This window comes from Erigeron canadensis, chromosome 9, assembly GCF_010389155.1.
Source record: "Erigeron canadensis isolate Cc75 chromosome 9, C_canadensis_v1, whole genome shotgun sequence".
NCBI classification, from domain to species: Eukaryota; Viridiplantae; Streptophyta; class Magnoliopsida; order Asterales; family Asteraceae; genus Erigeron; species Erigeron canadensis.
Window position 1 is genome coordinate 3941100 of NC_057769.1, and position 61033 is coordinate 4002132.

Here is a 61033-nt window from a genome sequence, read left to right on the forward strand (position 1 = left end):
GTTTCAGTTCTAATCGGTTTTCATACGGTTTTGTACCGAAAACCATCCCTAGTTTCAGACTTTCAGTACCATAAGTTTTTAGCAAGCTAATTAACTTTTTAAAGTCGGCTTAAAAGGAAATCATGTATCAAATTTTTTTTATTAAACAAATCCTATTTTTAAAACTATCCCTAACAAACTTTTATCTCGGGAATTAATTTTTGTACTTTTTTTAAATATAAAACAAAAGCCATTATCAATGATAATTCTAAAAGAGATGTATTTGTTAAGAGAAATAGTATATTTAAGATAGAAAAATAATTAATCAACCTAACTCATATGCCTAAAAATCAACCTAAAATTTAAGAATTTGACATCTGGATTTCACTAGTTCTCTTTTCTAATTTTGTCCCCTGATTTTTTCACATGTCATCATTTTACTATTAGACATATCTATAAGCACACCAATTATGTTGATTTATCATTATCCTTTAAGATGAAAAATGATTAATCAACATAACTCATATGCCTAAAAATATTATTCTTTTAAGAAATAAAAAGGTATTACTCATTTCAAAGAGAGGTATTACTCTTCTATGCGAAATACTATTCAGTTAAATTGGTTGAATATGAGGGGTTAATTGATTAGATTAGTTTAAATAAAAGGACAAAGCAGATTTAAAATAAAATTTTTAATTATTCTTGTGTTTTTTCCAAATAATCTTCTTATCTCCCAGCAAGCAAGATGAGTCACCAATATTATATCGAAATTGCGTCAAAGATCCAGTAACCTTGTTCGCTTAAGATCCAATCATCTAGTTTCATCCTTTATTCATTGTAGGAATTTATGAAAGACATTTTACTTTTACGGCAATTCTCCCTTTCTTGCGCGTCGATCACAGACACCAGTCACCGTCGTTCATAACATTTTAGGCGTATCTTCTTGCTATATAACTTGAAACACGTTCATTGTTGATGTATTATACGGGCATACTTATAAGATGGTAAATGAGTAAAAGAATGCAAGTTTTTTTTTTTTAAGGAAAATGATTTATCATCTTAAAAAATTAGTTTTTTTTAAAAGAAAACAAGACAAGTTATTTGTAAAAGATAAGTTTTTTTTTATATACAGTATTTGTTAAGTGTTACCACCAAATGTTATTGCGAAGAACTGAAGATTAAAGAAAAATCCAAAAGACTCACAAGCAAATAGCTTTTTGGAATGGATCCCACTTGAATTGGAGGGTAAAACACTAAAACGGCAAATCAATAAAACTGAAGTGCGTTATCAGCCAACGGAATCCAACGATATAGCTACATAATTAAAGACGAGAAAAGGGTATGATGTGACGTCCTTTAATTTCTCTTTTCGCTAATAATTCATGTGGGCGCCTCCTTTGTTACTAGCAATGAGGATTTTTCTCAAATTTCTATCCCGTCTCGTTATCAATTTTGGATGTTGTGATTAAATAAATAAATAAATAATATAATGAGTTATAAATATTCAAATATACAAATATATTGTTTTATTAATATTTTAAAACATATAAGAAAAAATAAAATATGTTTAAAATAAATATTTTTTAATAGTTTTTGAATAAAATTTACATCGTAATAAGGATAAAAGTAAACACGTCTAAACAATATTTGAAATTTTATATAAATATATATTTTAAAGTTTTAAACAAAATACTATATATTTGTAAATAATCAAAATATATATTTGTAAATAATCAAAATATATATTTGTAAATAATCTTATTGATAAACTATTAATTTATATTTAAGACTGAGCGGAGTGGTGTCTTTTTTCCCCGATCCTCGCCCCAAATCACACGAAGTCGCCCCCCTACACCACCCTCGCTCGCCGACTTGCCTTTTGCCCGACGCACACAGCTCGCCCGATCCTCTTTGACCATTCCAAAAACAATGTTTTTCCCTTTTTCCCATGTCATTAAACGGCTCTTTTGTTTGTTTTTTTTCCCCTCCTATATATAACTTCATCTTCTACACCCTTTATACATATACATATATACAAATATAAAACACCATCACACACACAAAAATCTTCTTCCATTTTTACATAAATATATACATATATTATGGATATGGATCCTCCATCGCCCTCTTCATCCGATGATTCAATCGATCTCGATGACGCTATTCTTAGTACCGTTGCTTTGACGGTTACTACTATGATTCAAGCCGCGGAAGACGAGGAGGACGAGGAAGACCAACTCTCGCCTAGAAGAAGAACGGTTCTGGAACGTCAGCGTGAAGAGGCATATGCGCGATTGGTCCGCCTTTACTTTGCCGAGCGACCCGTATTTGGCGCGAGGGATTTTAGGCGGCACTATTGTATGAGCAAGCGGCTATTTTTGAAAATTACAAATGACTTGGAAGAAAGGTATCCATATTTTCAACAAAGAATGGATGCTCGTGGAAAGTTGGGTTTCATGCCGATACACAAGACTACCTCCGCGCTTTGTCAATTAGCATATAGGTGTAGCGTCGACTTGTTTGACGAGCATTTGGAGATGTCGGCTAGGACTTCCCGGGAGTCGCTAGTTTATTTTTGTAAAGGTACATTTTATATTAATTTTACATTTTATATAGTTATATGTTAAATAGTTACGTACATAATATTTAGTTACGTACATTATATATAGTTACATATTATTTAGTTACGTACATTATATATAATTACATATTATTTAGTTAGGTACATTTTATATAGTTATATATTAAATAGTTACGTACATGATATTTAGTTATATTAATTCATTTACGTATTTATAAATAATTTAAATAGGTATAAATGAATTGTATGGACCGACATACCTACGGAGACCTACATCTATGGATCTTGAACGAATGTACGATGTGCATGAGCAACTTCATGGTTTCCCTAGTATGATCGGTATTATTGATTGCATGCACTGGCCATGGGAGATGTATCCAACCGCATGGCGCGGTTCGCACACCCGAGGGGATGTTGGTAGACCATCATTGATGCTTTAGGCAGTTGCGTCTACTGACTTGTGGATTTGGAATGCATATTTTGGTCAGCAGGGTCCAACAATGACATCAACGTGTTTGAGGTATCCCCAGTCTTGGAAGAAATTATATCTTGCTTGGCACCTACAGGTTAGTTACGTACTTAACGTTTAAGTATATAATATATAGTTATATATTGTATATGCTTTTGTTAACTAATATTAGCATTTGTTTAACTTACAGAGGGTTTTCATTCAAACAAAAACTACTACAAAGCCGGATACTACTTGACAGATGGCATCTACCCTGAGTATTCCACTTTTGTGAAGACTTTTATTGACCCGATTTATGACAGGAGAAAATACTTTAAGAAAAAACAAGAATCAGCGCGAAAGGATATCGAGAGAGCATTCGGGGTTCTTAAAAAGCGTTGGAAAGTTGTTAGTTTTTCCTCACGATTCTGGGACAAGGAGAGGATGCATGACGTGATATATACGTGTATCATTCTACACAACATGATATTGGAGGATGAAGATAAAGCTTTTTGTCAAGACTTCAACGATGAAGACCTGACACTAGACCCGGTGTATTAGGAACAAGAAACTTCAATGGAGCAACAGATCATGAATTCACAAGCCGTACGAAATAGCCAAACCCACAACATGCTCTTAGCGGATTTGGTAGATCATCTTTGGGAAACCAAAGGGGGGAAATCATCCACCATACGTGCCACTGGAAGTCGATGACTACTTTAGCGATGATGATTAGTTGTTAGTTATTTATTTGTATTTGTGTATCGAATAATTTTTTTATGTGTTTGATGTGTTTTTTTTATGTTTTAATTTGTATGGGTTGGATTTTAATTTTAATGGTTAGTATTTTATTTTACTATTTATAGAAATTTTATTATTTTTTAAATAATATGGAAATCATAAAAAATTAAAACAAAAATAAAATCAATCATTAAAACCAATCATTGGAAGTGTCACATGGCACAAGTCGTCCCCTACTTAAAAACTCATCCATTTCCACCTTTTTTGAGGGGCAACTCTTTTTACCCTATATACCACATGGCACAAATCGTCCCCTCCTCCTCTTCTTCCCACTCCTCTTAGTCTAAATTTAAAATATAAAAAAGTATTTGATTTGATGAATGGGACATTCCAAATTAAGATTCATACACTTCATTAATTATTTATGAAGTATATTGATTGTGAAAAAATTGGTGTGATTTTAATTTTCAATAATTTAGCTAAAGTTTGTAATATAATCCTTGTGTCGTCTAAAATATTGTGTCATGTAACATGTGATTATGTTGTTCGACCCTTTGTTAGTTACGTTTTATCTTTACTTCTTTATAAAAAACAAATTACTTCTGTTAAAAATATAAACTTAAAATTCATATACACAAATCTAAATAGATCCAATCAAATTAATTGTGAATATATTCTTTTCCTATAATCTTTACTATAATCTTTTCATGTATATCAATCTTTAAAAAACATAGACTTGTAAAGTTTAAAAAGCCAACTGGGTTGGATCAGTAGTTGGAGCCCTTGTCTCTAGAAACAAAGGTCATGAGTTCGATCCTCATGCCCAGCAAAGAGCAGCCTCTCTACCTTTGGTAGGGGTAAGGTTGTCTACATATCAACCTTCCCCATACACCTTCGACGGTATTGAGATCCAAAACCCGTGGAAGACGGCATTAGGAATTACTTTACTTTTTTTTTTTATAAAGTTTAAGACACATATATCATTTCTTTTCATAATTACTATTTCATATTTTGTCTTAGAATATACATAAAATTTATCTCTTTTAGAAATTTTCTTTAATACTCGTATCTATCTTTCTCTACGTGACATATTGTAGGGGAAAAAAAAACCCTTAAAAAGAAAACTAGAACTCAAAATTAAATACAGTTTATTACTTAATTGTATATCTATAATCTATAACTACTTATAAAACAAACTAGGTATTCTATTTTTAGAATATCTTAATCTCTTAAAACATTTATTGCATACATCTTTTATCTACTAAATTTCCTTCATTAACTCCTTAAATTAAATGAATTATTTTATATCAATTATCTATTTTACTCGCCGTTGTTGCCATTACAAGTCGCAACCGCCACGACGCCGCATTGTGCGGGTATTCGTCTAGTAAAGCTAAAAAACAAATGAAAATAAACATAACTCAGAAAAGAAAATGTTCAGACGAATTCGAGAGAGAAAATATAAATTGACCGATTCTTAACTTTAGCACATATTTAATTGTAATAGAAAGAAAAGCAAATCAAAAAAGTGGGAGCAAATATTGATATGTTAATCATGATACATAGACATCTCAAATCGAATTCGAATCTTAAGAGAACGTCCAAAAAAACATGAATATCTTTACAATTTACCTATGTCGCCTCTAAGTAGGCTCTAACATCAACCGCATACACTAAATCCCCCATGAAAAAGATTCACACGTTTAAATTCTACTTTGAAAACAGTACTTATTTTATATTAAAAAACAAACTAAACAAAAGAAGGAATACTCATCCAAGCAGACACAAACACAAACAAAAATTAGCGAAGTGGACTTTATTCTTTGATTCAACTGAGTTATCATTAACACACTTACTTCATAATGCAATAATTAAGTAGTGAAAATAATGAGCATCAACTGAGCCTTTTTAGCCAAACACTTCATGACACACATGAAAGCGCAAGACCCCTACTTGATTTGTGTCATCTTCATCTCATAACCCTATTTTGCTAAATAAATAGAGAACTAATCTAAACCATGAAATAAAAGAACTAAATGTTTAAGATGATATAATCACATATAGTTGGTAGGAGATGGTAAGCTAGTATGCAGTAGCGGCCCTGAGAATTTTAACACCCTGACCGAGCAAAAAAAATTATGCTCATAACTTTAACCGAATTTAAATGTATAAATAACTTTTTTTTTATAAACGATAACTAACATTATAACAAAAAATTATATATGCATAATAAAATCATAATTTTAGAATTACATACCATAGATATTATTTATTTACACAATGATCTGTGAAGTTTTCTAGCATTCTTCACAGCAAATTGGTGAATTAGCTCTTCACAATTTATGTTCTCTAATATTTTGTTATCGATAGTTATATATCTATATTATAACACATCTTTTAACATATTATACATTTTGTATATATATATATATAAATTCAAAAATTTATGCCCCCCTCAAAAATTATGCCCCGACCAGGAATCGGATTTACACACCCTCTAGGCCTCCCTTGCTAGTATGCATCCCTCCCCATATTTCCATTTTTCACGCATTCCTTTAAATCATTCATATATTTTTCTATCTTTACTGAAAAATAAATTTCTTTTCTATTTGCCACCCTTTATAATAATTTTTTTTCCAACAACTTAATCATGACATTTAATAAACTCAAAGAATAATATTAGAAGAGTTAAGTTGTTGACATGATTATTAGACTGTTTTGTTAAGTGGATATATCATTACATGAAGCATTGTTTTTCTAAAAAAGAAGATATGTTCATAATTATTATCTTATTAAAATATGGTGAGACAATAATTGACATTCGACAATGACGTCTATAATGGTCGAATCCAATTGATAATATCGTGTAGAAAACAATTACAGCGTTTAGGGAATTAGTGACCACTCACATATGTAATTTTGTTATATCATATACAACCACATATAGAGAAAATGATAACTCGAACTCACCAATCTATTCCTTAGTTTGTGTACGCAACAAATATTTAACATATATGATTAATTTATGGATAGAGATCCTTAATTAATAAGTCGTAACCTTCTGCAATCAAAGTCTTAGATAAGATAATGATAGATGGATTTTCATTTTAATGACAAATTTAGTCTTAGTGACATGCCTCTATATATATGAGGAAGGGGATATGAGACTGTTATGCATTTAAATTGGATAAAAAAAAAAAACTCCTCACATACTTTTTTAAAACCATAAAAATCAAGAGGGACTAAACATTTATTCAAAATATTAAAATACTAGTACATGAAGGGTTTTTCACCCAAGTTAACAACCCCGACTCACTTTCTCCTATATATATACGAGACGGGTTGCCCGCGCGATGCAACGGTGATGGTGGTAACGACAAAGGTGTGGTTGCGGCAATTGTGGCGATGATGTGCGGCGGTAAGGGTTAATATGGTTATTTAAGGATTGGAGAATCTATGTTGTAGTTTATTTTATTATGAGTATTATAGGTATATAGGTAAAGATGTTTAAATTAGTGAATAAATAAGAAAGGTAATATGATCATTTCAGGTTCTTAATTACTTAAAGGGGAATGACAATTTGCTTTATATAGTAGTATAGATATACTCAACTCTAATTTTCAAAAAACCTATTTTTGAAAAAAAATAAAAATTAAGGTTTCAAGTTCTCGAGGCTCCATCCCCCTAAATTCTAATCTAGTTATTGTGTACTACATATTAAATAGCGCGCTCCAAACAACTCATAACTTAGATGATACGGGTTCTAAAACAACCCTTCACAGTTCACACACATACACATGGGCTGGTTAAGGTGACATTAGGGTATTTAGGTGAGATTAGGGTATTTAGGTGAGGTAGCTTTTAGGCCATTGGATCGCTTTCAAATTTAATTGAAGGTGAAATGGTACGAGTATTCGTAATTAACGAATTTTACCTCTTTTTTCCTTTTATTATTCAGCGTAGTTCTTTATCACTTTACTGGATTTTAATTTGAATTGCAACTAGATAAATAAATAGATTAAAGACATAACGACAAAGTTTAATTTACAAAGTTATAACTTTGGACAAGAAATAATTAAATGTATATATAGTTGTTAAGGTCATGGCATGGTCACACATCGGTTATCCACTATCCAAATTATCTTACTATTCTAGTATTCTCCATTTGTTGTACCAATTAAGCTATTGATGACAAGAAAAACTAGTCCCACTAAATTATTCATCATTTCGCTGCAGTTTTTTTCAAGCAGGTGGTCACTGGCCGGTGCATGGGTGCATTTAACTTTTAACTAGTCAAAAAAATAGTGATAAAATAAATCATCAAAATTTATAGTGATCTTGTAAATGTACACTAAAGTTATGAAAAGGATTAGATAACGAAGTCTTAAATTCTGTGGAGTCGTGACGTATACGTCGGTGACATTGTTTTGGATTAAGCAATGAGGTTTCGCTAATCTTTTTATCTTAATCACTATTGTTATTCCATTTAGTAATGACTTTTTATATCTTTTTTTATATTTATAGTACATTAATTACCCATTGCATATTACATACCTTCTTACATATATTGTAAACCTGAATCCTTATTAACCACATCACATACAGTAGTGAAAACTATGTTGTCGAGTATGCTTATAAGAAAAAGAATACTAGATAATAAGTACACAATACAAAGCCGTCGTTATATGTAGTACTTATTACTTCAGAAGAAAGTAGTGACACAGAGAGGCAAAATATTCATTGTTGTGATCATGATAGATGAGATGTTAATTACAAATTGTATCAAAATTACTTCTGTGTCATCTAAAATGGTCAATAAACATTAAAAGAAAGATAAGTTCGTCGAAATAATCGCAACAGGAACCAATAATTTCAATAAGGGTCGCTGATATGGGCGTTACCAAATAGGGGAAAGGTGACCAATGGACTCTTAAAATTTAAACTTTGTCATGAAGTTTTAAAGTTTTCTTATGAATTTTTAAATTTTCCTCCCTTTGAACTTACTTTCCATAGATTTTTTAAATTTTGATATCTTTTGGATTTTTTTTATACGAATCTTGATCGACGGATAATCCTCAACAATAATCATTCTTCGACAACGATTAAACACCCCGAAAAGGGGTGATTCATTAGAAGCATAGGCATGCGACATCAACTCTGACAACGTATAGCCAAGAAAATTAAAGGTTTTCGGTGACGATCTAAAGGGAACCCCCCCCCCCTCAAAAAAAGTCAAATAAGCACGCACCAAATCTACGGTAGTCCACACCATGATGCAGATATGTATTTGACAAGATGCATGGCGATGTTTGTCGATCTCAAAGGGAATGATGATGCTACATGCTGATTTTCATTACTCAGCTTCAAACCTTCAATACTCTCCACATCTTTCATTTTTAGAGCATCTTTAATGATATTAATTTTTCAATCATATTTTTTATATACACATTGTTAATTAAATAATATTAAATAAGAATGTTAAAATAAACTCATAAAAGTATATATTAAAAAAATGAATTTGACATTAGTGTGAGAGAAACAAGCCATTCATAGGTGAAGGTTGTAAAAAAATTTTTTTTTGACAAATTTCTTATTGGAATGACCCTTTTATCATCATCTCAAACATGTTTACATTACTAGTTGACCATCTTGATTAATACGTGTCATGTATGTATCACAACAACATAACTTAATTCCTGTGCGGGGTATAGGGGAGGTAAGCTGTAGACAGTCTTACCTCTACACAAAGGTAGAAAGATTGCTTCCATAGGGACCTCCGGCCGCAAAGGAGTGCAAGACGGAAAATGAGAAATGTTTAGAAAATCATACCTGTCTGCCGAGAATCTGAAAAAAAGAAATACATATCTGCTGGGTCCGGCTACTATGCGGGTCGAACGTTTATCAATCATACGTCCTACCGATATCTTAGAAACATGTTTGACAATACAAATACAAAACGTGTTTAGAAATAATACGTGTCATGTATGTATAAGATCCCTTTCATCGTCTTTGTAAATAATAATAATAATCAATCCCAAAACGTTTTGTTTAAGGATGATAATCTGGATTCAATCAATTAATTAAATGTGATTAGATCATTAAATTAAAACTAAACGGTGGTTGAGTTGAAAAACAACTTTCTTTCTCTCCAAAAAGCATGACAGTGACATTGACTTCCATTGATGCCGAAAAAGCCTTGGCCCATTTGGCCTATTTGTTTATCAACTTGACACGGCATCTTTCTCTATCTCTCACACACACACACTTCTCAAAATACTACTACTATTCTCTGCCATATAAAGTCCATTTCTAAAGATCTTTCCGATCTTTCATTCTTTCATGTTCTTCAAGAATCTATCCTCCCCAATTATATATATATAATATATTCATCATTAAAAAAAAAATCAAAACAAAACAAAAATACCCACTTCACTCCTCAATAAATAATTGCTAAAGTCATTGAAGTTAACACTTGTGCCCAAATAATTTATTTTTTGCTTCTCTCATTATATTATTATTATTAGTATTTTGTTGTTGTATATTATTATTGGTGTAGTTGAATTTGGTTATATATATTTTATCTGTCTATATATATATATGCTAACCGGTTATGCCAACGCCGGTCAGCATAGCTAGACAATGTTTAACAGACGAGGCGGCACGTGCGTTAGACGACGCGGTGGCCGTGGCTAGAAGGAGGAGCCACGGCCAGACGACGTCGTTGCACGCCGTCTCGTCTTTATTAACACTACCCACATCGACTCTGCGCGAAGCGTGCGCGCGAGCACGCAGCTCGGCGTACTCGCCGAGGCTGCAGTTCCGCGCGCTGGAGCTCTGCGTGAGCGTTTCGCTGGACCGGTTACCGTGTTCCAAAAGCAAAACGCTGGACGCAGAGCCACCGGTGTCGAATTCGCTTATGGCGGCGATTAAACGGTCCCAGGCTAATCAAAGAAGGCACCCTGAGACGTTTCATTTGTATCAAATGCATCAACAAATGATGCAACAAAACTCTCAAACGACGTCGTTGTCGTGTGTTAAAGTTGAGCTTAAACACTTTATATTGTCTATACTTGATGACCCGATTGTTAGTCGGGTTTTCGGGGATGCGGGTTTTCGTAGTGCTGATATAAAGATAGCTATTTTGCATCCCCCGTTAGTTTCTGGGGGGTTTCAGAAATCTTTAATTCCCCCAATGTTTTTGTGTAATTTGCCTGAAGCTCGAACCGGGTTTAATTTCCCATTTGTTGTTGATCAAGAAGAAGAAGATTTTAAACGAATCGGGCAAGTTTTAGCTAAGAAAACGTCGAAAAACCCGTTGCTTGTTGGGGTGTCAGCTGATACTATGCTTAGAGGGTTTATAGATGGTATTAAGATTAGTAAAGTTGGTCTTTTGCCTAGTGAAATCGCGGGTTTGAATGTAGTCGATGTCGATAAGGAGGTAAGCGAGTTTTGTTTAGGGACTTTGAGTGAAGATATGATGGAATTGAAGTTGAATGAGGTAAGGGAAAAAGTAGAGAGTTGTGAAAATTGTGGTGTGATTGTGAATTTTGGTGATTTGAAGGTGTTTCTTGAGGGTGGATGTTTATTGGAATATGTTGTTGCGAAAGTGAGTGATTTGGTTCGGATTTGTGGTGGGAAGTTGTGGTTGATTGGATCGGTTGGGAGTTACGAGATTTATATGAAAATCATGGCAAAATTTAAGAATCTTGAGAAAGAATGGGATTTGAGTGTGGTACCAATAACTTGTTCTAAGCTGAGTAGTCCTAATGGATCACAGAAGAAATCTAGGTAAGTAGAATTGTATAAATGTTTATGCCTCATAAACCTTTTTCGTGTTTTGTTGATGATCATGAATATCTGATATTTGATGTGTTCGTTATCTGACAGTACGATGCTCATGATAATTACAGTTTGATGGGGTCATTTGTACCATTTGGTGGCTGTTTTCCTGCGCAAAACGAGCTAGGGAATTCGCTCTGCAAAAGTGATCAAGCGATGACTCGTTGTGATCATTGCAATGAGAAATATGAGCAAGAAGTTTCGGTTGTGATGAAGGGAGGCAGAACAGCATCGGTTGCTGATCAGCAGTTGACCGGCTTAGCACCTTGGATGCAAATTCCTGAATCTGATACAACCAACGGAAATGGTGTGATAGAGGTGTGTGATTTCTTCATAATCTTGTTTGTTTTTGCATGTTGCTATTCTGTTTATTATATACGAGTATTTGTATATAGGAATAGCCTAACTTATTCGTTTCGTGCTTTTAACATTAGTTCTTAGATTGGTGTGATATATAGAAAGATCATAGAATTAGCAGAATCTTGTGATTAGAGGTGGGAAATCTAACGATGATGAGTTGTTTAATGGTGGTTGAAAGGTCTTAACGGATGTTATGTTGTGTCTTACAACATGAAGCAGGGTAACACAATGAAGGAGGGTAATGGAATCAAGTAAATTAGGCATTTTTAACAATTTTAAGACTAAATACAATGCATAGTGCTAATTATCTTCCGTTAACAAAAGGTCAGAGACTATACATCTTTCTTTTTGGAACCCTACCATCGGATAGCGCCATAGCGGTATGACTGTCCAATTTACTTTACTTTACTTTTGTTCAATTTTATACAAAATGCAGTTATGCCAAGGCTAATCTCTAATGGTCTCCTCTATAAGCTCCTGTATCTGTAAATATTAGAGATAGAGCCACAAACTCATTCCAGTGGATCCTCTATATCTAAAGCTATATTTAGTGGAAACCAATTTTCCTGTATAAATTTGAGATAATTATTCATCCTTTATAACTACGTTTTGCTATAAGGTGAAGTAGTAACGTATAAAATACATATAGAGCTAGGTTTTGAGTAATGATTGGAGTCTTGGAGATGCATTTTCTTTTAGTAGGAATACGCTATAAAGATATCTTTCTTCCTCTACATTTAGAGATACAAATGGAGATGGCCTAAGAGGATAAATTCAATGATAAACACAATCGTTGTTTTTTTTTAAAAAGTTCATCATACAGTGTTATTGTACAAAAACAACTGATAACAAAATAACGTGGTCGGCCAAATTGCAAGTGGTTGCCTCTCCTAAAACTCTTGTAGACATGTTCTGATGTAAGTTTCAGGATTCCTATTTTACCACATCTTTTATTCACACCTCTCTACAGTATATGCTGAAGGCGTTGTTCTATTACATCTATAAAAGATTTCACTCTTGTAGAAATGAAGATCCTCACACACACACACACGAGAGTAACACAACAAACAGGAGTGCATAAAAATGCACAATTTAGGAAAACAAGAACATACATGGTTCAATAAGTGTACTGTATTATAATCGCCACAACCAGACTAGCGAGTCAATCCTGTCAATAGCTCATCCTATTCATATCTTGTGATGGGTAATCACCCCCTAGATCCTCTCTGCTGAGTGGACAACGTAATATGTATGACATGTAATCACAATAGGCGGGCAACAGTTTCAGATGCAACTATTTGGTAGACTTGGGAGAATTTTAGGAATTGAATTGAAAGGAAAAGGTCCCATTTATCCAAGAAATTGTGTGATGAAGACTCTTGGTAGATTCACCTTTAGAAATCTAACAGTCACTACCTTAGATGGAAAACGTGCATAATTACTGTTAAATATTACTTCTAAAGTGAACATGTCATTATTTTTGAACCAATGCTAAATGTGTTAAATAACACCGTTATTTCCTTTATAAAAGTTGGAAGGTGTATAACCAATGGTTGAGGCCTATGCCTTTTGGAAAAGTTCATGTTTCAATATATCAACCATCTTTTCAGCGCAGGCCAAAGATCATGGAGGAGTACTCAATGCCCGGGTCGTGGCATTACAGAGGAAATGGAACGATATCTGCCAGCGTATTCATCAAAGATTTCCATCACAGCAAAATAGCTCTCAGATTAGGGCCCGAGTACCTTTTCCTCACCACGTTCAGCCTGATGCCAAGCTATTGGAAATCAGTGGCCAAGATTCAAATCAAGAGATCAGACCTAGAAAGCTATCACCACCCATTGAATTTTTTGCAAACATGAAGAATCCAAGCACTACATCTTCTCCAGCAACTTCCATCACCACAGATTTGGGCCTTGGAAACATTTATGTATTACCTGATCTCGACCGAAGACCCCCGACTCATGAAACCCATCTTCAAACCTTCTGTGGGGCAGGGTCTGCAGAGGTTGATGAAATAAGTATGTGTGCTTCAGATGGAATAAAACAATCTTATGAAAAAGATTTTAAGCAACTTTATAGAGCACTTGTAAAGAAAGTTGGGTATCCAAATGATTCCATTCATGCCATCAGTCAAACGATCTCACGATTCAGAACTGCAAATGGAAGGCGTCATGTATGGCTTAATTTTTCTGGATCTGACCGGGTGGGCAAGAAGAAAATCAGCGCCGCACTTGCTGAAGTTGTTTTTGGAAGCCGTGAAAGTTTAATCTCTATAGACTTAAACTTTGAAAATCAGATCCGTCACCCGAGCTCCGTATTTGACGGTCAAAGCATAAACTTTTCTGATTCATCGTTTAGAGGCAAAACTGCAACAGGTTTCATTGCTGAGGAGTTGATTAAAAAACCTCGGTCAGTAGTTCTTCTTGAACACATAGATAAAGCTGATTTTGTGACTCAAGATAGCTTATCTCTAGCCATCAGAACTGGGAAACTATCAGGTACACATGGTAGAGAAACCCGAATCACTGATGCTATCTTTGTGACCACCACAAGCACTAGTAAAGAATTAGATACTCTTACTTATTCAGAGGAAAGTATATTGAATGCTAAAGCCTTGCAAATGAGAATCTCAGTAGAAACATCCGAGGCCGAAAACTCGAGTGTATTACTTTGGCCTAAAGAATCAGTTTCAAGAAACCCCGAAATGTCTAAAAAAAGAAAGATTATCGAAGTAGACGACTTCGAGATAATGGTACCAAAAGTCAAGAAACTGAAGTCTTGTTTTGATTTGAATCTTCCAATAGAGGAACCCGAAGAAAGTGATAATGACACCGTTTCGGACACTAGAGAAGTTTGGTTAGAAGAATTTATAGAGCAAGTGGACGAGAAAGTTGTCTTCAAGCCGTTTGATTTTAACTCTTGTGCAGAAACTATTTTGAAACAAATCAGCAAATGTTTCCGAAATTCATTTGGAACAAATGTCGTGTTAGAAATCAACAATGAAGTGATGGTGCAAATGCTCGCATCTTATTGGTTATCAGACAGAAAGGGTGAGGTCGAGAATTGGATTGATACTATACTCTATAGAGGTTTTAAGGAAGTTAAGGAGCAACGACGGGTCCATAGTGAATCCATAGTTAAACTAGTTGCTCTTGAAGGGGTTATGATTAAAGATGATGCAACCTGTGTATGTCTTCCCTCAAGAATCATGGTGAAATGATTCGTCGTAGGTATTTTTGTTTTTTGTAATTATATATGTATAATGCTAGTTTTAGCATCGAAATCAGCCTGGTTAAGGCTGATCATATTATATCCCACAATTTTACGGAATAGCTTCTGTTCTGTGTTGTGCTACAACTGCTTTGCAGTGATATATTGTATAGTGATGATATGTTTTTGTCCATGTGAATCCATGTGTTTCATCATATTTCTTCATATGATGATCTGTACTTTTTTTCTATGGGCGTGCTAAAATTCATCTTGACAGACTCGGTTGGTCTAGTCCAGACCCGAACTGGATTTTTCAAGAACTTGGGAATTTTTAAACATGATGAGATTTCTGGTTCCTTCTTCAGTAAAAGGGTTCAAATGGGAACTGGACTGGTAAGGAACCATGTTGGAACACTTCGAATACCATTATATACTTCCTGCAAGTGTATCTTACTTAACTTTCCTCTCAAACCTGTCTTTTCTTTTTATGCACAATAACTCTTATTATTAGATTGCTATTTTAGCTTCATTTGACAAAAGAGAAATGATAAGACTTATTTTTTTCCTGTTACTTTCCGATCTCAATCTATCAAAAGTTAAGCTCTTCTGTCAACTTTCATATGTTGCAACCAAATCAGAATCATTGATTCATTGGGAGGCCGCCTTATGGGTTGGGCTCATTAAAAGGGAATACTGGAGAAGGGGTTTTACTCCGCGCTGATAGTGATTTACAACTTTATGCATTTTATAACTCTGATTGGCAACTTCCCCTTTGAATCGGCGTTGCTTGATGGGATATCTTGTTTTGTTGGGTAACTCGGGTCATCTCTTTGAAAACAAATAAACAAAATACTGTTTCTGTTTCTAGTTTCTCTGTAGAGACCAAGAGATTCGTAGGCAACCCAATTTGGTACTCGATGCCATTATCTTCTGAGGTTCACAAGAATGGATTCAATTTCAGAATGTTATGGATAACATGCAACTAAGCGAAGCAAATGACAGATGGATTTGGCTAGGGGATTCGCACAATGTGTTTTCGGTTAGAAGTGTCAAGAAGTTCCTTCAAAGTAACGCGGATTATAGCAACAGATTCATCTTCAAATGGGCATCCGGAGTCGCAAAAAAGTGTTATATCTTTGTTTGGCGGGCCACAGTGGATCAAGTTCCCACTTATAAGGCGCTTCAGGTACGTAATTGTAACTTCGGGTCGAATTTATGTGGACTTTGCGAGACATGGGGCGAAACGATAGATCACTTAGTTTGCTATTGCCCATGCTCAGACGTCGGCTTGGAATCAAATTGGCATTTGGTGTAAAGTTGGCACTTCGTTTTTTTCTTTTGTTCAAGAGCTGGTGGACTTATATAAACAAGTTGGCTTAGGTAAGGAGAGGAAAGTCTTTAAAGGTATCATTTTTGTAACATGTTGGCAGATTTAGAAGACAAGGAATTAAAAGATTTAAAAGATTTTTAAGAAGACTAGGTTCTCTGGCGACAAAGTCTTACTTGATATTAAAACTATAGGCTTCTTTGTGGTATCGAAGTAGAGTAAAGAAAGGTTCTATTTATTGAGGGGATTGGAATGATTTTAATGTAATCTAATCCTCTTTTGTATTTGTAATGTATTAACTAGTCCGTAATTATGGAGTAGTAGACTTATGAATGATATATACTTTTTAAAAAAAGAAAAAAAAAGTGAATGTACAAAATGGTTTGGACTAAAATGGTTGAAAGGTTCTATTACAGTAAAGCCTCTTTACATCTCACGGCTATTCTAGTTTTCGTGAATGTACAAAGCATATCGAAGTTAGATTGTCATTTTGTACGAGGTGAAAACTTAAATAGCACTATTGCTAGTTGCTACAGCACTAAAAAGCCTTGTCCGGTTATGTATTCGGGCTACGAACATTATTGGGTTTCTGGGGATGGACCAACAGCAAAAGCCTAAAAGCAGCTATACTCCATACTCCATTCTACAAGATTGAACATTGTTGATTTGTTGGAGTGCCTTCTTCGGAGTATGAAGCCGAATAAAAATAAAATAAACCTGACTTATGAAAAAAAAAAAAAAACGTACCCCCGAAATGAACAAGCTCTTAGAAAGAAAATGGTGCTATTACAAAATCATGGGAAGAGAAGTACCCAATTCGGAGCAACAAGTTTTTAAGAATCAATATTTCTATTTCACAAGACAAACAACGTAATCTTGTAAATTCTATCAGGTGATCGAGCCATATCATTTTTACTTTTAGGATTAGATACCAAGAATGCTATTAGTTTCGACTAGGATGGAAAGTATTTAATGTTTGAACAAGTAGTTTAAAAACACAACTGACTTGCTACATTTTGGATTTTACCTGCAACTACCCAACCATAAGCTAGCTTTTTCTTATACTAGAAAAGAGTAAGCTTATCGGCAGAACTTAGTAAAGGCCTAGGGCGTTTTGGCTCACATAATGACATTTATCAAATTCCACCACTGCACGACGCACGAGAGTGCATATTGGTTTCGAGTAAGAGCACCCCTAATGGTTCATACCAATACCAACCAATACAGTGCCACATCAGCGCTACATCAGCAAAACCTCTTTCCAATATATTTTCCTCAATTCACACCCAATACTCAATACATCCAATACTAACCAATACACTCCAACATATTTATTTTCAAACTTTTAATAAATAAAACCACAAATATAATTTATAAAATAAACACAAATAATATATTAAATCCTAAAATACCATTTTATTAAAAAAATGAGCAGCGTACATAAGAAAAAAAAATAAACATTAAAATGCATTTAAAATAAAAAAAACAATCCTAATAATGACTTAAGCGCAACAAGATTTAAGGAAGACTCCAAATATGCTCGACGAGATCATGACGTAGAGAATGGTGGACGTGTCGGTCTCGAAGTTCCTTGATGGTCCGCTCATGCACCTTTAGCCTCTCCTCGAATGTTCGTCGTGGTAAGTTACGTGGCTCGTTAATGAAATCCTCTTCGTAAGAGGTTATGGCATTTCCCGAATCCTCAACAATCATGTTATGCAATATAACACACGCATACATGGTTCGACGAATCTTATTAACACTCATGGCTTTTGCCGGTGCCTAAAGTATCTCCCATCGACCTTAAAGAACTCCGAATGCCCGCTCAACATCTTTTCGAGCACTTTCTTGGTACTTCTTAAACTTCTTCCTTTTCTCGTCTTGCGGGCATGAGAACGACTTCACAAACATAGACCACTCTGGATAAATGCCATCAACAAGGTAGTATGCCTTCTTATATTCAGTCCCGTTAACGGTAAATGAAGTGTCGGGAGCCGTATCCTCAATTATTTCCCTATATTTAATAAATAAATTATATTAAAAAGCGATAAATTATATTAAAAAGCGATAAATTGTTTTAAAAAGCGATAAATTATTTAAAAAATACCTAAACAAATTTGACTGATTCAGGACGTTTATGTCGTTGTTAGATCCTGCAGCGCCAAAATATGCATGCCATATCCATAAATCATAAGACGCAACCGCTTCAAGCATGATGGTTGGACGTCCTTTATCACCACGAGTGTATTGCCCTTGCCATGATTTTGGACAATTTTTCCATGGCCAATGCATACACTCGATGCTTCCTAACATCCCCGGAAACCTATGAAGTTCTTCGTGTTTGCTTAGCAAGCGTTGTATGTCATCAGACGTGGGTCTTCGCAAATACTCGGCTGCATAAAGCTCAAAAACACACTTACAAAAATCTTCTAGACATACTCTAGCTGTTTCCTCCCCCATATGCAAATATTCATCAAGTGAGTCCGGAGATTTGCCATACGCCAGTTGTTGTATGGCAGATACACATTTATGGATGGTACTAAAACCAACCCTTTTTCTTGCATCGACACGTAAGTCTTCCAGTCGGGTAAAATGTCTTGGTTTTGGAGACAAAGAGTAGCTTTGTATATCGCGAATGATGCGCATGAACAAGCTCTTTCTCATTCGAAAACGCCGCCTAAAATGGTGTGGCGCAAACATTGAGTCTTCAATGAAATAATCTATCATGAGTCGGTCAGCAGTCTCATACCGATCTCTATAAACCGGTTCCCGAGTTAACTTCTAGGACGGTTCGGCCTCATCGAGCTTGATACAATCTTTCATGATAGCCATGAGCTCCTCATCACTGTCATCATCGCTAAGCAATGGACCCGAGTATGTATGGATGCTCGATGAGAAAGACATGGTGATTTTTAGTTTGAAGAATGAATTGGATTTGGATATGAAAGTGTTTGAGTTTTGGTTGAATGAATGAGATAAGTGGGTTAAATAAGTGAATAAAAGGTTGATTTTTTTGAAAATTTTGATAACTAGCCGTTTGAAGATTGTATAGTAGATTCAAAAAAAAAAAATTTTTTTTTTTAATCAGGTAGCCGTTGGGGAAAAGAAAAAAAAAAAAAACTTGCAATCCGTATTCACCACCACGAATCCCTCCACCACGAAATCCAATACGCAGCCAATACTAGCACATAAGAGGTGCTCTAATATGAAACCGATGTTCAATACACCTACAATGATGTAGTAAAATTTTTTTATGTCTAGAGTCCGAACAAAAATTTATATTTTGTGAGTAGGCCAATTAAATTTAAACTAGATTAGTACACACAAATAATATTAGAAATATATATAAAGTTTTACACAAGGGTACCCGCATTATGCAGAGGCGCTGGTGTGGTGTTAGTCCTGTTGGAGGCGACTGGTGGTAATGGCGGAGACTATAATTAGTGGTGGTGATGACATCGAGTGATGTAGATAATTTATTTAAATGTCATTGAGGTCAAATGTGGTAGTAGAAATTTTAGATAAAGGATTAATGATGTGAATTAGAAATAAATAACCGGTGGTTTAAATTAGTTCAATAAAGTGTAAATTGGTAATATCGCATATCACTTTTGTTCTTTTTATCTTTTAATTGGGTGATGGAAAACATTTTATAAAGAAGTAAAGATAGATAGATAGATATTGCGTGATGCCCCTGAATATTTAATTACATCTTAGATATTTAAAAGCACTTACAAAAGCTAGATCAAGCGAATATGCCTTATACCACCACGATGCCGAAAGTTAAGTCCTAATTAACAACCATATTCTAACATTTTAGTTCACTTCAGACCATGCCTTTGTCATTATCATCATATAGCAAGATGTCTTAACCATGATGCTCATAATAACGACAATAACAAATTAACAACACGTACGCAATTGAAGTAAACCTTCAGTTGAAAAGATTACAATGTAGGTAAGATATTTTTAAATTTTATTTCAATATCAATAAAATTACTTGTATGACTACCTTTGTGTACGTACTAATTAATCATATCAACATTAGAAGTCTGTATAAAAAAGTAAGAATTGCATATACCAAATAACCAGTTTATATTGATATTTTGGGACTAATTACCTATAGTTGAACAATGCATATACCAAATAACCAGTTTATAACTTTATTCCTTTCTTCTTTTTGGAACACTGATTAATTTAATTAAGAGTATTGTTAGTTAAGACAGCTGAAATAATAAATAAGAAAAACAAAAGAAGATGAAGAATATTTTGATTTCCTTGAAAAATGGAATCGAATCAGATTGAGATAAAACGACCAGAGTTATTTGATTCACTTCAATAGGATAAAAAGTTTACCATTCAATTTCCTTCAATTCTCAAGTTAAACAGAATCATTTACACTTTAGCATATGTATATATTAGGGACCATTTTGTAAGAATGTCAATTGGGTACGTGGTCCACAACATAACAACACTTGGATTCTTATTCATATGGCCTTATTATATAGTGGGCCAAAATATAGTCGATCTAAGATTGTATTATTATATAACATTAAAGTAAATGACAAAAAAAATATCTTAATTTGTAGTTTATCTTTTATCTGTATCTACATTCTGAACTCGATACTTTCATGTAAATATATGTCACTTGTTACACTTTCATATAAGTATGAACATCATTAGTAAACGATTTTTGACTATTGGTTGTTCATATGAGTAAAACATTTTGTACCATCTTTTATCTATATGTGGTGATTATCAAGCTTAAAATACGCTAAAAGCCGTAATATATATCTATAATTGTATCATTTCGTGTTATATGGCAAATCCTAGCGTTATGATCATTTGTATTTGGTTTACATACGAGACAAATAGCAAACGAAGATTAATATATGATTACTTAGGTTACAAATGTTTCATCATCCCTTTAGAACAATAAATAAATGGTAACACTAATATAACAAGCTAGGAATCTGTTTTATTTTCTTTAGGGAGTTTTCTCATAAACCAATCTTGACATAACTAGGGTATAATCACTCGATTTTCTTCCCAAGCATTAGGTAATCAGTTTGGTAGTAGAGTACGTCGCCAACGTCACTAACATAATGGTCTTGTTTCAAGCTTCTAACCAAGTTATCTATCAAATGAACCGGTATAGGACCAGACTTTTTAGGCTCTCGATAGTACTTTCCGAGTACGGACTTTGCTGCCATAGTCTACATTGCAAGTGAATTAACCAATTAATAAGAAAAAATGTATCAATATATGGTAATTTTATAAAAATTATTACTAAAAACTACATACCGCTTCAACCAAATGATAAATAAGAAAAAAATGCATCAACATATATATGGTCATTTCATAAAAATTACTACTACAAATTACATACCGCTTCAACCAAATGATAATGAGGGATTTGTGGGAAAAGATGATGAATGACATGTGTGCCAATATCATGGTGAATGTTGTTGAATATTCCATAATCTCGGTCAACGGTAGTCAACCCTCCCCTTAAATAACTCCATTCCTATTCAAAATGCCAAAAGACAATTATAAATCTAACATATACCGCACAACCAAAAAAATAATGTGCAGTTGAGCTAATTAAATTGACCCTTACCTTGCCGCGATACCAAGGAAGCTTTTGCTCGTGCCCATGGTGATGCAAATACGTGACGCCATCCAACCACATAACGAATATCTATCGAACAAAAATCTTTAGACAATAAGTTAAATTACAAATAATGAACAACGTACCTTAAAGTTGTAAAAGTAAAGCTCACCAAATAAGGAATGCCGTAGAGATTGAACAATAGGTTTGGGCCAATGACAATTGACAAATAGATTAGATTGATCACCATAAGAGTCCAACATAAAGTTGATGTCATAATATAATGTCTCTCATTTGGTGAGAACATGTCACTATATGGGTTGAAATGTGACCCTGATTTCCCCGGGCTCCTTTTCCACTGTTTAATACAAAAATTTAAAATATTGTTATAATGTAAAACAACAAATATTCCGTGCTGCAACATCACCTAGAATAGGTGTTATTATATGGATAAAAGTTTATACCTTGAACTTTAATCTTAAGTCTAAAGATGGTTATATTTAATTTGCAAAATAAGTTATTTATATATGTAATATAACTTTGGGTTTTGCTAATCGAAGTGTTAAGGGTTTTCGTTAAGGTGCATTAAATAGTTGTATACTTACTACAAAAATCAGGAGGTAAGCTTGTGATGTGAAAACATATAACTTTTTTATGCACATTAAGTAAAGCCTTAAATTTAAGATTTTCCTATAACTTTTTAAACATATCCAAGACTAGTTTTGTTGAAAAATTTAAATAATACTAGAATAATGTTTATTCCTAAATTGTACTATACAAATCAATAATCCATTGAATGTGAGCACCAACTTACCAAGTATAATGGGTACACGAATAAGGGAAGAGGGACTTTGAATCTGAGCAACTTGGTAGAGGCATCCAATGCCTTGTAAGTCTTTTCTGACAACTGTAGTAAATAAAATAGTAAAAAAGATAAGTTACTGCAATATTATTAATTGATTAAATAAATATACAAATATTGAATTGAATCGAATCGAGGTACTAATATATTTATCAAAGCAATAACTATTGTTTAAAAAATATTACCGGAACCCATGATTCATCATTTTCTACATGACCATGGTTTTGATGGTGAGTCCTATGACTAATTCTCCTGCATTTCAAGAAAGAAAAATATTTAGCTATTGTTAAAGAAAAAATATGTTAAAAAAATATATAGTATCTCCCATAGTTACTTTTTAGTTTTTAAAGCTACAATAACATATTTTATTCATTTATTTTATTTCCTTATTATATCTACTGATTTTGTCGTATTTTATTATTGTGTTGTAAAAAATAAAACAAATAAAATCTATATAACGAGAAATATCAACATTAAACACAACAATAACGAATTAACGATGCTCACTTTTGTGTAGAACTAGGCATAGAGAAATGCTACCACTACACAGTGTATAAAATAAGTGTAGCATAACATTATTTGTGTATGTGAAAACTTATTACGAATACATATTACTTTTATCTATAAAAAGGTAGTTTTTTATATCTCCCGATTGAGACATGACTATCTATACACATTTCTCGGATATTGGGCATCATATTTGCTGTTGTCGTTGTACGTGCTTTATATATGTAATTATTATTTTTCCGGTTTCGAAATAAGTGTATTTGTTAAAAAAAAAAAATACGGAGTAATTGTTAGTAGCAAATTAGATACATTACCCTTGTTTTTTTTTTTTTTTCCACATGTTCTTAAAGATCACTTTTCTGGAGAGTGTATTCATGGTAATTATATCGTTAATTATAACTTTTAAATATCGAGATTTAATTTGGGAAAGAAAATGAATGCAAAGGAAGACACTTGTTTAGGAGAGTATAAAAATAACAAAGGATAAACTAGTAATTTCAGTAACTTACCACCCATGGTACGGTACCAAAATAGAAGAATGCAAAATGTGGCCCACAATACTATTGAGTTTAGCATTGTCAGAAAAGCTTCCATGGCCACTGAAAAACCAAAGAAAAACATAAATTCACTAAACAAGGTACAAATTATATACAGTATATAAATGCATATTACAAATGAATAATGTTAATAGTACCAATCATGACCAAGAACAAAGATTGCCCAAAACATTGTTCCTTGTGCAGCCCAATAAACAGGCCAAACCCATGAACTTGTTTTGAAAAAAACAGCCATGACAACCAATAATGAAATGACCAAAATGTCCCTAAGGACATAACTTAGTGACCTCCATGGGTTTTTGACCCAACAATGGGCTGGAATGGCTGCTCTAATATCAGCCACCTTGAATGGTGGAGGGGCACTTGGGTCAAAATGTTCCATTTTGCAGGAAGAAGCTTGTTGTGGGTCCTCTGTTGAAGGAACAGCCATTGAAGCAAAAGCTTCAATGTGTGGCTGGAGAGAGTAGAGAGGAAAGAACTTGGCTGGTTGATATGTTATGATATATTCCTAACTCCAAAAAGAAAGGGTGTGTGAGGGTGGGTTTATATAGATACAAAAAGCGTGTAAGTACTTTCATGTAATCTTAATAAAATATTAACAATATAAAAATAACTAGCATGGTACCCCGTAATGCGACGGTAGTCGTTGCAGCGATGGTATGGTAAAGGGACGATTGTTAGTGTTGGAGGCGGTGTCGAGTACTGTTGTAAGTTATTGGTGTAGTAGTAATTGATGTAAAGAGTTAATGGAGATATTTTAAAAGATAAATGATTAATAGTGTAATTTAATTATTAATATCAAGTGAGTAGTGTTGATAAAAACAATTTAAGGGATGTTGTGTGTAAATATTACACAAATTTCAACATTTCCATAAATAAGAAGCTATTCTTTTTATAATATAAATACCTCAAAACTAAACTCTTTAATTAGAAAATGATTAATCCTCACAAGGGGTGTTTGGTAAGATTGAATTAAAAAAGAATGAGAGACACTTCCCTTGTTTAGGTACACCGAAGAATGAAATCGATAATGGAGAAATATGAATGGTTTTCATTCTCTCCATTCTTTATAAATTGTAGAGAATAGGTGAAAATGAAAAAAAAATATTTTTATTTTGTTTGATGATATTATATTATTATATGTGTTAATATTGATTGCTAATTAAAATTTTGTATTTTTTGTATATCTATTTTTTATTTATACCATGACATAATCCAATCTATTTTTAAATACTCATTCACTTCTTTGCTATTTTCATTTTTTATTACTTTTTATTCTTTATGATTATTTCCTACTTATTTTTCTGGAAATCTTCAAAAGATGAATGTGAATTGTTTTCAAATTTCATTTTTGATTTTATGACATATTAAAATTTCATTTTTTATTTTATGACATGCCATTTTACAGTTAAGAAGATTTTTAGGAGGATGATATATAAAGCATTACTTTTTTTTCCGAACATTCGGTCGATATACGTCAGGGAAACCTCACCGTATAATGCTGAAGCTTTGTATGTACCATAGACAACGAGATATTGACCATGTGCCGTTACTCGGAGGAAAAAACTTCAAGACTTGTCATTCCTAGGATCAAACTTAAAACCTTAAGTAAAACTTGAGATATCTTTGACCAATTAGACTAGTCAATAGTCATCATGTGTAGCTTAGTACGAAGCATTTACATTTCCTTTCTCCAAGCCTACCTTCCATTAAGACGACATGTTTACTTTTTCTAACAAACAATAATAATAACAAAAGTACAACTTTAAGTCCCTAAGTTATTAGCAAAATTGTCGGTCTTAATCCACTGCATTCATTGTTTTTGGGGTTTAACGGAAAAGAGGTTTTGTGTTCACATTCATGTGGTTGCGTATGTTTTTAGTCAATATAACATAATCACGTACGAAATATCCGACTCTTATAATTAAAATTGAGTAAATTTTAGACGGATGATATTTGTGGTTCGTCAAAATTACATGTTTTATCTCTCAGATAAGGGCGTAGCTATCATAAGGCGAGGAGGGGCGTTCGACCCCTCGAATTTTTTTTTACGATGTAGGGGTATATATGTTTCATGTAGAAATTTTATGATATATTCGGTTTCGACCCCCTATTTTAATTGTGAAAATTTTTTTATATACCAAGCAATATAATTGATCCATTACCTTTTACATAAGCCCATTCAAAATTATTTAGCCCAAACTAAAACTCATAACCTAATTACTTACTTAGCCCATAACTTTATTAAATCGAACCAAGTACCAACCGTTTGTCTCTTTTTTAATGTTTACTTTTGTCTTGGATAAGTGTTTAGTTTTTTAGTGATTAAAACATTAAGGGTCGGTGGTGATTTCATTCATTAAGGATATTTGGTAAATTTGCGTATCTAATTTATCTAAACTTTCAACGTCGCTATAATTTTTATATATTTAGTAATATAGATTAAGTGAAGATAATTTAAAACTAAAGTGGCTTGAGTCTTTAAATGACAAGTAAGTTTTATTACTTCTTTTTTATTTTTTTCTTTTTAATATTCAGTAGATATTTATATAATCTATATCACTATATAAAGATTATGCACCTTGTTGAAAAGAAGAGTTGTGAAATGACCATTCTACTCTTAATAAATTATTTTACACCACGAGTCCCTTATTTTTCAAAAAAAATTTCACCATCATCTTTATATCAGTTACATTTACATCAATCTACGACACTCGATACTGTCACCACCAAGGAACCAATAGCACCACCATCACCACCCATCGACGACACCGCCAAACCGCCTTGCGACCACCAAACCCATCCTCACAGTTACCATCGTCTCATTACGCGAGTACTGTGCCAATTTAAAAAAATATATATATATATATATATATACTTAATCAAATGTATTATTTAAAGATTATATAATTATACATTATAAAATTTCAAACTTTAAACTTAGTTACATATTTATTTAAATTATTGAGTAATTACATATTGATTATATCAAATTACCTTAACATTAAATTAAGTATGATATAATGATTTTTTTTCTTTTCTATCTTTGAACGTTACACGATTTTACGAGTATTTATTAAATAAAAATCAAATTCTTACTCAAATTTAATTAATTATTTATTTCTCGAAAATTAATCCTTTTAGGTTATACATTAAAATTGAACTTATGATGATTTATTTATGAAACATACATTATATACTTTTTTTCATAATTTCATTTATTGTTACATGATTGCATGTGTTGATTTAACTAATTTTAAGAATTTGAAAATTATGATTAGTCAATTGAGATTAGATCAGTTGTCTTTTTATATATATTAAGATTAAGATTGTAATCATATAATTCAAATTCGGAACATGCATTTTAATAGGGGTTTGCATATAAATAAAGAGTAACGATATACATGATTAATTTGATAGGTTTTTATGTATGTTTAAAATTTTAGTCTTGACACATAAATTAAACCCAATATTTTTTGTAATCTTAACATGTAATCTGCCATGGGGGTGTTAGCCTAGTGGTTAGGGGGTTTTCCACAAAGTGGTTTCCTCCTGGAAGGTCTCAGGTTCGAATCCTGCCACATGCAAATGTGGTGAGGGGGCCTTAGTAATGCTATACTCATCTAACACATGAGGAGCAAACCCTTTAGGGCATTGCCAGGAGATGAACCAGCGTGGGCGCATCTGCATGAGGGGTGTTAGCCATTTATCCGTTACGACCTTTAAAAAAAAAATGTAATCTGACGTGTCATTAACAAATTATTAGTTATGTTTGTAAGCCATCACATTATCATCATTTCTCATGAATAAAACACTTTATGTAGGACCGAATAGATCCGTTCAAGAAATGGTATAACCACGAGCGGGTGTTGTCGGAAAATGACACAATCTGCACACTGCCCCAAATTGGCACCACTATTTTGGACTCTTTTAACTTGAGATCTGACCTCGACTCACACCACTCCTCCCTGCTCTATCATCCATTTTCAGAGTTTTGTTATGTTTTTTCAATAGTAAGTAATGTGACGGAACCATGATATAAATTGGCCCATAACACAACTTTGTTTACGATAGCAAGTAATTTGGTCCTTTGGATGCTTTTTGGTGGTTCAAAATATTTTTTTGCGATTCATATCAACCCATTAAAAGTACTCCCTCAGTCCCAATTTAGATGTTACGTTGACTAACTTTGACTGTAAATAACTTTGTTTGTGTCATGTAACACTTGATATAAAATATATGAATGGATTGAGTTTTTAATGTATTTTTCGTTCATATAAGTTTAATGTCAAATATTAGTAAGTATTTAAATGATAAGTTAAAACACGTTTAAAAAACACGTGTTGTACCATTAAAAAACATGTTTAAAACAAACTCAATTCATATAACTTTCATCAAATATTATCTAACACAAATAAAATTATTTAATGTCAAAGTTACATATGTTAAACTTTAAAAACTCAAAACATGACGCTTTTAATGGGACAGAGAATTAGTAAGTATTTAAATGATAAGTTAAAGGGAAATGCTAAATACAGTCCTAAGGGCTGTATTTAACGTGCATAAAAAAACTTGTACCTTCCATATTAAAAGCCCGCCCCCTGAGTTTCATGGTAATGTACAAATAATTTATGCACCTTAAACACAGTCCTAAAGACTGTATTTAGCAAACCACTAAGTTGGATACTAAAAGTAAAGGCATTAAATAAACTAACTAAAAGTCTTGTCCTAAAATTAAAAGTTTTCATAAATTGAATAACTTTTTGTTAAGTTTGAAACAATCCAAAGAAATATTAAGTTTTGGAAACAACGTACATCTCAAGGAATAGACCAAATGTCTCGATAGTTAGTCATATGTATCATCAATTTTAAGCATACCGCTACAATTGCAAGTAATTCAATGATATCGTTTTCATAATTAAAAAGGATAAGTACGTAGTACAAGAAAGTAAAGACGTCTTGAAATACGCATAAAATGCAATTATGGCAAGTCGGTAGTAGTTCTTGTTCATCTTTATCAATTGATTGAAAATCTTTAATATACGGGATTATGACGTTAATGATATTAGATGTTAATTTATTATAGTTTAAAATTTAATATACTAGTTTGAGTAATAAAAATTTGATTTATGTATCAACACTTTGAATTTATGTTGAAATATTTTTCTAAAATATGTTAATCGAAATTCTTTAATGTGACATGCTTAACGATATTTAAATATTACAAAATATAATATGTCTATTAAAGTTGTAAATTGTGACATACTTAAAGATATTTGAACATTAAAAATCATAATATTTCACTATCCATTTATTTGTTTTATTGTTAAACATGGTATATTATATTTTAATATTACACTATTAGAAATGATATCATATTTTTAGATCAAAGATATCTTAAATATTTCAATTAGAATACGACAATGTTACATGTTTTACTTATAGTAAATTATATTTTTATATGTTTCATCACAATTATCAAAAAACACTTCAATAAGAAATAATAGTAAAATTGCTCTTAAAACCTTAATATATTTGCATAAAATTTTAACTATTTTTAATTAACTAATTTTATATTTATATGATAAAACATATTATTGGATATATAATAGTTATTATTCTATTGGATATATGTCAGTTATTATTTTATTGGATAAATATCAGTTATTATACTATCGGATATATATTAGCTATTTATATATTTTATTATATTAAAATTATTGGGTAAAAAGTGTAATTTTGTGATGAAAAACAAAAAAGTGTAAATTAAAGTCAAAATTGAAAATAAAAATCAATTTTAAAAAATCGAGAGCTATGATTGGTCAATTAGTTTTTAGAGCAACAATGCTTTTGTATAATAAAAGGTTTTGTTGCCAACAATTTTTTAGTTTTCTAAAACTAATATTACAATGCCAAGTGTCAAATTTAGGACTTGTTTTTTTAAACTAAACTTTTATTCACAAATCGTCAACTATTAAATGAGGAGTGACTTGTAACTTACAAGTAATATTTACATATAAACATCGAAAGTATTCCAATTTAGCCAACTAAAATTGCAATTTCTTATTTTGTTTTTGAACCATAAGAAACTAGTCATCTTAATTTCGTGGAAGACCTTTTCCATCTTCACGTTACCATCGTTGAATCATTTTTCGTTTCTAAGAATCTTAAATCACACTAAACCATCCTCATCTAATACCTACTAGGAGAAAAAACCCTCTAACACTTCATCCAAAAGTCCGACAACATATTAGAAAAAAAATCTTGCTTTCTTAAACTCTTTAGGTCTCCCCAAATTCAAACCCCCATAGAGGGGCTTACTTACCACTAGGCTATTAACCCGTTGGTTCAAAATAACACATTTACCCACTTAAACAACTTAAAAGCCTATATACCTAATCCAAACTCAAATACTTCCAGCTTTATCCATTTCATTGAGAAAATCGTTAATAGAGTTTAACCACATAGATGCTTAAATGTACGTAACAGAGTTTGTGTGTTCTACTCTTCAATTACTATCATAAGAATTTAAAAGCTAATTGTTAACTTCCATGTCTAATCATTAAATATTAGTCAAAAGGTTAGAACTCCTATCAAGTTTATTTAAAAGAAAGATTATACATGTAATACCATAGATTGATAGAAAGATTATACATGTAATACCATAGATTGATGGAACATCTATAAGAATTTAGTCGTGCAAAAAACTTCATAGATCAAACTTTAAGATTTGCTTTTTAGAATTTCCGTTTCATAATTAAAGAGACTGTCGTTTCTTTCCCTTATATTTTAGGCAAATAATGGGTATATTTATCATTAGTAATGTTCAAAAAATAATAATCGTTAGTAACTAGTTAGTCTATAGTTATACCGAGTTTTAATGCTTTTCTGAATGGAATGGGTAACTTTGAGGGTAAATATTGATATTAAGTTATTTAATTGAGTAAAATGTGTTATTATCACATATTTAAGACCTTCTAACGCACAACGTTTTTATGTCCTCTCAATATTAAATGTACGATAGCTAGTGCCTTGCAGATTTGAATATCATCGTTTTCTTGTAATCATCATTTCTAAACACTTGTAATAGATGAATATTAAAATAAATCTAATTTATTTTTCGACTCAATTAGAATGAGTTAAAATGACCAAAGTTAAACCAATCCAAAGGTCTATACACTTATACGGTAGCAGAGATCTGAATTTAGCCAACACTTAATACTATTTAAAAATTTTCCAATTATAATCAAAACCTGCAAAACCTCACAGAATTAACCAAGATTCATCTTGTCCGCGTTTAACCTAGCTGCAAACGTCTCACCATTTCTCTTCTTTTTAGGAAGGGAGCAAAATCTATTCGATAAAGACTACTAGCAAGTTGCTAGTCAGTCACCAAAGTACAAATTCATATACATTTACAAATTCATATACAATTACAAATTCACCATTTCTCTTGATATGCAAAACTTATTATTGAAGCTAACCCTGGTAACAATATCACTTGACTGCCGACAAAAAGTAGTTTCTCTAGTTTTGAACTATCCATCCAGCACCTTAAACAATATGATAATCAGGTAAATGACCAACAAAGGACTTTATTGCCAACTTTGTGGTAACCTTCATATTTTCAAATTAATAACCTCATAAATTCAATAGTATATACTTTAGAATTCAGTATTTGGCGGTTACAAAAAACCGTATGATCTTATGTAATAAGTCCAAAAAAATATAAACAAAAAGGAAGTGAAACACTCATCCAGGCTCTTCAATGTGTGTATGCTCCAGTGCAAGTATTCCTGAAATGCAAGAGTGAGATTGTGTTGTGACTTGTGTGAGTAGTTACCTAAAATTTGGATTGATTATGATATTATTTTATATTAGATGGTCAAAAAGGTATATTTCAAACCTGGGTAAAAATTAAAAAGAAACGGGTCAAATGGGTTAACCGCATCAAATGGGGTAAAAGTTAACCAAAATGCTTCCAAATGTTTGAAACCTTCCGAATCACTTGATTATATTACTTAGAGCCTTTTTAATTAATTAATAATTAACGTAACAATTAAATATATATTATATTAAACATTTACCAAATAAATTATTTTATTAAACGAGCCGATCTCGAATTATTCTGAAACTTATAAGAATCCATACGAGCCAAGCGCGAGCTCTTTAAAATTTATGTAGCTATCACCATTATATAGAATGATTATATTATATTGTATGTGTAAACAAGAAACATACCTTGTGATGGTGCTTATATCCGGCTTATATCACGACCAAATACAAATGTAGTTAACCAATTTATCGCCACGTAAAATCTATTCCTCCAACTTACAACACGTGTGAGATAAGCAGAACGCCAAATGAACCAACTAGCAAATCCCGCAATTGACAAACCTTTCGCTTCCTAAACGTAAAAATCCCCACACAGATAAGAAAATCTTTTCCTAAAACAATATAAATTCAAAACATAAAAAAGACTTTTACCTTGCTTTGCCTGAGATCCACAAGAGCCTTGTAACTCCCAACAGTAGCCATGCTTCCCAAATGCTTATAAACAAACGGGGCCCCAAGTTCCATATCTCCACTACTGTTAGCATACCCACCACCTGCCTTACCAACCTTGTTTAGAAGTTCTGCCAGGTACTTACCCTCCCTCTCTGCCACCTGAAACAAATGCATTCCCAAGTAATTACTGAAAAAAGAGAAGCGGATTGTGGTGGCAAAATGTCCAGTTTGGGTAGCAGGTCAAAGCAAACCATTTTGGGAAGGGGTCAGATTCACATGACAAGAAATTATCGGAACTTTAAAAGTTTTTTTCCAGATATAACTAGTGTGCAGATATGATGATAAAAGTCAATACTCTTTCAAGAATGAATTATGTAGTTTGTTTTGTTTTTTGCAAATAATTTTTATATGCCAAAAATTAACACTTTTGTTAATTTTCAACCCTTGGAGATAAACACAACCCAAATTGACTAATTCATAGGTAAACAGGTCGATATTGCACCTACAGAAGTGGGTACATGCTCCCTGGTGTGCACTTACCTGGGCCAAAGCTGGAAGTGTTGGTTTGCCGGTACTCTCAAGGTACCCACTACAATCCCCAATTGCAAAAACATCCGGCGCAGAAGGTACTCTTAACCACTCGTCAATGCCAATCCTACACGTCGAATCATCCACAAATAAATATACATAAGACGAAAAAATAGTCATCAATTGCTCAAATCTCGCTCCATATCCAAAAATAGACGGACTATAGAGATAGAGTTGCTGAGATGACATATTGACCGGATTGGAGGGTCAAACCAGGTTTTTGTCGGTTGAACCAAAGCACTACTTGTCCAACTCCTATATTTTTTAGAAAGTACCTAATGCTATAACTGATAACAATTTCTATGAATAACAGGGTTTAATCGTTTGCATTCATTTAAACTATATTTTAGGGTACTTCCAACCTATTTGAACTGTTTAGCTAATTTGGCCTGTTGACTTTTGTGGATAAGTTTTTTAATCGACTTGTTGAGTTTTTAATATTCCAAAGTGATCCATTTATAAGTAGATGCATCAGATTGCAATTTCTAACGACAGACTTCTAGAGGAACATTTATTACCTTCCACCAGGAGCCTTTGGAAGATCCATTTCTTTTATGAAGGAAGAGGGACCAACACCTGTAGACCATACCAACAAACCATATGGAACATCAGTTCCGTCGCTCAGAACTATCTTCTTAGGTTGAACATCTTTCACAGTTCCACGAACTAGACGAACTCCGGACTACAAAAAATGGATATAATGTAAATATGGTCAAAGTATAGCAAGTTAGCAACAAGCATAGACAAAGAGAATCCTATGACGGTTGATAGTATCTTACCTTAGTTAATTGGTTAGTAGCATATACCCGCAGGCGATCATCAAACGAAGATAGAATATCATTGGCCTGCAAAAATTCATGTGGCGTTCAAGAGTTTGGCAAACTATGTAAAAAGGAACAAGGGGCAATTTGGTCTCATTTGAAATGAATAAGACCAAATGGGTCAGATAATAAAATTGAGCCAAACAGAGAATGGGTGGTTCAAACAGATTAAACATGTCGGAAACTTCCCAATGTATATTTATAAGGAAACACCTTCTATATAAATGTGTTTTAGAATTTCAAATTATTAATTTTAATAATTAAGTTTTTTCAATCATAACGTAATGAACATATGTGTGTGTGTGTGTGTGTGTCTGTGTGTGAAAAAACTCAAAAGATCGAAGAAACAGGAGTCGTTACCAGTCAGCCCAATCCCATTTCAATTTTGTTAGATGTTTTAGCCATGCTGCTTAATAAATAACCTTCAAAGGTATAAACCTCACCTCGATCAAAGTAACGTGAATGTAATCTTTTACATGAGAATATCTTTGACGAACATCTTTCATGATAAAATCACTTAGCTCGCCACTGAATTCAACTCCAGTAGGACCACCTCCAACAACAACACAATGCAAAAGTCTACGCTTTTCTTCATCAGAAATGCCTGTGCCAATCCCGTAATCCCAAAACATATGAACATAAATATGAATAACAGTTTTAGTGTATTGAGGTAGAAATTTAAGTTACCAGGCACATCAGAGAGCATCAAGTTAAGAAGCAGTTTTCTTCTGATTTCCTGAGCATGGTGCACCTCACGAAGGAAAATGGCGTGCTCTTTGACACCTTTAATTCCGAAAGTTGAAGCCTCGGCTCCAGATGCAATGATCAATTTGTCATATGAAATCTTGAAATCCCATGGCTTTAGTGTATGTATTCCATCTGTTATTGCTTGGCAATGCACCTGCATTGTAACATTTCACAAACTGACCTTGATTAATACTCAGTCTCACCGAGGATGAAGAGGAATCAGAACCGAATGAACAGTTGATTAAAGCTAGAGATAGGTAGATCATTATATAGTTAGTTCCGAATCATTATGTTATAGCAAATCTATACGTGCTTGAATCTTGATGCTTCTCCATAAATCTGAATATTTTTTTCCTCTAAAAATTGTAAAAAAGAAGTCGTCACGAACATAGCTACTTTTTCCCACACATGTCAAAACTGATCAATGTGAGTTTATAGTTTTTGGTAATTCGAGTAGCACTCGACTCTGTTGATTTACTTATATTTTCGTACTGGATTTAACTTATATGCCGGTACAGGTGTGTGGGCTGTGCTTGTACCTATTTACATCATGCCATTTGGCCACTAACATCTCCAATATATGCAATAAACATTCATATGCATTTAGTGCAAACAAAAAAGAAGCATATTCTTTATATTATCTTTGCACCCCATTCCTTTCAACTCCAATGTATGCACCAAATTTTCAAATACACTTTCAGGTTACAAGATCTTATCTTGTCATCCAGACAATTAACATGGTATAACTAAGCTACTATCATTTGACTTTTGCAATGCTAATTGGTAGCAATTAAGTACAGCCACAACCTAAACACATGAACCAAAATGTATCCAACTTGTCGCGTTTTGCTATGTGTGTATCCAATCTACAAATGATCTATTTTGTGAACTAAACTTTCAACTTATTGCTATTTGTATGTATCTGACCTCTTATAACCTGTAAAGATGCGGCATTGGTTTTGTCAGTGGCTATCACATCAACACAATACAAAACTACCAGTTACTTATAGTGGCAACCATATACTCTACACAATATAGCAATAAAGTTAAAAGTATAATACACATGAAAAGTTGGATACCATTTGTTGCACTTAGCCCTATTTTCTAATTTCTATATAGTCTTCGTAGAAGCACCGAAACGAAATAAATGGCTTTCACAACTTATACATTCTATAGTCCATATACTCATTAGCATATACAATTACCAAGAATCTTGGAAACAAACATGAATGTAAGAAAACCATTCAAATAACAAAAAAGATTCAAACTTTATAATCAAAAATAAGGAATCTTGAACATATACAATTCACTACTTCATCATTCTCTAGTCAAATAACAAAAACGATTGAAACTTTATGATCAAAGAATAAAGAATCTTGAATATACCTCATGATTATTGACATCAAGCTTCTTACAATTGGCCAAAAAGAAATACGAACCGGGTTCGGTCGAAATCGCGGGCTGAATCCTACCAATGGGTTCAGCAACAGACCTAAATTCAAGAGTACCAACACAAGTAGAAGCTAACAAAGGAGTAAAAACCATATGGTTTCTAGGAGACACACAAACAACATCATATAAACTAGTATCTATCCCTTTCATCAATCTACATCCAGCCCAACCCGAACCCAGAACCACAATTCTTGGTTTGTCGGGCTTTTTTGTGGGTCCCAACCCAGATGCAGCATTTTCAACAGGTGGTGTTGTTGTTGAAAAGTGTTGAAAAGAGAATAAAGGGTGTGTGTTGTTTGTGTGAGTGAATTTGTGTTTGACAGGTGGAGTGAAACGGGTCAAGTTTTTGAACCAGGACATGATGGGTGGGTTGGGCAAGGAGTTTGGAGATGGTGATGATAATAGAGAGCGTACAGGTGGCGGCTAAAACAGGAACAAGCGGTGTGAAGTTATTAGATGTTGACTGGAATATGACGGAAGCAAACAAAAGAAAACACGTGAGATTTGTGAGTTTTTATTTTTTCATTCTTTTATGTATGGTGGCGATTTTTTTTAATGATTTGTAATGGATATTCTTTTAGGTTTTATATGTTTTCCATAAATGAAATGAAATGCCTTAAATAAACTATTGTCACTTTTGTTAATTATTATTAGGTTTGATTTATGCCGGATTGGGTCTAAATCGATGTAGTAAACTAGTAAAAGGCCACTTTGGGCCCAAACTACTTGTAATAATAATGTAAACTAGGTAGTTCTGGAAGCCCGCATCTACAATTGTTGCATTTGTGCGTTTTGCTTTTTAGAAACAATATCAAATACACAACATCGTAAATTTATTTGCTCACATGTTAATAATTTAGTTAAATATAAAATCAAAATAAAACTCAACAAAGAGATTAAAAAACAAAAAAAAGATTCGACATGTGTTGATGGTGATTAGGGGAATGTTCAACCTCACATATAGCTACGGGTATCCATTTTCATTTTTAAAGGCAATATTACAACTATAACATTATATTTATGTTTACTCCCAGAAATCATTAACGGTAAAAATGTTTTAAAATATAAACCTAGAAAACCAGCATATAAAAAAAAACTTACGAAAAATATTAAAATGTTTAAAAAGATATATGTAAATTAAATATGTTAAAAAACAATAATGCTACAGATGTTATAAAAAGCTAAAAACTTACAAAATAATAATAAATATGAAAAAGCAACACAACAACAAAAAAACATAAACATTAAAAAAACAATAAAATGTAAAAAACAAAAAACTTCAAACATATGTCATTCTATAAAGTATAAAATTTGAGTGTAAAAATGCTACAAAAGTTACCAAAATTATAAAATATATCTTAAAAAATTAAAATGTTATAGAAAAATAAAAAGGTATAAAATAGAAAGAAATAAAAAAAAGAGAATACAACAAAAGTTATGAGATAAAATTTCTTTTGTAAAACAATAAAATGTTATAAAATTTATTGAGTAGAACAACAAAATATTAAAAACCAAAAATCACGCAAAAAAAAAAAAGGTTATCTATATAAAGTATAAAACATAAAAATTGTAAAATAAATTTTTTTAAAGAATGTGGCGCTACTCATCCAAAAGAAAAATGAGGGGTCTAGATATAAATCTTAAAATTCCAATACTCAAAATATTCCTGTAATAGAAAGGGAGCTAAGATATGATATGGGGACCTTTACACTGTGTTCTTGAGTTGTTTGAAAGAAAGAAAAGAAAAGAACACAAAGGATTACAAAATAAGTTGTGTTATTGAGTTTAACTTAAAGATAGAAATGAAATGAAAGTGAAGGAGTTAGAAGGATTTTTTAGTTGATTTTGTTTAAAAAAGTTTCTTCCCAATTTTGGGGTGATTTAAAAGGAAAATATGATGACTTCTAATCATTTCATTTACTTTATAATTTAAACTCAATAACATAGTGTTAGGTTCAGATTTGAGAGGATGGTCCAACCACTCCACCAAATTGTATTATTGTTTAATTATCTATTATATTAAATAAAAAAAAGATTGTTATGACATCATCATTTATAAAAATAACTTGCTTGTCACTTTTCAGTTCTTTCTTGATATTTAGTTTTTTTTTATTTAATTTACTTATGATGTCATAACATTTTCCTTTTTTCAAATTTATTGAATTTTTATTTTTCTTTTTTTTATGTTAATTTTTAAAAAAAGTTTTAATTTCTTTTAAAAATTCTAATAATTTATACATGGTCTTTTAAGTTTCATCATCTAAATAATTTTGTAATAACAAATATAAAAATTATCTTTATATTATGCGAGTTACTAAGTTAATTATTATGTATACTATTTCGATGTTATGACTACCGTTTGATTGTTTCAACTTTAGTGGCAAATCTTTATATATACTAAAAGACAACTGACCTAATAGCTTATTAACCAATCACAACGCTTAATTTGATAAAATTAAAATTTGATGATGTCATTATTAATATTAAAAATAAAAACGACATAGATCGTTCTACCTATCTAAAGATACACATAATTAAAATACTAATATGTTCATAATTTTGTAACCTATCCTAAATAGAATTCTATTTTAAAGTTTTACTGATAAATACATAAACACACAATTCGTCAATTTATCAAAACAATAACAAATAAGTATCCAAAGATACACATGATTAACATACCCAACACGTTTAATATTATAAACTAATAATAATAATAATAATAATAATAATAACAATAAAATTAACATATAATTCTTAATTTATTTGATCATTAATATCGACCTCATTCAATAAAAAACAACATGATATGATCTTAATCTTATCTTATCTTAATATATAACGAAAGACAATTCACATAACATCAATTAATCAATCACAAATAATCATTAAAATTAATCTCCTTTTGTTTATGGAGTAACGATTGTCTACATAAACACAAGAAGGTACAAACTCTCAACATCTTATCTAGCTATAATCAAACTAATTGTTATAATGTTGTTATTAGTAATTGTAATCGGACTATAATAAGGATAATCATTGTTGTTATTAGTAATTGGAATCAAACTATATTTAGGATAAATATTCTTCTTATATAAACTAAACCCAACAAATAAAATGACAACACACGAAATCATTGAAGATCTACAAACCAAATGCTACTTTTATTGTTGTTAAGAACCATGATAAACAAAAATAAAATTATTTTTTTGCAATACATCAATGAAAATTCGGTCAATTGTGTAATCAAGGTTAAAATATTGTTTTTCTGGAAGAGTTTGTATAAAAAAACTCCACAACATCATCTAGCCTTGATATAATTTAGCATTTAGTATTGACATTTGAATATCCCAATTCTTTTTTTTTTTAGTATATTTTTTACATTTCAATGTATAAGTATTTTTTTCGTTCCATATACTAATTTTTATATTGATAATGTTGTATAACCCGTGTATTTGACACGGGTTTAAAATCTAGTATATGTTATTATAAAACTTTTATTAATATATCCGGGTTGAACCCGAGTTAATTAGCTAGTATATAACTAATGTGTGATTTTTTTTTTGTTTAATTACTATTCACATGCTATTCTTTTAGTAGAGACTTAGTATATAATCTATAAGGTAACAATGTAACATAAACAATTTGGCCCAAGTAATTTTTTTGTTTTTAATTTCATAAACAATTTTTAAATTGGGTTAAGAGATTATTATGTCTAATACATTAGTGTATTATAAGCATAATATTCAAACTACCTATAAATTATCGAAAATATATGATAATATCCAAATAAAATAATAATCACAATATACCGATCACAATTACAAAATAGTCCTTGCGAGTTATGAAAATCGCAAGCTATAACTTGCATTTATTGGAAATCACTAATCATGAATTACAATTATTTATACACGTAATAATCTATTGATTCTAAGCTCGATAGGAAACTAACAACTTCAAAAACACCACGAAATCAAAACCGATGATTCGACCTTCATTGTTTAAGAGTTTTCCACTCCTTTTGTAGTCCTTATAGTTAATGTTACGGGTTAGGTATATAATTGTTGCTTTGTATTTTTCTAGAATTTTGTATTTATTTTGTTAAGCAACTAGCACCTTGCTAGTGGCTTCTTCATTAATAAAATTACTAGTGTTCAGGTCCGTCCAATGGACGGGTAGTCTCAAAATATCTTAATCAAAGTTAAAAAATTGGAATTCAAATATATTAAATAGATATACCGAAATCAACTTGACATTTGCTAGCTGCTTAGTCACTCCATCGATCAAAATACTCCAAAAATTATCCGCCCAAAGAAGATACATACGAAAGTTAACTCCATATAAATATTGATTATAGTTTACCCTTTTTTTTCAACTTTAGTTAAATAAAAAATTTACAGTTTTTTATATTCGAAAAGTGTAACCTATAATTAATTATTTTTAAATTGGGTTAAAGTGTAAATTGATGATGTAAAATCAAAAAGTGTAAGTTAATTATTTTAAATTGGGTTAAAGTGTAAATTGGTGATGGGAAACCAAAAAATATAAATTAATTGTTTTAAATAGGGGTTAAAGTGTAAATTGGTGATGGGAAACCAAAAAGTGTAAATTAATTGTTTTAGATTGGGGTTAAAGTGTAAATTGGTGATGGAATACCAAAAAGTGTAAATTAATTTAGATAAATATTAAAAAAAATAAAGGATTAATAAGGATGGAAGATTAGACTGAAAGATGTGGATTAGGGGTGCCAAGTGTACCCCCAACCCCCTCTTTTAGTTATATTATAGATAGATGTCATTTAAAAAGAAAAACTTTATAATCTCCGCAAACCTAGAACTTTGTGGATATAACCATAACAGTGTTTTACTTTAATGTTTGCATCGATAAGGCTATCTCCAATGGGGTGTCTTTAGACGCCTTTAGGTGCCCTTGGATATCCTTTGCCGTTGAAGCTTGTTCAAAACTAAAGTTTTTTTGAAGGATGCCCTTACTTGTTTTTACCTAATATATTTTTGTTTTTTGTTAGAGGTAAAATGATAAGTAAGGATATGTAATGATGTTTGTATGGTTGGAGATAACATTATAGAATTTGAAGGATTTATAAGGATTTGTAAGGATATAATGTGACAGCTCAAGAACGTCTTTGGTATTAGAGAGAACCTAAAAATGTCTCACGAAATTAATAAGAAACACAAACATGCATAGATATTAGTTGAGTACGTACGTTACATCATGATCACTATCATTGATAAAACAATATTTCATATGTTATTTTTCTCAATTAGTAGCTAAGTTGGTCACATAACACAAGCATAAGTTAACAAATTTTCCGTTTGAATAGCAGTTGTTTGTTATCCTTCATCTAGTAGAAGCAAATTAAAATTAGCTGCTTCTTCTCTTCTTTTTCTTTGAAGGTTTAGGAGCACCCTTTCCTCTAGGATCATGTCCCCGATTTGCCGACGGTTCACCATAGTCATTAAGATGCACCCCAAGAAGCCTCCTTCCAGCTGCCATCTTTGTTATCGTTATGGCTGCTTCACCTATCACAAGCATTATAAAATTTGGATAATCAGTTTTTACTCTGAACATAAGCGGACAATGTTGTACTATTCACTCGAATGTATTTCTCTTAATATTGGATTTGAGGTTAGTTGTGGCTTCTTAATTAATTTGTATGAAAAATATGTAAAAATCAAAAAAATGCAACTCAAGATCTATGTATAAAAATTAATTTGTATGAAAAATATGTAAAAATCAAAAAATGCAACTCAAGATCTATGTATAAAAATCAGGGATGCATCCTCATAGTTTTTAAGCAATTACCAGTTGATATGTGTCGCATATATTTATTCACCTCGAAGGCAATAATTATTATGCATTTAATAAATTGAATCTTCATTAAATACTTAATAATTGTAAAAAATGTTTAAAAAAAATACATATGAATATCTAATTTTCTATACTATCTAATAAAACAAATTATTTATTCCCCCCCCCCCCCTTAAACTTTCAACTTTTAAAAAATCAAAAATACCCCTCTCTCGTATTCATTAATTTAAACATCTATACTTAATATACTTATAAAACTCTTAATGAAATAATTTACAATATAAATATCTCAACTCTTAATAACTACACTATCAACTTTAATATCAATTACTTTTACATTCACCACCATCATATCGCCACCCCTACCGTCGTCCCCCCTGCCGACCAGCCACCGTCAACGCCACCACCCCCGCCACCTGTTGCCGCCATCACTACCCTACAACCGCTGCATTACACAGGCATACATCTAGTACTTATAGCAAATACTTGTATATTAGAATTTCTTATTATATTTAAAAATCTTAAAGGGTGATATTTTTGAGTATTTCTGTTAAATCTTAAGTTTCATCATAAAATTTCGAGATAGTAAGAGTAAGAAACTAATTTGTCGTTAATAAAACTATTTATAAAAATCATATACTATTATTTATTTATTATAAGTAGAATTGTAGAATCAAGTGATTAACATCTTTGCATCTAGAGATAAAGCGTAAGGTTTCATCAATTCTAGGCTCATGCAAATGCCAAAGGTCATTTTCTATTATCTTGATAAAACCTAGAAACAACCTCTCTACCAAGGTAGAGGTAAGGTTGTCATCTCAACTCCCCTCACAAACCGTTGAGATATTAGGACCCTCAAATAGTGCTAACAATTTTGACACAAAGCCTGTTAATATGACACGATCGACCTGGCAAGATTCATGTCTTAACAGATCAATCCGGATCTATTAGAACATGTTAAGATCCGCTAAGGTTATACATGTATAAAAATACAAAGCATTGATATTATGATTTGTAATGTTAAGGACCATTGATCATTATGAACTTTTGTAGACACTTATTTATTGCAATGTTCATCAATCATTAAAATAATAAAGAGTAAATTACACTTTTCGTCCCTAAAGTTGACACGTTTTTCACTTTTGATCCCTAAACTTTAAAAATTATAATTTTGACCCTAAAGTTGGCCAATTTTTTCAATAACCGTCCTTTGGCCTTACGGTGTTAAAAAATAACCGTTAACGTACGCATGTGCTAAACATGTAAGGGCACTAATGTCATTTCACCTTACACTGAGGGACGAAAAGTGAAAAAATAGTTACTTGAGGGACGAAAAGTGAAAAAATAGCTACTTGAAGGACGAAAAATGAAAATCATACAAATAAACTTATTCTTCCATTCTTTCTTTTCCGATCATTTTTACAGATGGAATTTTTCGACTTTGAATCCAAATCTATAGCACAAACAAAATCATTTACTCAAATTCATGACATTCAAAACACAACCAATCAAATAAATTATAGTTCAAACATGTCAGTCATCTTTTTTTTTTTCTAAATTTTGCTTTTAATTGAAAGGAAGACTGTGGATGGTGGTGATTCTAAGTGGCGGCGGTTGGTTGGTGGTGAATGTAGACGGCGGTGGTTGGAGGTAACTGTAGATGGTGGTGGCCGGTGGTGATTGTAGGCGGTGGTGGCTGGTGTTGATTGTAGTGGCGGTGGCTGGTGGTAATTATAGGCGGCGGTGGCTATGGGTGGCAATTGCTCGTGGTGGTTATAGACGGCGGTGGCTGGTGCTGGTTACAGACGGCGGTGGCTGGTAGCGAGGATGTTGGTGGTGGTTATTAGGTGGTGGTGATTGGAGAGGCTTGGGGGTAAAGGGAAAATAAATGTCTAGTCGGAAAATTTCATCGTAAAAGAAAGAATGGAAGAATAAATTTATTTATATGATTTTCATTTTTCGTCCCTCAAGTAGCTATTTTTTCACTTTTCGTCATTCAAGTAGCTATTTTTTCACTTTTCGTCCCTTGGTGTAAGGTGAAATGACATTAGTGCCCTCACGTGCTAGCACGTGCGTACGTTAACGGCCATTTTTTAACGCCGTAAGGCCAAAGGCCGATTATTAAAAAAATTGGCCAACTTTAGGGTCAAAATTGTAATTTTTAAAATTTAGGGATCAAAAGTGAAAAACGTACTAACTTCAAGGATGAAAAGTGTAATTTACTCAATAATAAACTATCTTCTGCTAAGAAGCATGGGTTGAATTTTCCAGTTCAAATGAAAAACCTATATTAATTATTCGTATTTTTTCAAGTATCTGACTCACAATTTGAGGCAAAACTTATTAAAATACATATACATAAATATAAAATAATGCGAATGGCGAATATTAATGGATCTTGATCCACCTGACAGGTTGCACCAACCAAGATGCAGTGTTAACCTTTGCCAATATGAACTTGTGAAATGTGAAGCAAAAGAAATAGTATTATACTCTAATAAGCAATATATCTTTACTACATTATAAAAATTATACCATAAAGTTAGAAAAAGAAAAATTTAAAAATGACTAATTTGTCCTTAATGAACCCTCATTTATTATTTATATATAAAAATTACCTAATTGCCTTTAATAAACTAATTTTACACTCTAAATTTTCATCTTCTAAAATATTTACACTACCACTTTTACATTAATTATATCTACATCATTTGACACCGTCACCCTATCGCGGCCACCATGACCGTTGTTGCTGCCACCACCGCCGCATTGCGTATAGTTCCAAATGACGCATTGTATATTAATAGAAAAATGATGACAAAATCTAACTTAAATGTGTATAGTTTTTAGTTTATTGATGACAAAACTATAATTCAAAAAATATTATGGGTGTTTGGGATTACTTTTTGAAATGATTATTTGATTATTATGTTTGTAAAACGCAAATAATTTAAAAAAATGTTTAGATAAAAAAATGATTATTTGTCTTGAAAACATAATTTTAGACTTTAGTACATACTTTTTCAAAACGCAGTTTTAAAAACCTCAAAAATATTTTGAAAACATAAATTTTGTATTGTAAACACAACAACAAACACCCCGTGACATCTTTCTTGAATAATTTGTCAGGGGCAATAGACAACTTAATTAGGAAATCTTCTTAAACTATGTTCAATTATAAAACGAAAATAATAGTGTTTGCATACAAAATTAACGGATTCAAAACTCGAATGATAATAAAGCCATAAAGGTGATAAAAATTTGTTCAATAAGTTATTACTGTAAAGTAGTTGTGTTCTGAATATAGTTTTTGACCGACATGTTTAACATTTTACCGTGCCTTATACCGTAAAAGTTTAATCAAAGACACCCTACAATTAAAAATCAAAAACAATAAAATAAATCTGTAGGGAGAACAGAACACATACCAGAGGCGAAATCAAAATTCCCAGTGGCGGTTGCGAAAGAAGCAGCCATGAGCAATGCGAGCACCGCCGCACAACACCATATACGTACAAACCCAACACCCATATCGATATATATCTTTCTTTATATGTATTACTTTTAATTTCAGTGTGTACAAAAAATATTTGATTGTTGGGAACTATAAATAGAGAGGGAAAACTGGAAAGGGTTGACGTTTGACAAATCGTGGGCGCCACGAGTGGATGTGTTTTTTGTTTGTGAAGGCAGAAAGTGAGTGAAACTATTTATTTGGGCCGTTGGTTTAGGGTCAACCCTTTTTTTGGCCCATCTTTATCTGTATCTCTGTTATGTTCTGTTTTGTGCTCATAAAGTGTGTGCCTGTCTTCCTTGTTTTGTGCTCCTTTTCAATTTCTCATCAAATGGATAAATTTGAGTAACCATCAATTTTCTTTTGAAATGTATGAAAATATACTCCCTCCGTCCCATATTAAGTGTCCTATTTGACTTTTTGAGTCTTTTTATTTGAACTTTGACCGTAAATATTTTTGTTTGTATAATATAACATATATGAATTGATTGAGTTTTACATGTATTTTTCATTAATATAACTTTCATCAACTAATATAAAACAAACAAAGATATTTAAGGTCAAAGTCAGAAAAAAAAAACTTGACCAGTCAAAACTGGACAATTAAAATGGAACATAAGGAGTATATAATAGCTGCAGTCCGCTACATATTCTATTTCCCCTAGTTTTTAAGCTTTAAACGTGTGTTTACTTGGACTTTAGATCACGTAAATTGTCGTTTTCATGTTAGTAGTTTGATGGTCTCTTTAGAAGTAATACTAATACAAGTTGTTATATTGCGAATTAATTAACATTCAATATTATATTCTGTACACAAATATCATACTTTTAATGTGTCCTATCCTATTCGTCAACTATCGGTTAAAAGTATGAAATTTGAATGCTTTTGGGGTTTTTTTGGAAGGAATATAAATTTGTTTGAATGAATGTTTTTTCGTGTTTTTTAAAGATTCAATTGACGGACGGAATTAAAATCTTTTTTAATTCTTGGGGAATGGAGATTCTATTAAATGAGGTAACGTTTATATTCATACGAACGAAATCCTTTCATTTTTTGGACAACCAAAAAAACTAATTAAAGGAATGAAATTTGATTTCAGTCCATTTCGAACAAACGCAACCTTAGTTGTAACATAAGAAATGACATATATAGTGTCTAGATAATGAGGCCACTAGTAGGTACACTAAGCACCTCCATTAATGTCTATACAAGCCTCACTTGCTATCTTCACTTGCTCTTCATTTATCCTGAGGGAAAAACACATTTAAGCAAACAAGTATTATCTAATCATAGCTAAGTAAAGCTAAGTAAGATAACAAACATATAATTGATAAAACGTTTGTCCTTTTAAATCTTTAAAAAAAGATACTACATTTTACTGATTAAAGCATAAATCATTGCATGATTAAAGCATTAATCATTGCATAACATCACATTATATGTCCTTGGATATATAATCCTAATTGTGTCTAACCACGTTACACATTACTTTTCACATATCACGTTACGCTATGTGTGACATAGGTCACATATCTCATATAAGGTGAAAGATTGTGTGTAGGTAATCACACATCTCAAGTAAGGTGAAAGTTTGGCGGGTATCATTATCTGCATTAACTAATATATCACTTTTGAAGCTATGTACGAATTAACAGAGTCGCGGTTAATTAATAATGTTACAAGAAAATTTTAATTTTAATCTTTGAAAAGTTTGATAACTTTTATTGATAAAAAAAAAGGAAGGATACCTTAAATTTAAAATTAAACTAAGTTGTATATCTTTTCGACTTTTCATCAATTTATCCGACTACAAAAAAGCAAAGTATGAATTGACATGATTACCTTAAACAGTGCAACATGAATGAGAGTGAGCAAAGCTGGTGGTATTATCATCCTCGGGCCCCTAAGGCCAAAAGCTCTTATGTATATGATCCTGAAACTAACACCTGCCAACATACTGTAATGAAATATTTTCCGTATCATGAAAAGTTAGATGCTTCTTTCAAATATGAGTTTCATATATAACTATGCTTTTAAATAAAAAGTATAAAAAATTTTTAAGATATTCTCTTCTATTGTGTATATTTTCTCCTCTTTTTAAAAAACTCCATAATTTATAACTATAGTTTGAATACATTTCACGTATCTATACAAATATAAAGATCTCATTAGATAACTAAAATCTTTTACCAACTAAACAAAAACAACAATGTAATTGTTATAAATTAAATTAAAATAATAAAAACTATACCTTTATAAATAAACCTATAGTTTTACATGTTAATTGTCAAGTAAAATAATTACTAAAAAGTCAATATAAAACTTACAAATCTCATTAGAAAATTAGAATATGTTTATCCCACATAATAATTAAAATGTGTTAGCTTACTTAACTTTTCTCGAAGCAATATAATCATATAGGTATTATGATGATCATCAACACTTTTCACTATAAAAACTTAATTTTATGTATTTATTAAATTTAGCTACCACTTTGATACACTAGAGTTATTTTTGCGCGATGCGGAGGTGTAATGGTGATGTGACGAGTTGTGGTGGCACGCGAAGGTAGCGGTGACGGTGGCAGCTGTGATGATGGCGGCGGCGGTGAGGTCGGGTAGTGATGGCGGGGTGAATAGTTTAGGTTATTGATGAAACATATTATGAGAATTTTATGATGGAAATTAAATAAAACTAGAAATAAAATATGTTTTATCATAGCGTAATTTTATTTTAAATTTTATGTTTGGTTCCTCTAAGAAGCACTCGTAGTTATATCATATTCCTCTGCTCTTCATAGTTCATAGTTTTGTTTTTTGTTTCCTCTCTTTTTTTTTTTGATTTATATAAATATATTTTATTTGAATTCTGGCCTTTCCTTCAAAACAACGGAAGGAAACTCATTCTAGTTCCAAATTAAATTCCAATTCCACCTAATTCCGGCCTAACACATAATGTAGTTTTCTTGATTACATGCAACACATTATATATAAATAAATAACATATGTATATAACTACTATACTTATTGATTATCATATAGCCATAAATTAACTTACCATGCCGTGGTATCCTTTTAATTTGCCTCTCAATTCTTCCATGACAGTATATATGGACGTCGGAACAGCCCCAAGAAGAGCTAAATTACTAACCATGAACCACGGCAAGTTTGGAGCACATCTAAACTGTTTATACAGAAATTTTCAAAAACATATGAGTAGTTGTGTTCGGATTTTTCCAAAGGCATGATCAGAAGAGAAAATAAAAATAAAAACATTAATTAGGGTAACTATAGTTAACCTTTAGGCGTTTGTTCAACCAAGACCTTGACACCAGACCACTACCGCCATAGATGGCGCCTACTATGGCGGCGTTAACAGCTGCCTTCATAAGTAAAGACTGTTTGGAGGCCACTATTTCTGTAGTTGGGTTCTCGTCACCCGTCACGAAAATTTCTTCTCCTTCCTTTTCTTTTCCCATGATTTAATGAATATTTGAATGATAAGTTTTGTGCTAGCTAGCTAGTGTGGATTTTAATTAATTGGCAGAATATATGTTGACGACTATATATATCTACCAATATATATATAACAAGGTGTTAAATTCATTTCTAAACAAACAAGAACCTTTTGATGAATTCCATCTTTGATTTAAAGTCATTAGATCAAATTTAATTATTTTATCTTTTTTAAATGACAATATTAATACTTACACTTTTTATAATTATACAAAACATACCCCTTTAAAAATAATTTAAACTTTTTGGTTTCCATCACAAATTTACACTTTTTTCTCAATATTTTTAATCAGTAAATCAAAAATAATACTCGTAGCTAATATATATACCCTTTTAAATTTAATTTACACTTTTTGGTTTTCCATCACAAATTTATAATTTTTACCCAATAATTTTAATCAAGAAATAAAAAATAGTAGCTATTATATATATATATATATATATATATATATATATATATAATAGAATAATAGTTAATATTATTTTTTCAATATATTATTATATTAATAGCTAATATATATCCTAACTAGATTAATACTCGCGTAATACGCAGGAAATATGTATAATTAATAACATGTTAAATTTTTATAATATCATAAGTTGACAAATATTTAACCAAGTAATAAGTAAACCACTTGAAAACATGAAGTTATATTAGTCGTCGATTAGATTCCGCTTAACAGTGTCCAAACCGTTCGCTTTTAGGCATGAAGTTCGCTTTTGTAACAAACCTTAGTCATTCGCGACCCCTACTCTAATCAAAAGACTAAAGGCTTAAAATAAATCCAAAGACGTTAAATAAGATATATGTCATCATCATTTGATCTAATGTCTCTAAATAAAAGTTAAAACTCATCTAAGGGTCCATATTTTTTCAATTATAAATTAAGATTTCTCTTTAATATATATTTAATGATAATAAAATAATACTCTTTATCTTATGTCTTATCCAATAAAATAATTGTTAATATCATATAAAAAATACGTATCATATTTTAATTAAAATATTTGAGATATGTTTCATTTAAAATATATAGATCAATTTTCTATTGATAAAAATACTAAGCTATATTTTAAACCAAAATAAAGAAAAATTGAATATTAATAATGTCGTAACACCATGTATTTACAAATCTACCAATCTACCAATATATATCACAAGGTGCTAAATTCATTCATAAACAAACAAGAACCCTTTAATGAATTTCATCTTTGATTTAGAGTCATTAGATCAAATTTAATTATTTTATCTTTTTTAAATGACAATATTAATACTTACACTTTTTATAATTATACAAAAAATATCCCTTTAAAAATAATTTACACTTTTTGATTTTTCATCACAAATTTACACTTTTTTCCCATTATTTCTAATCAAGAAATCAAAAATAATACTCGTAGCTAATATATATATATACCCTTTTAAATTTAATTTACACTTTTTGGTTTTCTATCACAAATTTACACTTTTTATCCAATAATTTTAATCAAGAAATCAAAAATAGTAGCTAATATATATATATATATACATATATAAAAAATAGAATAATAGTTAATATTATTTTTTTAATTAATTATTATATTAATAGCTAATATATATCATAACTAAATTAATACTTGCGTGATACGTAGAAAACATATATAATTAATAACATGTTAAATTTTTATAATATCATAAGTTGACAAATATTTAACCAGGTAATAAGTAAACCACTTGAAAACATGAAGTTATATTAGTCGTCGATTAGATTCCGCTTAACAGTGTCCAAACCGTTCGCTTTTAGGCATGAAGTTCGCTTTTGTAACAAACCTTAGTCATTTGCGACCCCTACTCTAATCAAAAGACTAAAGGCTTAAAATAAATCCAAAAAAGTTAAATAAGGTATATGTCATCATCATTTGATTTAATGACTTTAAATAAAAGTTAAAACTCATCTAAGGATCAATATTTTTTCAATTATAAATTAAGGTTTCTCTTTAATATATATATTTAATGATAATAAAATAATATTCTTTATCTTATGTCTTATCCAATAGAATAATTGTAATATCATATAAAAAAATAGATCATATTTTAATTAAAATATTTGAGATATGTTTCATTTAAAATATATAGATCAATTTTCTATTGATAAAAATAGTAAGCTATATTTTAAACTATAATAAAGAAAAATTGAATATTAATAATGTCGTAACACCATGTATCTACAATATTATATATATATAATATATATATATGTCCGGTTTAGTCAAATTATCAACGGCGGTGTTGAGAAGGCCGAGTTTAGCTTAGGTGACTGACAACTTTGAGAACATCAACCTTTAACATTGATCTGCAATTTTGGAGCATGTGGTGACAGAGATGTTGCGCTCAATTAAATAAAATAAAATAAATTATCAAAATTGATGATATATAATTTAGCTTGTAAATATGTGTGACTATTGTGATTACTATTATAAAAGAATTTGAAAAAAAATAATGTTTTTACATACAACTATATTAGTAATGTACTTTACATTTATCAAAAACAAAAATAAAAAAAATAAATTCCAACCTTTTTCTTTTCTTTTTTCCCTATTCTTTTTTCTGAATAACAGTGGTGATTGGACTCAGCGTCATATCTTTTTATCATCCAGTAGAGATAGCAGACGTCACCAGCACAGTCAATCCGAGGGCACGACTGGCGGTGAAAGTCCCACTACCGTTCTGGAGAAAACCAGCTACATGCTAGAGAAAACCCCCATGCCCCACCTCTTTGGCAAGGACTTCCCAATATGCCTTTCAAAAGTTTCGAACCCGTGACCAACATTTGGCTGAAAGACATAAAGGGTTTGAATGTCAAGTTGGGCTACCAATAGAGAGGTTTATGTCAAGACTAATATTTCCAACCAAGTGATGAACTTTTAAAAAAGAGACTTATGACAACAAAGTCAATGTTTGTATGTATTCTTTATTTATTAATATTTTGTAGCAACAAAATTACAAATATACCCTTAAAAAGTTTACATTGTACAAAAATTGAAGTCGGACTCCATCCATTGTTATATTTCATAAATTTTACAAAGTTATTATAGAATAAAATCTAAACTTAATACTAATGTGTTACCTATGATGAATTCTAACTAGACAATTTAAAGTATTTAGGATACATTGTATTTCTTTATTTCGATTGATAAAGATCATAATTTCATTTTATTTATTTTTTTGTGCGAAAGGGGCAAGGGGGGAGGGGGGTCGAACTCGAAAAATGAAATGTAATGGATTGATTGGAAGGCAAGAGTCTAGGGTAAAAAAGTAGGTGGAGGTTTTGGTACTCTGGAGGCTCAAAATTTAGCATTGATATGTACACATGGATATGACATGTGGTTCAAAACTTGGATGCCGTGATGTTTAAAATCATCCATGTGATTCATGGTTCTGAGTTTGCGTTCCTATGTAAAACAAATGGTAATAATATATGGACAAATATATGTTCCTCATTATCTGAGGGACACTCGATTGCTAGCTCTTTAAGATGTTATTAAAGATCAGTTGGGAGTGAAGATAAGACAAGATTCTGGAATAATCATTGGCTTAATGGTGACAATCTTGCAACTAGGTTTAGAAGGTTGTATGCTTTGACACCATCTAAAAAACGTGTCATGTGTGATATTTTTTATGATATGACATGAAAATCCGAATGACATTTGTGATGACATGGATAAGCAATAACTTTTGGCATTGAATAATTTATTGAATCAATAAGACTTAATGAACAACATAATAAATTTTTGTAAAATTATCAAGGTCAAAAACACAAATGTTAATAAAGTGAAATTAAAAATTTGAATTCGTTAATTATTACTAATTCGTTAACTATTACTTAAGAAAATCATATTTTGATATATATAAATATAAAAAAATACTTACTCGCGTATTACGCGGGACAATAATCTAGTATTATTACTAGATTTTAGGCCCGTATCAAATATACGGGCTTATAACTTTATCTATATTAGATGTTAGTTTATAATAATTTAAAATTTAGTTTACAATTTTTAGTAATAAAAAAATGATCTATATTAAAAAACTTTGAGTTTTTTAGACTCGTGTCAAATACACGGGTTTTACAACATTATCAATATAAGAATTAATATATGGAAAATAAAACTTATACGTTAAATATAAAAATATACTTAAAAAGGAATCGAGATATTCAAATGTAAATACTGAATGCTAAATCATATCAAGGTAGGATGGTGTAGCAGGAATCGAGATTTTAGTTTATGGGTTTTCAATGATTTCGTGTGCTGTGATTTTATTTGTAGGATTCATTTTTATATAAAAAGAATATGTATCCTAAATATAACTTGATTTTAATTATTAATAACAACAATGATTATCTTAATTATAGTTTGATTACAATTACTAATAACAATACAACTACAATTAGTTTGATTACAATTAATAATATAAAATAAAATATTGATATAAATATTAATTCGTATCAATCTAAATGTTATAACTTCTCTAACTTTTAGCTATATAATTGTTATTAGATAAACATTATATAATAAAGGTATTAGTTATTTTTATATTGAGTTAAAATTTAAATTGGTGATGAAAAAATAAAAAGTGTAAATTAATTTATACATGTATTAATTTAATTAATTTTGAGAAATTAAAGACTATGATTGGTCAATTGTTGAAGTAGTTTTCTTTTAGTATTTTTTGTAGATTGTAGATTTAGCCCCGTGTCAAATATACATAACATTTTTATAATTATTATTAGTATAAAGAATAATAACCTGTTTTTGTTTCCTTGATATTAAGTAGATAATTTTGAATTTGAAAGTCTTTATGTTGTTATCAATAATTTAAGATTGAGTTCGTATATCTTGTTTCAACTAAAGTCGATGTTTATTTAATAAGATAGGCTTTATTTACATATTTATAGTTATCTAGATTATTATTTATAATTAAATATAAAATAATAATGTAATCTATTTATGACATCATCAAAATTCAATTAAGAGAAATCGAGAATTATGATTGGTTAATAAGTTGTTAGGTCAGTTGTCTTTTAGTATATATAAAGATAAAGATTATACATGTATAAATCTCCTATATATAGTGATTCATAAAGACCTAACTTTTTAAGCAAGTTATTAAACTTTTTCGAACGTACGTATTTAAAAATTAAAATTTAAATGTTAATTTGCTATAAGTACTTTTGGATTAGTTATGTTAATTTTTTAGATAAGCCCACAAAGCTACAGAGGGAACACGACCCAACTTATCGCTAACCCTCTAATCAGAAAGACACTAGCTTGATGATGACAGAAAGTTTTCTAAGACGTCTACAAAAACCGAAGATAACTACGACTCGTATATTATTGTCTATATATATGTAGCTTAATTTGACAAATTTAATTACTCGACCACCTGAAACAATATTTTCTCAGTTACATATCAATTAGTGGCGCATGTGTTTGATTTGAACTAATTATGTGCATGTCCCAATCTTCTTTAGATTTGACAATTAATATCTGCCAAACAAGTTTATTTGTTTTCATGTGTTATGGGGGTAAAACTTTTAAATAAAGTTCAATGTCAGATATTAAAGAAAAAGAAAAAAAAAAAAGATAAATAGTTCCATCCCTCGGCGCTAGAAAGTTGATCGAGTCCACTCTAAAGATCTTGAATAGTAAGTTATTTCAATCTAATTAAAGATCGATCTTGTATATAGAAACACTTTGCACAACAGCATAAGGAACAGAAAACTACTATTTGCAATCTGAACCTTGAAGCACTTTTGTAAGAAACTACAACAAATTAAGAAACAAAAACTAAAGCATTAGAATGTCAAGTTCATCATATCTTAGTTTAGCTATAAGTTTGAATTGTGGAATGCATGTCTTTAAATTTCACTCTTGTGTAGCCTTCCAATCTTCTAAATTCTTCATCGCATGCCCCCTAATTAGTGCACAAAAACAAAGCGTAAAAGATCAGTTCAACAAGTAAGATAGGTTTTAAAAGGAAAAATTAAGATTCAAACCTTTTATATGACTGATCCGAGACTTTCTCCTCTTCCTCTACATAGGTTTGAGTATTGGCAGGTTTGTGTTGACCCCAATTGCTGTTCTCTATCTTTTTAAAAAAAAGAAGAAAAAATAATTACCATTATGATTACATCAAAGTATATTACTCTAAACATGTTAGCGTACCTCCAAATATAACTAATTATGACCAAATGTATATATATAGTGGAAACTAATTAAGGTTTTGAATATTGTACGTTGACAACTTGGTAAGTTGACCAAATCATGTAAGATGGTAACGTGGCAACCTATATGAGTTGTCACATGATTTTTGATTTAAACCACCAATCTCTTTTTCAACCACCGACATAACAAGTTATATCCCCAAAATTCACCGACCTTTTCTTTTGTCAGAAATTCACTTTAATCACGAGTTTCTGAAAAATCATTTTGTTTAAAAGTCATATTAATTTTAATATAATTGTTGGTATTTGTTATCTTTTATTTTTAAATTACTAATTTTGGCTCAGTTTGCTGCCTCCTTATCAATATTTATATCTATAGTAATTAAGATTTTGAAATGATTATATTACTCTGTCACCGCTGCACATCGCGTCGGCATCCGTCTAGTATATTCAAAATTCAATATCATAGAAAACTCATATTTAATACGGAGTAAAATACATAACACCAAAATTTGAATCTAAAATCTCAAGGTCTCAATTCCCCCAAATACCAATTCATATATTGATGTTGGTGAATATTATCTATATAACTAATATATCACTATAAAGGTATATACAAAACTTAACTGAGGTTAAAAATGCTAAACCAAAGTTTTATTTTAAATTTTGAAAAGTTAGATACATTTTATAAAAGGGTAGATTGATGAAATCTCTTTGATCCCATGTACCAAATTAGTATACATAACCCAACAATGATAATGTCGAGGTAATTCAACCAATTAAAAAAATTAACAAACCAATTTATATATCCAATTAAGAAAATGTAAAAGAAAAACTAACATGATTACCTTAAACGCTCCAACATGAGTGAGTGAATAATATAGCAGATGGCAACATCACACTTTTCACACCCCAAACCTTTTTCCATATGACACCGCAACTGAGTCGTGCCAATATACTATAATGAAATATTCAAAAACTTTTATTAGTATGTGAATATAAGTTTTGTATACCTATTAATTAATTCAGCAAAGATTAAAATGTGTGTAGCTAATATTAAATTATTGGGATAAGTCTCCTGAAATGTAATAAATTTTAGATAAATTCTATAGTGTGAAATAACTAAAGTTGTATTCATTGAATGTAATAATATTTAAATTATGTGTATTGTATATAAGAATGCATATGTTACAAAATATCCGGATGAAAAATTCAAAGAAGTGGAGGCAAATGGGTTGTAAACAGACGTCCATGCTTTTAGGAGTGAGTTATACACCTAGCTTACGACATGATACGACCCTATCATAGGATGAGTTCGTATCACATTCCTAATTCAAAGCATGAGATACCAACTACTAGAGGTGCAGGATGACTAATTCCAAAAGCCATATTCTATGGAGGAAGCTACTGCACGTTTTTGTTTTGTATTTAAATAGGATTTGTGTAGCCTCTAAAAAGTAGGGATCGATTTCAATTAGATGAGTTAAGTTAAAAGAATCATGACCCTTAGATAAAAATTAAGATTAAGATTCAAAGAAGATTATTGAATCTTAGCCCTTGATTTTAATCAAAGGGTCAAGATTTATCTAACTTGACTAGTCAAGTTGGAGAACTTGAGGAAATCCTCATCCAAAAAGTAGTCTTTAAAGAAAAAGAACTCTACAGTGACTTTATAAAAAAACAACAGCAAAGTTTCAATTCTTTCTGTTATTTTCGTTCTTTGGGTTAACATATATAAGAGTCTCATATATCTAATACACAATCACAAATTCATAACAGATCAAAAACCCAATTGAAATTCTGCATTTCATCTAGCTTCCTTCTCGTTCTTAAATAAATAAATAGGATAGAAATCCCATTAGTAGTAATCTGCATCCCTCCCCACTATATATCTCCATCTGGACCATCTCTCTGTTTCTTTGTAGCAGCTAGCTAGAGCTTAATAAATAAATCCCAATCCCAGCCAACAAAACATATATATGGATGGTCAAATAAAAATAACATATATAAGTATATAACTACTACTATACTATATATAGAGATTATAGCCATAAACTTACGATGCCGTGATATCCTTTTTGCCTGTCAATCCTTCCATGACAGTATATATGGACGCCGGAACAGCCCCAAGAGGAGCAAATTTACGAGCCACTATCCAGGGCACTTTTAGAGGACAACTAGTGAACTGTTTATACAATAGAAAAATGCAAAAAACATATCATTCAATGTGCGCGCAAATACTACAAGCAAGAACTTAACACATTCGGATTTTTCCAAATGGTCCAAACACAAGATAAAGGCATTACTCTTTAATTGATCAGAAGGAAAAAAAAAAAAAAAAAACAAACAAAAATAAAAACATTAGCAGGGTAAAACTAGTTAACAACCTCTTTGTGCCTGTTCAACCAAAACCCGACAACCAGACCAGCACCGGCATAGTTGATGCCTTCTGTGGTGGCGTGAACAGCTGCCTTGACAGGTAAAGACTGTTTGGAGGTCCATTTATCTAAGAAATTTGTATATTCTCTCCATTTAGTCACTAATTCTGTGATTGGGTTCTGGTTACCCGTCACTATAACTCCTTCTAATTCCTTTTCTTTTTCCATGTATAAATTATGAATTGAATGAATGATAGAGTAAGTTTTTGTACGTGTTGGTTAATTGCCAGGATATATATTGACGACATATATAAATTCCTACATAAAGACCTAACTTTTTAAGCAAGTTATTAAACTTTCGAACATACTCAATTGTTAATTTGCTATAAGGGGTGTTTGCTATAAATGTTGTTTGTTTTGGTCTCTGAAAAAGAAAAATTCATTACCTATTGAATCAGGTTCACTTTAAATATTGATTTTTCATTCAACCCACCACCCTAATTTTTCTCCCATTCCATGCGTGAATCAAATGTGAAAGTCATATATACCCACGTCCCCACATGAGTCCTAAATAATTGGTAACCAACTAGTCTCTCATTGCTTAAAAGAAAAAAATAACGGCAATTTTTTTTTTAATGTTACATATTATATTATATGGATATTTTGGTCAATCTCTTATTAATTCCATTCCATTCCATTTTATGATGACCACCAAACATGACAAATAATAATAATGGCTCATTCAATTACGATATTCATTCACGTTCATTCCATTCTGTCGTTATTGTTGGGTCTTTTGGGTTTTATCAAAGTCATATTTTCCTTATAAACATGAAAAACGCAGCGGAAGAAATGAACCTTTCATTATGTTATATGTAGTTAAAATCAAATTTTAACATATAAAAGAAAACCCCAAACAATAAGGATCCATGTATATGAATGTCATACAATCAAAATAACAACCATAGGGTGTTTAGAAGACTACCTTCTTCCAAGCTTATGAGAAGGTTGATATGAAGAAGATGATGTTCCTAGAAAGGCCAAGTCTTCAAGATAGAAGTACCTCAAGCTTGCATACCCCAAGTCTCCAACAAACACCCAAATATGCTAGGATTTAGACTTAAAAAAACTTTCTCCTTTTGCCTTGTTTGTGCCAAAATCAAGAGAAGAAAAAGAGAGAGTTTTTGCACTTGAGAGTTGAGAGAACACTATAGCAAATGCATGTAACAATTGTGTGTTTCCAATGTAGCTAGTGGGTTATGTAAAACAAGCAAATGCATGTGCATTTTTGGGTGGGGTTGGCTGGCCACAAGGTGAGACCACATGGGTCTCACCAACTCAAAATCCACTTGCATTTTCCTTTTATACAATATATATAAATGTATTATAACATGTTATATACCTTATGTAACATATTATGTATTATACATAACACACATAAGTGTTTATTTGGCAAAATAAACACATTCACATATTTCTCAAAATAAATTATCCATATAATTTACTTATATTTCTCAAGTGCATTTATTTAGAAACCCATTTCCTAAATGCTTCAAGTATTGATATTTATTTAAAGATCATATCATATAAATACATATCATAAGTGTTTGTCTAACTTGTTATTGGGTATGACCTGACTTGGATCATCACATACTAGCCACGTCAATTTAATATGTGTCTTGGGCATCCGAAATTCCAACAATCTCCCACTTGCACAAGATTCATAGAATATTGACGCAAATAGCAAATACCGCCTAACAACGGTTTGCTACCCCTAATACGTGTGACGTAGTGCCATTCAATAACATCATCCCCTTCAAGTCTCTACTTGAAATGATTTAGGTGAATCGATCATTTTTCCTTTTGTCACAGATGTCATGTTAAATCCTAGAGACATAGAGTGATCATTCTCTATTGATTTAACTTTGTAACAGGCCTTAGACATCTAACTCTCAACGAATAAGAGGGACAAATCCCATTTCGACTACATACGTCTTTCACAATCACCTTATATCATACCTGAGCTTAGCCTTATGTACTGCCATGTTTCAGAACAGCGAAGAACCAAGTCAAAGTGTAATATTCAGTGAATATCAAGACCCAATATGTATCTCAGGTCTGAGGACACAATGATATTCGCCTTTTAAATCAAGATTACTTATGATCAATCACAAAGATTCCATGTAGTAATGCTTGAGTGCAGGTCAGTCCAATATTTGTATCCCACAAATATCTATGAACCTTGGCAGCAACACATTGCTCTATATTGAAAACCTTTTGAACATCTACCAATCCAAGTTCATAACAGTCTTACATTCATATTTGTTCCCACAAATATGATCGACTACGGACATTTAGAATAACTAATTTATTCATGGATTTAAACATGCAAAAAAAATGGAACATAACACACTTTAAATGCATAATACCAATATTCATATAAAAGTGTTAACAAATACAAACGTTCCGATATCCAAATACATAAAATAGATCAAATCCAATCACTAGAATATCGAAGTCCCATGGCACAAGTATGACTTTCATGGAGCTTCGTGAGTGGGTCCGCAATATTTTGATCGGTGTGAACTTTGCGAATACATATCTTTCCCTTTTCAACTTCATCCCTTATGTAGTTGAATCTCCGCTCAATGTGTCTAGTCTTTTGATGCGCACGAGGTTCTTTGATTTGAGCAATTGCGCCCTCGTTATCACAAAGGATTTCTAGGGGTTCTTGAATGGAAGGAACAACCCCTAGATCGGCAATGAATTTCTTCAACCATGCAGCCTCTTGTGCTGCCAAAGAGGCGGCGATGTATTCTGACTCTGTAGTGGACAATGCAACCACATCTTGCTTCGAGCTTTTCCAAGAAACAGCTCCTCCATTTAGAATGAAGATGTACCCCGATTGTGATCGAGAATCATCTCGATCAGTTTGGAAACTCGCATCCGTGTAACCCTTTACAACGAGCTCCTCCTCACCAGATCCATATATTAAGAACATATCTTTAGTATTTCTAAGATATTTCAATATATTCTTGACAGCCATCCAATGACTATCTCCTGGATTTTGCTGGTATCTACTTGTCATGCTCAAAGCGCATGACACGTCCGGTCTCGTGCATATCATAGCATACATGATGGATCCTATAGCAGATGCATATGGGATTCCATTCATTTTCTCTTGCTCAACTTTTGAGCTAGGAGATTGAGAAGTGCTCAATATAGTTCCTCTTTGGATAGGTACTAAACCTTTCTTAGAGTTTTCCATCTTGAACCTTTTCAAGATTTTATCTATGTATGCACTTTGATTCAAACCTATTAAGCGCCTTGATCTATCCCTATAGATCCTTATTCCCAAAATATAGGCGGCTTCACCAAGATCCTTAATGGAAAAGCAACTTCCAAGCCAGGCTTTTACACCTTCCAAGGTTGGAATATCATTTCCAAAT

General features: G+C 31.5%; 6 protein-coding genes across 6 annotated transcripts; 2 read left to right on the plus strand and 4 right to left on the minus strand.

Annotated features, from left to right (window-relative positions):
* Positions 1 to 2087: 2087 nt before the first annotated feature.
* Positions 2088 to 3569, plus strand: LOC122581568. The gene is made up of 4 exons (XM_043753802.1): positions 2088 to 2562; positions 2792 to 2953; positions 3052 to 3126; positions 3220 to 3569. Exons 1-4 carry the CDS (start codon positions 2088 to 2090, stop codon positions 3567 to 3569), a joined length of 1062 nt encoding a protein of 353 aa, XP_043609737.1.
* A 6724-nt stretch (positions 3570 to 10293) lies between these two features.
* LOC122581045 (protein SMAX1-LIKE 6-like) lies at positions 10294 to 15352 on the plus strand. Its single transcript, XM_043753183.1, has 3 exons — positions 10294 to 11537; positions 11660 to 11906; positions 13564 to 15352. Exons 1-3 carry the CDS (start codon positions 10360 to 10362, stop codon positions 15169 to 15171), a joined length of 3033 nt encoding a protein of 1010 aa, XP_043609118.1. The 5' UTR covers positions 10294 to 10359; the 3' UTR covers positions 15172 to 15352.
* A 2625-nt stretch (positions 15353 to 17977) lies between these two features.
* On the minus strand, positions 17978 to 19152 carry LOC122581570 (protein ANTAGONIST OF LIKE HETEROCHROMATIN PROTEIN 1-like). Its single transcript, XM_043753803.1, is given in 2 exon segments — positions 17978 to 18502; positions 18596 to 19152. Coding segments are annotated over 2 exon segments (1053 nt in total). The 3' UTR covers positions 17978 to 18006.
* A 2208-nt stretch (positions 19153 to 21360) lies between these two features.
* LOC122582349 (acyl-lipid omega-3 desaturase (cytochrome b5), endoplasmic reticulum) lies at positions 21361 to 24552 on the minus strand. Its single transcript, XM_043754720.1, has 8 exons — positions 24163 to 24552; positions 23978 to 24067; positions 23147 to 23213; positions 22914 to 23006; positions 22272 to 22457; positions 22109 to 22189; positions 21878 to 22015; positions 21361 to 21704 (listed from the first exon to the last, which is right to left on the minus strand). Exons 1-8 carry the CDS (start codon positions 24453 to 24455, stop codon positions 21522 to 21524), a joined length of 1131 nt encoding a protein of 376 aa, XP_043610655.1. The 5' UTR covers positions 24456 to 24552; the 3' UTR covers positions 21361 to 21521.
* Positions 24553 to 31619: 7067 nt separating this feature from the next.
* LOC122582348 (internal alternative NAD(P)H-ubiquinone oxidoreductase A2, mitochondrial-like) lies at positions 31620 to 36625 on the minus strand. Its single transcript, XM_043754719.1, has 9 exons — positions 36076 to 36625; positions 34630 to 34843; positions 34386 to 34546; positions 33901 to 33966; positions 33640 to 33803; positions 33074 to 33188; positions 32513 to 32692; positions 32267 to 32432; positions 31620 to 31821 (listed from the first exon to the last, which is right to left on the minus strand). Exons 1-8 carry the CDS (start codon positions 36499 to 36501, stop codon positions 32280 to 32282), a joined length of 1479 nt encoding a protein of 492 aa, XP_043610654.1. The 5' UTR covers positions 36502 to 36625; the 3' UTR covers positions 31620 to 31821; positions 32267 to 32279.
* A 20637-nt stretch (positions 36626 to 57262) lies between these two features.
* LOC122581571 (chloroplastic import inner membrane translocase subunit HP30-1-like) lies at positions 57263 to 57914 on the minus strand. Its single transcript, XM_043753804.1, has 2 exons — positions 57594 to 57914; positions 57263 to 57391 (listed from the first exon to the last, which is right to left on the minus strand). The coding sequence occupies exons 1-2, from the start codon at positions 57810 to 57812 to the stop codon at positions 57263 to 57265; spliced, it is 348 nt and encodes a 115-aa protein (XP_043609739.1). The 5' UTR covers positions 57813 to 57914.
* Positions 57915 to 61033: the final 3119 nt, after the last annotated feature.

Bases quoted from the DNA above. Each gene is read 5' to 3' on its own strand.
- LOC122582348 (XM_043754719.1), bottom strand. From the start codon at position 36,501: ATGTCCTGGTTCAAAAACTTGACCCGTTTCACTCCACCTGTCAAACAC. The intron at 33,967-34,385 runs GTGAGGTTTATA...GAATTTTTGCAG, and splicing joins TTCACGTTACTTTGATCGAG to GCCAATGATATTCTATCTTC. The intron at 33,189-33,639 runs GTAATAAATGTT...TTCGACGTGTAG, and splicing joins CCAAAGGCTCCTGGTGGAAG to GATTGGCATTGACGAGTGGT.
- LOC122581045 (XM_043753183.1), top strand. From the start codon at position 10,360: ATGCCAACGCCGGTCAGCATAGCTAGACAATGTTTAACAGACGAGGCG. The intron at 11,538-11,659 runs GTAAGTAGAATT...TGATAATTACAG, and splicing joins GGATCACAGAAGAAATCTAG to TTTGATGGGGTCATTTGTAC. The intron at 11,907-13,563 runs GTGTGTGATTTC...TTTTCAGCGCAG, and splicing joins ACGGAAATGGTGTGATAGAG to GCCAAAGATCATGGAGGAGT.
- LOC122582349 (XM_043754720.1), bottom strand. From the start codon at position 24,455: ATGGCTGTTCCTTCAACAGAGGACCCACAACAAGCTTCTTCCTGCAAA. The intron at 22,458-22,913 runs GTAAGTTGGTGC...TGTATTAAACAG, and splicing joins TCGTGTACCCATTATACTTG to TGGAAAAGGAGCCCGGGGAA. The intron at 21,705-21,877 runs GTATGTAATTTG...CTTGCAATGTAG, and splicing joins ATTATCATTTGGTTGAAGCG to ACTATGGCAGCAAAGTCCGT.
- LOC122581568 (XM_043753802.1), top strand. From the start codon at position 2,088: ATGGATCCTCCATCGCCCTCTTCATCCGATGATTCAATCGATCTCGAT. The intron at 2,954-3,051 runs GTTCGCACACCC...TTTGGTCAGCAG, and splicing joins GTATCCAACCGCATGGCGCG to GGTCCAACAATGACATCAAC. The intron at 3,127-3,219 runs GTTAGTTACGTA...TTTAACTTACAG, and splicing joins ATCTTGCTTGGCACCTACAG to AGGGTTTTCATTCAAACAAA.
- LOC122581571 (XM_043753804.1), bottom strand. From the start codon at position 57,812: ATGGAAAAAGAAAAGGAATTAGAAGGAGTTATAGTGACGGGTAACCAG. The intron at 57,392-57,593 runs GTTGTTAACTAG...TTGTATAAACAG, and splicing joins GGTTGAACAGGCACAAAGAG to TTCACTAGTTGTCCTCTAAA.